The 72,089-nt window shown below is 34.4% G+C and overlaps 2 protein-coding genes and 1 pseudogene across 3 annotated transcripts; 1 reads left to right on the top strand and 2 right to left on the bottom strand.

Moving 5' to 3' along the window:
• The first annotated feature begins 24,312 nt into the window (after window positions 1–24,312).
• On the top strand, window positions 24,313–34,403 carry LOC132059103 (probable pectate lyase 13). 2 transcript variants are annotated; one of them, XM_059451595.1, is made up of 6 exons: window positions 24,720–24,858; window positions 25,053–25,219; window positions 25,730–26,435; window positions 26,961–27,152; window positions 28,607–28,812; window positions 34,079–34,403. In XM_059451595.1, exons 2-6 carry the CDS (start codon window positions 25,053–25,055, stop codon window positions 34,311–34,313), a joined length of 1,506 nt encoding a protein of 501 aa, XP_059307578.1. In that variant the 5' UTR covers window positions 24,720–24,858; the 3' UTR covers window positions 34,314–34,403. The 2 variants fall into 2 exon arrangements, with proteins under 2 accessions (XP_059307579.1, XP_059307578.1); XM_059451596.1 differs by lacking the exon at window positions 25,053–25,219 and having other exon boundaries at window positions 24,313–24,858.
• Window positions 34,404–37,190: 2,787 nt separating this feature from the next.
• Window positions 37,191–51,781, bottom strand: LOC132059102 (protein RNA-directed DNA methylation 3). The gene is made up of 19 exons (XM_059451594.1): window positions 51,482–51,781; window positions 49,046–49,296; window positions 48,760–48,915; window positions 48,441–48,599; window positions 48,183–48,266; window positions 46,301–46,368; window positions 45,872–46,219; window positions 45,733–45,784; window positions 45,503–45,661; window positions 45,093–45,236; window positions 44,898–45,000; window positions 44,642–44,791; window positions 44,516–44,570; window positions 44,360–44,418; window positions 43,004–43,076; window positions 41,517–41,553; window positions 41,368–41,401; window positions 37,806–40,546; window positions 37,191–37,398 (listed from the first exon to the last, which is right to left on the bottom strand). Exons 1-18 carry the CDS (start codon window positions 51,714–51,716, stop codon window positions 37,818–37,820), a joined length of 4,896 nt encoding a protein of 1,631 aa, XP_059307577.1. The 5' UTR covers window positions 51,717–51,781; the 3' UTR covers window positions 37,191–37,398; window positions 37,806–37,817.
• Window positions 51,782–55,780: 3,999 nt separating this feature from the next.
• LOC132061053 (protein NUCLEAR FUSION DEFECTIVE 4-like) lies at window positions 55,781–57,520 on the bottom strand (annotated as a pseudogene).
• Window positions 57,521–72,089: the final 14,569 nt, after the last annotated feature.

Below are 72,089 nucleotides of genomic sequence, written 5' to 3'. Positions count from 1 at the left end.
TGCCTAATACCATAATATTGAAGTTTCTCAATAATTAAATTGGTTACAATAATACATTACGTTTCCTCCTAGATTCTCTATGACAAGAGTTCTCAATCAAATATTTCCGCTGGTATTTAAATTCGATCCCCAAGAATATGAATATTTGTACCTACCGTTTCATTCAACCACTCTTGTTAAATATCTTATATAATTTAATTAATTAAGCATAGGAAATATACGAAGCATTATATATGCAGTATGCTAATAGTTATATATGTAAGTTAAATTGCAGGGTGAAACTAGCTAATACTATACGTCTATACATTATACATATGCTAAACACGTCATATCCGGAAATTATGGACCAACTGCTTAGGGATGTAATGGGAATATGGTATTCAAAGCTCTCGACTTCGAATCCTAAAAATAAAATAAAAAGCCCTTGGTAAGAAGCACATGAGCCTTATGCGAATTCGATATGTTTAGACCAAATCAATAGATGCATGATATGTATTTAAACAAACGTTTCGTTTGATATCACTTAAGCATGAAACTAATCGTATACTTTCACTTAAAATTACTTAACTATAATTGGTTGAATTAATTGATATAGACACCAAAAGTGGATAAGTATTTATCAATTCACTATTCACCCCAACCCCCACCGTCACCCCAAAAGACAAAAACGAGTGAACATTTTATTTTTTAAAAAAGAACCAGCCCTTTTTCCAAAGAAATGCAAAAAGGATTATTAAATCAATAAAATGAACGAATAAAAAACAAGTTGGGCAGACAAAAAGGATGGCCCTGGATCATTTGCAAACCTTGACCAATAAGGAACTCCATGACAAAAAGGATCTCTATTATATTTTGCAAAAATCTGAAATTTCAATAAAAAACAAATACTACGTCGTACTACTATAACATACTTTAGCTTCCTGCACTGCATGTGCAGATTGTTTTACTGATAATTTTTTCTTCATACTGAACCATAGCTTAAAAATAACATATATCCACACCATACTTTGGCCAGTTTCTTAACACTAAATTGATATAATATACAGTGTATAAAAATAAGTAGTAAAATTGAATATGTTTCTGAGACTTTAGTTGTCAGTATCAGTATCCTAGGGGACCAGGTAAGTAACGAAAATAGTAAATTAACAGGGCCTGGCAGCGAAAATTATATTGTGCTCCAACGTCATTTAATTTAGGATTAATTATATTAAACACTCTTGTAATAGAATTCAGTTTCGTATGCATCCCCTATATTTTAAAACTAACCACTTACACCTTTAGAAATTCTACACTTACACCCCATAGGAGGTATATGCGTAAGTAAGTATATTAAAATATATAATTCAAAAAGTACTCTCCTTTTTATTAATGGATGTTACTTTCATTAGAACTAATTTCACATCAGAATTGCAGTATAAAATTACATTGATATTGCTTATTTTGAAAATAAAATGCCAGCCAGACGCATTTAAAATAATACTAAATTATACCAGAATAATTTTCGTATTCCTGATAACCACACAATATATCCTAAAAGTTAGAGAGGCTTCACTTTTTTAAGCACATGCATTTTCACCTTAGCATGTACATATCAGTTGTTTTGAGGATAAATATGAAAACCGAATATAAACTTTTAAGACTTACGAAGCATTTTCTTGAATAGTACTTCCTTTATATAAAAAGCTGCAAAAATCAACATTTTACTTTATCCTTTTAGTCATGTGGTAACATGTATATATGTTTGTCTTTAAAAGAAAAATTTCCATACTTGCTGACATGGATCCCATACCCTTAGTTGGCTGTAAAACAACAAAAAGTTTGTTTTACAAAGTAAAGCAATGTAAAAGCTCAAAAGAAAATTGCAACTGTGATTAGAATAGTGTGTCAATAAAACAAGAGAGTCAAAACAATAAGATAAAAAGGAAAAGAAAAATACATTATAGATCCGCAAGTGAGATTAGTTGTGCATGGAGGATTTTGCGCGAGCAATATCGGGAACAACCTCTCTACCTCCCTCTACCCTTTTCAGACCCACTTTATGAGATTTCACTGGATATGTTGTTGTTGTTGTTGTCTGAGTGTGAGAGTTACAGTAGTCTAAGTCGTTACTTCTTGCCCCAGATTGATATTTGCTTTGTATTTCAAGTATGTCATCCTTTTAATTTTTTAATGTATAACATTATTCTTTATTTCTTCATGAAGTTGTGTCGTTTAATGGCAGATCCAGAGGTCTAGTTAAAGGTTCTTAGTTGTAACTTTTGCCAGACTCTATATACATTATTATATTACGAAGTTTCCTAAATATTTAATTATAAATTGTAGGAAATAAACTAAGAGTAGGAAACCTAAGTTGTTTAGGATTTAGTTTATTTAATTCATGTCTAGTTAGGATTTATTTATCAAATCCATATTGGAATAGGTTTTTCTAGTCCTAGTCTATTTTGATTTCTAGTATTATAAATAGGGATGCTATGTCACATATTTTAATTGCAGTGAGACTCAAGAGTTTTGAGTTATTAAGTAAAGCTAGCCTCCCTTAAACCAAGATCTTCAAACCTGACCATGCCTAGCATCATCTTCAACTTTATGAACAACTCTAATTTTAGTGGCTTTGTGAAAACATCAACAACTTGTTCTTCAAAGTCTTGCAATAATCAACAACTATCTCCTTATCTTGAACCAAAGCACGAATGAAGTGATATTTAATGTCAATGTTTTTGTCGCGCCATGAAAAACTAGATTCTTTGTTAACTCAATCACGGACTTGCTATCACAAAATATTTTGTAGGACTATCTGGCTTGTGTTGAAGAAATCCAAGCATCCTTCTCAACCATAATGCTTGTGTAGCACTACTTGTCGTGCTTCCATGTACTGTCTTCGTTGACAAAGCAACACCTTGTTGCTTTTTTGAAGACCAAGAAAATACACCGCATCCCAAATAAAATGCATATCCGTAAGTACTTTTTCTTTGCATCATATCACCAGCCCAATCAATCGTCAGAATCCATCGATTGCATCTTGAATATATCTCAAAATTCTCTTAGTGCTTAAGTGTGATTGACGAGGCGACTCCATAAATCGCTTAATTAATCCAACTCCATAAGTAATGTAAGTCTTGTAGAAGTCAAGTACCTTAGACTCCTACCAATTTTCTAAAATATGTAGCATCAACAAAATCACCCGCTCCATCTTTAGTCAACTTCAATTTTTCTTCAACAAAATTTAATTGGCTTGAATTTGTCCATATTAAATCTTTTCAAAATATCACCAAAGATATTTTTTTCCGAGAGATAAAAATTCCACCTTCCAATTGAGAAACTTCAATGCCAAGGAAATAAGACATTAGTCCCAAATCGGGCCATCTCAAACCTGTCTAATCATGGCCTCTCTAAATTCAGAAATTAGTTTGGGATTATTGCCAATAAATATTAAGTCATCAACGTATAAACACACGATGAGAATGTCTCCACTAGAATTGAATTTGACGTATAGTGTATGCTCATAGGGACATCTATGAAAACCATGTCCAATAAAATAAGAATCAATACGAGTATACCAAGCTCTAGGAGCTTGTTTCAACCCATATAACGCCTTCTTCAACTTGTAAACTTTATTTTCTTGACCCTTTTTGACATACCCTACAGGCTGCTCAACATACACTTCTTCCTTAAGAACACCATTCAAGAAAGCAGATTTCACATCCATTTGATAAATTTTCCAACAATTATCAAGTAAAAAGAAGAGAAATAATCATACGAATTGTATCAAGTCTTGTAACAAAGGTGCAAATACCTCAAAATAATCAATACCTGCTTTCTACTTGTATCCTTTAACAACTAATCTTGCCTTAAAGCGATCAACTTCTCCTATTGATTTGTATTTGGTCTCAGATACCCACTTGACTCCAACCGCCTTTTCGAAGGCGGTAAAGTAGTCAATTCCCATGTGTTATTTTTCTCAATAGCATGAATTTCTTCATTCATTGCATGTATCCAACAATCATCTTTCACAGCTTCCTCAAAAGTAACTGGATAACAATCTGCAAATAGAGCAAAATTCACAATATCTTCGTTGGATAAGTCATTATCATTACCAAAACATAGTCTTGCAAACGGGTGGTAAATGGTGATGTTGCGGGCGATTGGATGTCTCGCTTGAACAAAGTTGCGCTATTTGTTCCTTTTGATGTCCGCTAGAACTTCCTTCCTCCATGACCGGAATTATTGGTCGAGACGTGGAAGGTTTAGGATCCTTCTTTGACCAATTGTGCACTCTACTCATCAAAGGTAACATCTCTGCTAATAATTATTTTTCCTGTATCTGGATTAAATAATTTGTAACCCTTTGTCTCATGACTGTAGCCAATAAAAATACACTTTTCTGCCTTATCATCCAATTTCTTTCTCAAAACATCAGGAACATGAGCATATGCAAGACAACCAAATACTTTTAGATGAGAAATACTTGGTTTCTTACTTGTCCAAACTTCTTGTGGAGTTTTTCCAAAATTAGATCGAGTAGGACACCTATTTAGAACATAAATTCCATAGGAAACAGCTTCTGCCCAAAAATCTTTAGGAATATTTTTGGAATGCATCATAGATCTTACTATATCCATCACTGTTCTATTTTTCCTTTCAGCCACACCATTTTATTGAGAAGTATATCTAGCTTTCAATTGATGCTTAATACCATACTTCTTCAAATAATTATCACACACAAGAACTCGCTTCCCTATCACTTCTCAATGTCTTAATAAAATATCCACTTTGCTTCTCTACATAAGCCTTCAAGCTCTTAAAACTTCACATGCATCGATTTATTTTTCAAAAATATACCCAAGTCTTTCGGCTGAAATCATCGATCAAAGTAATAAAATACTTACTACCTCCATTAGAAGGAACTTCAACTGAGCACAAGTCTGAGTGGATTAACTCCAATGGTGCATTCACCCTCCAAGCTTTGCCTTTTTGAAAAGGTTCTCTGTACTTCTTTCCCAAAATACAAGACTCACACCTTCTGTCAGGAAAATCAATAGAAGGCAAACCATCAACCAAATCCTTTCTTGCAAGAAAATTCAAACTCCCAAAATTCGTATGCCCAAAGCGTAGATGCCACAACCAAGTATCATCACAATTCACGTAATTAAAGCAAGGTAAATCACACCACGATTGAGATAAAGAGGCCATAAACGACTATTATTCATCTTTATTCGTGCAATTAGTCCTATTTTATCATCACTGATAGTTCTCATTCCGTACTTAAAACGCAAATCATAACCTTTTTCTGTTAGTTGCCCCAAACTCAATAAATTGTGATGAAGACTCGGAACATAATATACCTCGTATATAAAATGAGAAGATGCATTTTTGAAGTAATTGGAATTTTTCCCCTTTCAATAGCGGGCACCTTTGCATTATTGCCAAGTCTTACTGTAGCTTTAAATGATCCATCCAGATTAACAAATAATTCCTTATTTCCAGACATATGATTGCTACAAACTTAATCAATAAACCATTCATTCCTTTAGTTTCTTGACCACGAGCTAGAAAACAATAATGTCTCTTGTTTATCTCCATAATTTTCAGCCCATCTTTGCATGTTCTTCCCTATTTTCAAATTCATTGTACCAACAATCACGTTGATAATGTCCATATTTTCCACAATTATAACACTGAACATTTGATTTATCACATCTTTGAAAATTTTGATTACTCTATTATTCCCTCCTGAAATTATTATCATTTCTCTGTTGATAGGAAAAATTACCTCTACCACGACCTCGATAATCACCTCTACCACCTCGTCCTCTACCTCTGAGATTGTGACCTCGTTGATTTGTTTCACCGATTTGATGTTTCTTCTTTTTCTTTAGGTTGATTCACCTTTGCTTGCAATGCCTCATCAATCGTTTCGGCTTGTTTGTTGATTCAGTGGACATCTCATATGTCACCAGCTCACCTTCTAAATCATTAAGTGTCAAAGTGCTAAGATCTTTGGTTTCCTCAAGAACCGTCTTCTTAGTGTGAAATTTTATACTCAAGGACCGCAATATTTTTCAAAGAACTTTAACTTGGTCTAATGCTTCTCCATTAGTCGTCATATCGTTGACAATATCAATAACTCTTGCAAAGAATTCTTTGACATACTTTGTAGGTTTCATTTGGGCCAACTCGTACTGTCTTCTAAGCTCTTGCAATTCAACTTTTCTTACGTCTGAGGAACCTCGATGTGAATTCACCAAAATTTTCCAAGCCTCATTTGCCGACTTTGCATGTAAAAATTTATTGTACACATGCAATTTGACCTTGCTGTTAAGGTAGAAACATGCCTTATAATCCAATTGTCTATTTTTCTCCAAATCTTTAGCTGCTTCACCGATCAATGTTGTGCCTTCTGGGGTTTCCACGAACCTGTATCAATAATGGACCATAGTCCAACAGCATTGAAAAAATTCTTCATCCGTTGATACTAACTCTCAAAATTATTTTTGCCATCAAACACAAAAACGGACAATTTGGTAAATGGGGAATATCCATATTCTTTTATATATATTTAATCTCACCCGAGGCTTTGGTCGGATCTCACACAGGCTCTGATACCAATTTGAAGGAAATAAAAATACTCAAAGGAATAATATAAGCACACGTGAAAGACTCAACAATGGCTATATAGAAGAATTTTATCAAACTAAAGAGAGAAGGTAGGAAGCTTTACTTAATAACTCAAAACTCTTGAGTCTCACTACAATTAAAATATGTGAAATAGCATCCCTATTTATAATATTAGAAATCAAAATAGACTAGGACTAGAAAAACCCATTCCAATATGGATTTGATAAATAAATTCTAACTAGACATGAATTAAATAAACTAAATCCTAAACAATTTAGGTTTTCTACTCTTGGTTTATTTCCTACATAAATCCAGTAATTATTATAACATTAATTTGAAGTCGCTATATCTAACTCATAAACTTCAAATTGTCTTTGATGCCAAATGACGCACTTATAAAAGAGTATCCTTGCCACTTAGAGAAAACACTCCAAAACCAAAAAGAAAACTTAATTAAGCTATTAATTATGTATGCGAAACACAAAATCAAGAAAAGGCAAAAAGAAAAATGAAGCAAAAGAGTCAAGCCACCATCGAGCATAATAATAATAAGATAATGAAAGATTAATCAACTTGTTTGACTTTGAAAGCAAAATTATACTTTTCCTATATTCTTTCACAAAAAGTCCTAGTAACAATTCCATGCAAATCATGAAAAGCACTTGTCCTTTGGAATTTTTTTCATGCATGTAAAGTTTAATGCCAAAAATTGGGAGAGTGGTCTCATTTTATAGTTTGAATCACGACGTCATCTTCAAAGTCTCTTTTATAACAATTCAATTTTCAGAATCCAACACTACACATGTTCTTCATTTTCTTGATAGGTCCAATTAACTACTCCTTTTTAGACTAGGACAATTAAGGGGCTGTTTGGATTAATTAGCTAATTAAAAGTAGTTGACGAGTTTTCAAGTGCTGTAAATTATAAATAAATAGTTACATGATTAGATAAAAGTGTTGAAATTAATAATATTTAATCTATGTTTAAATGAATATAAATCCTTAAAGCTATTTACAAAAATATAATTTTAAAACCATTTACATCAAAAAAGAACAAATAACGGAAATAAAACAGAGAGAAATTAATAATTATGTTTTAGAGAGAGTATTTTGAAGATTACAAAAGATAATGCGGATAAAATTAAAAGATTTGATCAAATCAAAAGTGTCTATAAAAAGTTATAAAGTTATAAGATGGAGGTGACAAATTTATGGCTTTTGATTGATTTAATTTATAAACATGTGACATATAAAGTCAAAAATGATTGTAAGCTGATTTGACCAACCTATAAGCTTAACCAAATATCCTTTTAGCTCTTGTCATGTACATATAGGGTTCTTGTCTCAGTTAAGTGATTCATAGAAGCTCGAGTAGAAAATATGCATATTAATACAGGCAAATATAGCTTAAATTTAACAAGTTTAACTGAAAAATCACTAAAATTTTAATAAGTATTAAAAGATAGGAGTAAATAACATTAATTTTATCCAAGTTTGTTCTAAAGTTTTAAATGCAATATCATGTTGTGAAATCATTTTCTGCTTTTGAAAAAAGCAATAACTCCAATAGAAACAAAAATAGGGCGGTGGAGTATTACATAATGCTGACTCATCATTAATGTTATCCTCTTAGATCTTGGTTCAACGTCATGACATTGATGTGTTTTTGACTATATATATTATGGCCCGTTTGGCCATGAGAATTTCCCACTTTTTTTTGAATTTTTTTCACTTTATTTAAAAATTAGCGTTTTGCAATAAAAATTTCAAATATAAATTTGAAAAATATCAAAAATCTTATTTCACTTTTTTTCGCTTTCATCACATTCAAACAATCAAATATTCTTTGCAAAACTATAACCAAGCACAACTCCAACTTCAAATTTCCAAATAAAGTCAATAATTTTTAGTTTCCGTAGCCCAAACGCCAAGTCTTTGCTTTTGGCAACATTTCCCTTAACTATTTATAAAATAATTTATAGTTTTTCTTAACTTATTTATTAAGAAAGCATCATTAGATTTACTCAATCCCTTGTTTGTATGATTATATCCGCCACAAGCCTTTGATTCTGAAATTCACCAATGTTTGCATTCTCTGTTTTCTCAATAAAAGTTTATTTTTGTACATACACCTTAATGGCCTAGAATTATTTCTAGTAACTTTTTAACTATGAGACCCCTTCTTCTGGATATTCCTCAATGTAGCGGCTATTCACAGGACGTGAGAAAATTTACGGAAGAAATTGATGAATTTTTTTAATATAATCCTACAAGATATGTTCGGTATTTTTTTTCGTTGATAGAATACCATTGAACCAATAATTAAATTAGTTGTGGATAATATATACATGTCCTATACAATAATTTTAAAATTAAGATAAATATTATAGGATTTTGCATTAAAATAATTAAGCCTGAAACCTGTTTAATTTCAAAATGCAATGATATATACCACTGACCTAAAGTCCATGGAGAATTAATGTAGTCATTTTCCTATTACCCCACTCTCAAATCTAGCAATTATATAGTATTTCCTTTGCTTTATTTGAAGTTCATTTACAAATTCTTAATCCTTTTTCCTAATAGTTCTTTTCCTTCCTTTTTTTCGGTTGTTCTTAAAACAACACTGAAATTGCCACATTAATCATTCTTATATGTTTATTAAATTTGATGATGTAAGGTACATTATGCTGTATAATGTTCATTGTCACAATTCTATATATAGAAATACGGTCTCTCTCTCACACACACAAAAACTAAATTTTTATTTCTTTTTCTCTAATAGCATCTTTTTAAATTATATAGCTTATTTCTATAAAATATTTTTTTTGGGTATGCTTTCCTCAGCTAGCAACCAACTACTATTATTTGAAGCTTATGCCCTTGATGTTTTTTGATTTTTTCTGTGATGTCCAGAATCTAAGTATTAATATGACAGAAACCATTTTGAAGTGGCTAAATAAATGGCATGAAATTCACTATATGATAATTAATTAACATAACAACCACGTATAATTTGATTGGTGGGATGAATTATATATTATATTTCCTCTTGATTCATGATGAGGAGAGTTCTCCATCACGTATTATTGATTGATTTTTAAAATCTGATACCCAAATAATATATCATTGTACCTACCTCATTCATTCAACTAATCTTGTGAAAGTTGTCATAGGAAAACTCTCCAAATAGCTTTTGTTTATACATTTGAAAACAAACATAATTGGATATTTTGAGGATATATATCTATTTTGGGGAATTTTTTTTTAATTTTTTATAATTAAGTATATTATTCTAATTTAATAACATCATATATTTGCAATTATGATATATAACTGGGTCTTATTTGTGTAGTGCCCGGAACACATATTCTGTTCGGAATGATTCCCATTATTTGTTTAATTGTATTCTTTTTAATCAAGAAGTTTGACCCCGGCCCTTCTAGTTTTTTTTTTTCCCTTTGGGGTTAGATTTAAATTAACATGTCTCACAACCGAGAGAAGAAAAAATAAGGAATTAAGAAATCCTCATGGCCCAACATGGAACTTCAATTCTCGGCAAAAATTTGAATTTAATTGAAGCCTGTATCGAATATCGAATAGGAAACCGCAAAAAAAATCATATACAAAAATCTCATCCTTCTTCTACAAATCGAACAAAATATACTACTACTAGTCTGGTCTAAAAGGTTGTTCACAGCTGATATAAACTGGCTTTTGGTTGTTCTTGAACAACACTAAATTAACTAGCTTCATTAACCATTATCATATGTTTCTCTGATGATGTAGTGTTTATTATGATGTACAATGTTTATTGTCATTATGCTATATATAGAAATATGGTTTCTCTCTCTGACGCCCGCGCAAAATTTTAATATCTTTTCTCTAATAGCATCTTTTCATATTATATAAACTTAAACCTCAGTAGGCGTTTCATTTCAGCGTTTGGACATGCGATTTCATTTCAGCGTTTGGACATGCGATTTCATTTCAGCGTTTGGACATGCGATTACATCGCATGAGATAAAATTCCAAATCATTTAAAAAGGCATGATTTGGGATTCCAAATCATGATTTCAAATTTTTTAAATGTAAAAGTTAACCCATAAGTTTATATTTTGTAAAAATGGATCCTTTAGTTGGTAGATATATCTACCAACCATGTGGGAGGATTCTATTGAACAGTAGTTACACTATTTTTTTTTTCTGGTGTGTGCTTTCATCAGCCAGCAACCAACTGTTAACCAAGTATTATTTGGAGCTTATGCAACTTGATGTTTTTTCATTTTTTGTATGAAGTCCAGAATCTAAGTACTAATAAATCACATGAAATTCACTAAAGTTAGTTATAATTAACATAATAATTAATCACTTCGATTTATTATATTTTGCTCAATAATTAGATTGGTGTGATGAATAATATATTATATTTTCTTTTAATTCATATGATGAAGAGAGTTTTAGGTAACGCGTTATTGCTTGATTTTTAAAATTTGATTCCCAGAAATGAATCATTGCATCCACCTCATTCATTCATTCAACTAATCTTGTGGAAATGTCATAGGAAGTCCTATCTAAAGAGCATTTTGTTTATATATGAGAAAACAAAATTGTTTGATGTGCGAATGAAGTCTTACAATGCTGAAAAGAAAAAGAAGTTACATATAAGGTATAATATTCTTAAGGGCGTTAACTCATTTGACTGCTCGGCCAAACATAATTACAATTGCTAGCCAATATACAAAAAAATATACACAATAATGTATAAAAGGCTTTCTTTTGTATATTATAATTGATATGCAAAAATATTCATTTTCTAACTATTAATTTGGTGGGCGGCTGACAATGAAAGAAAGGGCCATTGGCACTTATATCCCTTCTTTTTGTTGGTCTTTAATTTTTGTCCCTCGCAACGAACAATTTTTTCGCAGGATACAAGTTTATATGTTCACATTATAATATATATTCAACAAGTCATGCCTCACAATCTTAAAGAACTTATGCCCCCTGAGCATAAGTTTGATTGCTAAAGGACAAAAATTAAGGACCAACCCATTGAAGGGCAAAACATGCAATTTTTTGGGGGAAAAAATCCTTATTCTTAGTAGTATGATGCCTTCCTGAAAAGTGTGTGGGGCTTAGACCAAAATGGAAAATATTACACTATCTTAAGTTTGTTTTTGGCCGATTTAACCTAACAACTTGTTTAAGAGACAATAAATTAACAAGGCAAACGCGAAGAATACAAGATGATGGCATGAGACACTACTTTAACATACACACAAAGAGAAGCATGTGGGCATTTGTAGTCATAAAAGAACATCGATACCTAATACACACAAAATAATTATTCTTTCATGCCCCCTTTACTTTCATACCCCCAAAACTTTTTACCCTTTATACCTATTGTAGTTTTTGTAGGTAATTGTCTCTTTTTTCTTCTTTTCTTTTTTATTTCTGTACTTCTTATCTTCTTTTCTTCTTTTCTTTTTCCCCTTTTTTTGTTTTTTTTTCTCGTTTTTTGTTCATTTGTTCTTTTTCCAAATCATACTATTTTTTTTTAACCACAAATCTGGTTCCATATTTAACTCTAGCTTCTTTCTTTTCCTTTTTTCTATTTTCTTTCTTTTTTATTTTCTATATTTCTTTTCCTTTTTTTAATTTTTTTTGTCCATAATCTAATTTCATTCACGTTTTCTGGTCCTTTTTTATTTATTTATTTTCCTCTGTAATTTAATTCCATTCAATTTTTTCTCTTTTTTTTATTCTTCCTTTTTTAATTTCTAGTGACTTTCATTCACTTTTTTCTCTTTTTCTAATTTCATTTTTTTCTAATTATTTTTTTCTTTATTTTTTGTTTTTTTTAATAATCTAATTCTATACATCTTTTAGCTCCTTTTATTTTTCTTTTTTTCTTTTTTCTATATTAATAAAAAAAAAGATAACTGATATACTGCATCTTTTCATTTTTTTTATTTTTTATTTTTTTCTATATCTCAAAAAATAACTTATTCTAACATATAGTATACAAAATAGTAGAAGTATACTGTTGCAGTATACTATGATACTCACATGGTATACAAATACTAATAGGGTATCATAGGTGGCAAATTATTTCTTCAAAAACACTTATCATTCCTCTATGATACCCACATGGTATATATCATATACTGACAGGGTATCATAGAAGACTGGCCATTCATTCTTTCAATAAAAAACACTCAGTCCTTTTGATACCAAACTGATATATATTATGCACTGACATGGTATAATAGATGATAGATTTATTCCTTACTCAATCCTCTATGATGCCCACATGGGATGATATACTGACAAAGTATCATAAACAACAGATTCATTCTAACATTACTTAGTCCTTTATGATGCCCAGATTGTATATATCATATACTAATAGAATATCAAAATGGACTGGTTCATTCTTTAAGAAAAACACTCTTCAATCCTCTATGATACCCACATTGTATATATCATATACTGACAGGGTATCATAGAGGATTGGTTTATCCCTTCAAGAAAATACAACTCAATCCTCCAAGATACCCACATGGTGTATAACATATATTAACAAGATATCATAGAGAGCTGGTTCATTCATTCAAGAAAAACACAACTCAATCCTTTATGATACTCACATGGTATATATCATATACTAACAATGTGTCATGAATGATTGACCTTAAATGATATATCATATGCTGATAAGATATCATAGAGGGCTGATTCATTCCTTCAAAAAAGAGCTTAGTCATCTATGATAACCACGTGGTATCTATCATATACTGACAGGGTATCATAGAGATTGGTTCATTTCTTAAAAAATTTGTTATGATAGTCACATGATATATATCATATACCGATAAGGTATCATAAAGGTCTAATTCATTCTTTCAAGAAAAGTCCTTTATGATACTCATATGGTATATATCATATCCTGATAGGGTATTATAGAGGATTGGTTTATATCTTCAAGAAAACACAACTCAATCCTCCATGATACCCACATGGTATATAATATATATTGACAAGGTATTATAGAGGGCTGGTTCATTCCTTCAAGAAAAACATAACTCAATCCTTTATGATAGCTACATGATATATATCATATACTAACAATATGTCATGAATGATTGGCCTTACATGATATATCATATGTCGATAAGATATCATAGAGGACTGATTCATTCCTTCAAAAAAGATCTTATCCATGATACCCACGTGGTATATATCATATACTGACAGGGTATCATAGAGATTGGTTCATTCCTTAAACTATCTGTTATGATAGTCACATGATATATATCATATACGGACAAGGTATTATAAAGGTCTATTTCATTCCTTCAAGAAAAGTCCTTATGATACTCACATAGTATATATCATATACTGACAGAGTATCATAAAGGTTTGATTCGTTCCTTCAAAAAAAGTTCCTCAGTTCTTTATGATACTCACATGGTATATATCATATACTGACAGTGTATCATAAAGTTTGATTCATTCCTTCAAAAAATGTTTTTCAGTCCTTTATGATACTCACATGGTATATATCATATACTGACAAGGTATCATAGAGGACAAGTCCATTCCTTCAAAATAAAAAAAAATTATAAAAAACATTCAACAAATAAAGCTAAAGCTTAATTTTGATATCAATTTTAGCAACTTTAAAAAAATAAATAAAAAAAAAAAACTTACAAAAAAAAAGTGTCATAGTTTAGATACAGATAACTTTTGTTTTCATTCGCAAAAGAGAAAAAAAAATGTTTGTTTTTAATTAATCAAAATTTTAATTAATAAGCTAGTGACTTTACTATGTTTCTTATATTATTTCTTATTAAAGTCTACTTATTTAATTTTTCTATATTTTATTAATCTAAACGTATTTAGTTAATCTTTTTATTTTTGTATTTTAATATTATCTTTAAAAAATGAAGATACAAGACAAAAATAAAGAAAGAACAAAAAAAGAAAAAAATAAACTAACAAAAAAGGAAAACAAAATTAAGGGAAAACAAACAAACAAAACACGGAGCCAACTAACATTTTAATGGAGATTAGGAAAAAATCCAAGAAAAAGTAACTGGGAACGTGAAAAAAACAAAGGAATTGGGAACGGACAAAATTAATGCCACAATTCAAGGGGGTATATCGGGTGAAAATTTTGTTCCTTATGGGCAACAATTGCCATTAAATTCTATGAGGGCAGGATTGGGTAAATAGTTTGTGTTTTATGGGTATTTTGTGCTATTTTCCCTAAATATTCGAATGATGTGGCCCACAATTAATCTCTAGATAATCGCATAAAATCTTGGTAATGAGCCATGTGGAACTTAGTTCGAGAGAGAAGTTGATGGGTGTCGAACAAAGTCTCGCATAAATAGTTCAAAAGAAAAGAAAACTACATATATGGTATAGGACACTCTTAAGGGTAAATTGACAAATAATCACTTTTCAACCCTTGTACTTGAAAAAGTAGTCATTGCCATGGAGTTTCAAATTCTAACTCCACAACATTGTCATGGAGTTTTAATAGTAGTATAATTTAAAACTCTATGACAATGGCTATTTTTCAAAGTCAGGTTCGAAAAGTGGCCAGCTATCGCTTTTTCATCCACTCTTAATGGTGTGAGGTCATTTGAAAAAAAATCGTACTATTACAACCCAAATGATCAATATATCATACTATGTTAAAAGTATTTGCTAGCTTGATTTAGCCCAACAAAAAATATTTATATGCTTGAGCTAATTCTATCATGGAAATCTTGCTACATATTATTCTGTCAACTAATAGATAACAAAGAGATGGAAGGATGGGGCAGATATTTTGGGATACATCTATATTTTCACGAAATAAAACTTTTTAGTTAAGCATATATTTCTAATTCGATAACATCATATGCAATTAAAGTATTCATAAGAGTTAAGCATGCAAAGGTTTTTAATTCCATGATGTTTGCTTGGTCTTGGAATTGACATGCTTGCTTAGTCGACAATGGAAACAGTGATAATTGTAGTGTTTGTTGGCAAATTAGTGCAAATTTTTAAATCATTATTCATGTTTTCCAGCTGATCATTTTAATGATTTTTCTATAGAAGCCAACATTTCGTAGTTCTAGGACCGTTTTTTCAACTCTATGAGCCTGAGGTATTTTCAAACAAGCAGGTTGCTAAGATAAGCTTTATCAAGTGAAATTTTGGTTGTTTGTCACCGATAGTTATTTGATAAATGATCCTTTTTTTGCAATTTATAGACATTTTAGACATGATTTAAAGACCTTTTTTGAATAAAACCAAAAATCTTATGAGAAAAAGTATCACAGTATAAAACTTTGTAAGCTATTGCAAATGTTAGATAACAGTTTAATCTTTTTTTTTTGTAAGTTTTTTTTTTTTATTAAGAAAGGAAATTTCATTACTTGAAAGGAAATAACTGAAAGAAAGTACCTGAGATAGAGCTAAACGATTCTATCCCTAAAGAGGTGCGTGCATTAATTACATGGAATAAATCTAGACGATGCTATTCGTAAAGAGTCTAATGCAGGTTGTGCGTCTTCCAAACACAATATATGAGGGACCTGGTTAAGTATCAGTTCCCTTATGTAATGTAGTAAGTACAGAAGGCAAGATATTAAAATTCCTTGCTCAAGCGATTAAAAACCACGACCTACCCCAGTAGCATTTCAACTCCACTACACTGAGCAACTTTAGGTTACAACTCTATCGTAAGCTAGGAACTAACTCACATAATCCCTCACCATTACAATAACGCTTATGTAACCTAGGAACTAACCTCCGTAGTCCCTCCACCCTTGCAATACTTCGATTGCAAGCACCTCCACTAGAATAACTCTAGCCAAGGACCACTAATATACTTAGATTAATCCTAGCCTAATATACCACTCAACAGCTTGAGAAAACACACTTCCAACAGGCACACTTTGAGAATTTAAAATACCCACAAACAACTTCCAAACAAAAAGAGTAGGTTTTCAGTTTAAGCACAAATGAACCAAGATTTACAACAACTTAAAGAACATAGACTAAATTCATATCAGGATCTGGTTCTTCAGCTTAAAAGAAACTTTGTTCTCGAGAACCTGTGTCGGCAGCTTTGCACGATTTTTATTAGGTTTTCAAGTCTACCAAATATGTTGCCATTATGTTGTATATATAGTTGGAGCATGTGGGGTGAATAGAGACCACTTCATTCAATATTTGACCTAAAGCATGGGCTAGCTCAACTGTTGTACTTGTGTGCAGTGAGTAGCTCTGCTTTACAGCTGTATCTGCTTGCCGTGCAAGATGCATAGAGAGCAGATCACAGACCAGATCTCTATTTGGCTCTGAATCAGTTTGACTATCATCAAAACACGAGCGCACTTGGAACTATCAATTTCCCCCTTTTTGATGATGACAAACTCATAGACTGATGTTCCCCCTGAGAACCAGCTTCCTACTTGTTCTCTCTGCGAAGCGGACCATTATTGTCAAGGCACCTGTAACATGCTAGCAACATACGCAACACACTCCTCTGCGAACTGGAGATCTTTTTAATTTTAGTACAACATATCTTCCGCTTTTTGGCATTTTTAAAAAGTACAGCATGTCCTTTCAATTTCAGTGCCACCCTCGCATAAAAGAAGCCCAAGCACATCAACACATAACGAGCAAAAGATAAAACAAGTAGAGGATTAGCTATTTCCTTTAAACAGAGAAAAAGCCAGAGCAAGCCATTATTAATGATAGCTTAAAGCAACATACATAGCAGTTTTCCAGATACAACATATGATAATTAAAACACTAAAGAGAGCAGTGTCAATGAAGAAGATCAGAAAAGAACTTTAAAGATATTGAGATAGCGAGAAGAGGATGTAGGCATAGATATGTGAAGATCATGGAATTAATAGGGCTAAGAAGCAGAGGCAGAGGCCTTGATAAGATTGTCCAATCGTAAGCTGGCTGCCTGCTGATCGCTGACTAGCTAATCTTTGATCACATCAATCTGCTGTTTCAACTGTTCATTTTCAGCCTTGCATTTTCAGCTTCATGTTTAGCACATGGATCAGTTTCCTCAAGCAACTGAGTCATCAAGAGAACATTTTCAGCTCGTAGCCTATCAATTTCAGCAGTTGCTTTTTCTTGAGCATCAATTAGACTTGAAATAGTCGAAGTAGGTCTAACCCCACCCCTCTTGGGTATACACTCACACTTCTCCAATGTGGTTATTGTGACCATTTGTTTCTGGGTTCCTTTTGTAGCCTTGCCAGTTGTCACTCTAAAGTGTTCAAAGATCTTTGTTAGGAAAAAACCATAAGGAAGACCATGTCTACCCTTGTTGGTATTTACGGCCTTAATCATGTGCTCGATCATTAGAGACGGCAGGCTAACGGATTGATAATTTGCTAAACCTTCAAGGAGATACAGGTCGGTGATAAAAGCTTTGCTTCTCCCCTCAATTCTTGGCAGTAACACTTTGTTAACAAGCTCGAACAGAAGCTAATATTTAGGCTTGAGTTGGTTTTAGCTTGACAATCAAGTCCTTGAAGGCTTGAGTGGTTTTTCCCTCCACAGACTTTATTCCGTCGGTAGGTACATCGAGGATATTGCTCAACCTTACTTCATCCAATTTAATCTCAGATCCATTCACATAAGATATCAAGGTGGTGTAGTTATCAGAACAGCAGAGGTTTCCATAAAATTCCTTTATTTCTCTGCCAAACACTTTTGGTCCCGGAGCAACAAAAAGATGACTCCACTGTTGAAACTCGACGTTATCTACCAATTCATTCATTCCATTATACTCAGTGATCTTTTGATCAAACACTCTCCCAAGTAGCACTTTTTGCTTCATCAGATTCTCTTGCCTCTGCAGTTTTAATTTTCTGAGCCTTTGTCTTTTTACAGAGTAATCAGGTAATCCTTTTGAACTGACTTTTCTTTTTCTAGAAGATGAGGATCTCCCATTTTCTTTGGAATGTACATCTCTCTCCTCAGATGCTTTCTCCTTTTCATTTCTTTTTTCCTTGGAATTTCTTTGCTCTTTCTCTCTCTCTCGACTTCGAAAACCACGATATTCTCCGGTAGATCAATTTCCTCATCGATGAGCCTTTTTCTCAGCAGCATTGTTCTCTTTCTCCCTCCAGAATTCTTTGACTTCTCCTATGTAGAGGGACCAGATTCCTCTGTAAACTTTCCTCTTGACAATTTTTCTTTCTGACTTCCACCGTTGCCTTTTTCCACCAATTGAACAGCATCATCACAACACATCCCACTCTCTACTCCCTTCTCCGCCATTCCATGTGTCTTTAAGTTTTCCTCAGAGATTTCATTTCCATCAGCAGAGATATGTTCCTTTGCACTGACTTGATCCTCTGTGTCCTCAACCTTTTCTTCATTTTCTTCAAAGTCCTCAATGTGTTGAAGAGCTTCCATGACAGTCTCAGTAGTTTGGAAGGAGAATTTTTAGAAAAGGATCCAAATTTTTTGGGAATCTGACTCTTGCGAGTCTTGGAGGAGTCCGAAATTTTGGGTTTCGAGGGAGTGATAGAAGGATCTTGATTTGACGAAATAGGGATTTTTGAGGGAGAGGATTGAGGTTCTGGGTCTGATGAGATTGAGCTTTTAGAGGGTGAGAGAGCAATCTTTATTTCAGGCATGGTCGAACCGAGAGAGAAGAGTTGGAGAGTTCAAGAGAGAGTGGGGAAAGGAGCCTTTTAGTTAAGGGAAGTTAGCGACAAACCAATTTTGATTGGCCGGGAGAACTTTTCTTTATCAACTGGGTTGGTTCAGATAGATGAGGTGTTTTGGATCAGGAGGTTTGATATAAGAAAAAAGTTTAATGACATGTCACCCTTTAGTAATTTAAAGACATATCAGTACTGAAGAACTACTAACCTGAGTCTAGGGAACCAGGTTCTTCGACAAACGAGAATCAATATGAATTCTGGGAAAAGACAAATTCTTCAATACGTCAATCATCCTAGTATTTCCCTGTGTGTATACCTTTACTCTTGTCATTGCCAATCATCTAGAAGAACCTTTGGGGGAGCACAACAAGTTTCTTATATATGGGAGAGTGTAGAGCCAGTTTTGCTGCAATCCGAAGGATACGCTCTCAGTTTGGTAGGTCTTGAGTGAGAAAAAGAACTTGATTTATTTTTGTTTGGCGCGGTCTAATGTTTACGCCACACTGAGTATCCCTTTTGACTGCCTCCTCTCACTCAAGACTTTCGGCAGAATTATTTATCAAACTTAGGAAACCAAACTAATTTGTGTCCGTTCTCATGATAAAACGGATGAATCAGATTCTTCTTTGTCCATGCAGGCAACACCTTCTTCTTTGCCCAGAGACCAGGTCCCTCCATTTTGAGTTTCCATTTGATGGATTTCTTTCTTTTCTGAAGATACTGATTTCTAATTCTGAAGGCATCCTTGCGGCAATTTCTCCAAGCATTGTGTGTATTCAGACGATTTCCACTCTTAACATCAATTTTTTTAACAGGGTTGTTAGGAGTTTTATCGTCCTAAACATCAATTTTCTTCTTGCCTTCACACTCAATCATGACTGTAGGAGCAACCTCACTTATTGACCAGGACCAATTAAGAGATTTTTCCAGAGAAATACTAATCCCTTTTAGATCCTCCTCTAGTTGTCTGTTCTTTTCTAGCTCAGAGGTGAACTTCACTTTAAATTTCTGAAGCTCATTTTCCAATTCAAGTTGAGCCTCATAGGCTTCTTCCTTTTCTTTTGGAGTATTCATCCATTGCTTCTTTTGATTATTTAACAGAGAGTTTTCTCTTGTTGCTTCAGCAATTTGATTTTCAAGATCTGCAATGGATGCTCCCATATCATCTCTTTCAAGTTCCAACTCATTGATTTCCTCATAGAGAAAGCTTTTTTCTTTAACAAGACTATGAAAGCCATCGATTAGAGCATTTGCCAAGGACATCAACTTTATTTGAGAGTAATTTTTTAAGTTCTTCTGAACCTCAAAGAAGTTTACCTCAGCATCTTCATCTTCACCGTCGAGTCGGATGCGGCTATGAGTGCACACATTGATTTATTTTCAGAAGCCTCATTATCATCTATCATGAGCGCTTTGCTCTGGACGTTCCCATCTTTAGATCTGCCGAAGATATCCTTCCAGGCACTCTGCTTGTGAGAAGGACGAGTTCTAATAACGTGGCCAGGTTTCCCACACTTGAAACAGAAGCGTTGTTCTCTTGATTTTTCTGAGTTTTCTTTTCGAGACTGACTATTTCTTCGAGCTTTCTTTTTGCGTCCTTGATTTAAACAGTCTAAGTCAAACTCCTCCTCACTTGATTTACTTTCAGCAGCTGCCTTGTGGGTCAAACTCTCTTCTTCTTCTTTCAACTTTCTCCTTTCTAGATCTTGCACGGTTTCGTCATTTTTTATCTTGAGAAGTTCGAAATTTGTACTGAACTTGTCAAATCCATTGTGTATACTTTTGATAGCCTCCCAGATATCCTTTGCTGTCTTATTAAAGGCAACTAAGTTGTATTGACCTGATCCAATGCTTCGAAGAAGAATCCTTTTAGCTTTTTTATCCTTTTGCAGGGTATAGTTATCTTGTGCAGGAGTAAGAAGGCCATCTGAGATAATGTCTCATAGCTCTGGGTCCTCAGTAGTGATGAATTCTTTTATTTTAGCCTTCCACCAGTCATAGTGTTCTGCACTGAATCTTGGTGGTTTTGAGATACACTCACCTTTCGTTTGGTTTGACGAGCTAGCCATGAAGAGGATCCTTTCTAGGTGTTAACCTTTTAGAAAGAACCTGCCCTGATACTAATTGATTCAGGTTGTGCGTCCTCCAAACACAATATATGAGGGACCTGGTTAAGTACTAGTTCCCTTGTGTAAAGCAGTAAGTACAAAAGGCAAGATATTACCTTGAAAAAATCCTTGCTCAAGGGATTAAAAACCACCACCTACCCCAGTAGGATTTCAACTCCACTACACCGAGAAATTTTAGGTTACAACTCTATCGTATGCTAGGAACTAACTCCCATAATCCCTCACCCTTACAATGACGCTTATGTAAGTTAGGAACTAACCCCCGTAGTCCCTTCACCCTTGCAATACAACGATTGTAAACACCTCCACTTGACTAACTCTAGCCAAGGACCACTAATACACTTAGATTAATCCTAGCCTAATGTACCACTCAACAGCTAGAGGAAACATACTTCCAACAAGCACACTTTGAGAATTTAAAATACCCACAAACAGTTTCCAAACAAGAAGAATAGATTTTCAGTTTAAGCACAAATAAACCAAGATTTACAACAACTTAAAGAATATAGACTAAATTCATACCAGGATCTGGTTTTTCAGCTTAAAAGTAACTCTGTTCTTGAGAACTTGTGTCGAAAGCTTTGCATGATTTAGATTAGGTTTTAAAGTCTACCAAATATGTTGCCATCATGTTATATAAATAGTGTGAGCATGTGGGGTGAATAGAGACCACTTCATTCAATATTTGACCTAAAGCATGGGCCAACTCAACTGTTGTACTTGTGTGCAGTGAGTAGCTCGGCTTTACTGCTATCTCTGCTTGCCATGCAAGATGCACAGAGAGCAGATCACAGACCAGGTCTCTATCTGGTTCTGAATTAGTTTAACAATCATCAAAACACGAGTGCACTTGAAACTATCAGAGTCATTATTCAAGAGCTAGTGTAAAAAGGATAAGGGGGTATCCCAAAATACATGTTCTCCCAAATTTAGGTTTGCAGCCTTTTTCCCGTGGTCTGCTAGTTCATGTGCGACTTTGTTCGCCTCTTTGAATGCGGAAACATTAGACCCCGAGTCTAATATTGTCCTAAAGGATAATTTTCTAAAGCCTATGTCTATACAACTTTAAAAAATATGGATAAAATCTAAAAAATGACCTGCAAATCGTCATTTGCATAAATCAGCCCTTTATCAGGCCTGTTGTTTTCACTTGATGGGAATTTGAATTTTATATGTTCACGTATCTCCTATTACCATTTTACTAGAGTATATCCTTGTGTCGGGAATTCAATAAGTTATATATAATCTAAAAAAGTTATTTGTCCTATTTTTGGTAGTACAATTTTTCGGTGAATGGAATTCAGTTAAGCTCCCCTTCCTCGCTTTAACTTTGCCCCAGTATAGATAAAACAAGAAAAAAAAATGAATTTAGGGGTCGTTTGGTTGGTTATTAATATATGTGCCCCATTTGTTTTGTCTCTGCTATATTGCTATCTCTTTTCTTACAATTTTGCGTTACTTACTTTTCTTTTGAAATTTGGGCGTCTCACGAAAGCTTCTTTCTACCTCACAAAGATAAGGATAAGGTTTGCGTACATCCTACCCTCCCCAAACCCACTTGTGGGATCACACTGGGTTTTTGTTGTTGTTGTTGTTGTTGTTTTTGTTGGTTGTTGGTTAGAGCGGAGTTATTCATGTATTAAAACTAGCGTAACTTTGTACGTTGTTTGGTTACAAAAATAAGAAAAAATTAATAACAACATAGAGTCTAGCATAAGTTATACAATATCTGGTTGGCTTTTTTTCTTTCCGCATAAAACATAACAATGCTAATATCATATTGGTTCATGTTTTTCTTTTTCGCATAACTGATACATGTATCAGTTATGAGGGAATCTACGTACTATTTTATGCGCAGTTCGAAAGTGAAATAATTAATAGTAATCCCTGCATTATTAATACCTACGTAACTTTAACCAACGATCAAATGACCCCTTAAATTCTATATACAAGTAGTGTAAAAATATTTACCCATAGAAGGCAATGACAAGTAACTTTAAATTTACAATGTCAGGTACACAACCTGAGTATTCAAGGAAACTCAAAAGGACTAGGTCTTCCCATATTCTCTCACAATTTCCAAGACGTAAGAAGAGAGTAAAAAAAATTACTAATGACCTTTTCTCATAGTTTACTAGTAATTTTGATGTAACATAATAAAAAAGGCTCTGACTTACCATCTTATTATTGCAATTATGAACTTCAAAAGGCTATATAGTTAATTTAACTAGTTTAGTACAAAATCTTAACATTCACAACTCACATCCTTTTTTAACCATTACATGAAAAGTGTATTAGAAAAGGTTCTACCCCTTGCCCAGATCAAGAAAGTAAACACTATGCCGAATATTGTACCATAATAAACCAGCATCTAAGGTGGATGGAAAACAAAGAAGAGGAAAAGACATATTTTTTCCTTTCAGAAAAAGAATCTCCAGCTGCATAAAACAGAAAAATCCCACCTCCCCTGTCCCCACTACCACTAGGAAGTTGCTGATATATTTTAGATAAGCCACTTGAAATTTCGATTTTTTGTTTTCAATTTAATATATATTTAAGAATGGGAGTTTTGAAAAGAACGTAAAATTGTCTTCGTGTGATCTATAAGTCGAGTTTTGAAATTTTGAAAGTTCGACATTAATCTTTGTATTAGGGTAAAACTATCTACATCACACCCATCACTTAACTCTTTCAGACTCACCCATAGGGTACTAAATACTAACCTTGTTCAGACTCACCCATAGGGTACTAACCTTGCTCAGACTCTGCTAAGCAGGATGCTTTATGCACCCGACTGCCATTTAATTTAATATATATTGAAGACATCAATTTTATATATAGAATATAATTAAGAACCAAGCCAGGAATGTAAGCGGCTGAAAAAGGCTACGAAAGGAGAGAAAAATAACAAGAGCCCCTTTCTCTCTCAAACCTAAAGTTTCCTCATGTGAGAATTGGGTTTTGGCTTATATCAACATCGTAGCCACCATACACAAAAAATTTCTTCCTTCTCCTTCAAACAAAAATTAGCCTAGTACAAAACCTCTTCACAAAGTCCAAAACCTTATACAAACCCAATTCAATTTTTTTAACGAATTATTATATTCACTCTTGTTACTAGTGTTCAAGTATTATATAACGAACATTATATTTTCCAAAATATTTCAATAACAAGAAGTCTCTTCCCTCCCTTGAGAGAGTTCCTTTTAGCCAAGAAACAGAACAATAACTACAAGGAATATAACTCATTCAACAATTTTTGTTACACTTACAAAGATGCTTTCTGTCATCAGCATTCTCTTAGTTTGTCTCTTAATCACTATTTTCCCACTAATTACAGCTACCCTTAATCTCACACTTCCTCATCAACATCCTTACCCTGAAGCTGTGGTTCAAGAAGTACAAAGGTAATTCTAACTTTATGCATAACATTACCTCATATTCTTACTTTGCTCATATTGGTATATCTGTTTTTGCAAGAAAACCCACAAAACCCACCATCTGGGCTTAACTCATTGTTACATATGCTCATCTGGGTTCCTCTGTTTTCCAAGGAAATCCATAAACCCCATTTGTTTTTTGTTTTTTTGTTTCTGTCCAGATGTTTTTTATCCGTTTTTGGGCTCGACTAATTCGGCTTCACACTAGGAAGTCCTACATTGGCGGTAAAACTATCTACCAAAGGCGACTCAATAATGAGGGCTCAAACTCGAGATTTCTGATTAAGAATGAAAGAGTACTTACCGCATTGGTGATAACCCCATCTAGGTTAAGCTCATATCAAATTTGGACCATTCTTGAATTGGCACTTTTCTGTTTAAACACTTTTTTTTTTTTTTTGACAAAATCCTTCACAATCCTTCTATCAATGGGTTATCAGAACAAGCTTTTTGATTTAGTTCTGTATTTTCTCCTTCTACTTTAATTCCTTCCTGCTACAATGTCTTCAAACAGTTAGATTTCACCACAAAAGTCACCATCACAATCTTAATTTTTTCCAACTAAGCTCCGAATTTGTCATGTTACAGCTCAAAAATACTTAAAACTATCACATACTCATATCCATCCTAGCATACTCTCCAAAAAAATTGAAATCAAGAACAAAGGTGGCTTTCTGAGATAATAACTATTAGTTGAGTAACCATCTTATAAATCAACTCACCATAATCCTTAAAAACTGTCACATTAATCCATTCTAGTACTCCGTGTCCAAACTTGCATCCTGAATTATGCAGCTAGTGATATTCACATAAACAATTCCGCTTTCTATGTTTACAGGAAGGTGAACGAATCGATTTCAAGAAGACAACTCTTAGACACCACCACAAATGCACAATGTCAAACAGGCAACCCGATAGACGATTGCTGGCGCTGCGACCCAAATTGGTCAAACAATCGACAGAGCCTAGCAGATTGCGCCATAGGCTTTGGCCAGGGCGCAATCGGGGGTAAAAATGGAAAGTACTACGTCGTAACGGATTCCTCGGACCGAGATGTTGTGGACCCCACTCCAGGCACCCTCAGACACGCTGTTATCCAAGAAGAACCACTATGGATCATATTTGCAGCAGACATGTCCATTACATTAAAACACGAACTTATAGTAAATAGTTACAAAACAATTGATGGTCGTGGAGCAAAAGTTCATATTACTGGTCACGGTTGTATAACGTTACAGTCTATTAGTAACGTTATCATACATAATATTCATATATACGATTGTAAGCCTTCGGGGAATACTGAGATACGGTCTAGTCCAACACATGTTGGACATAGAGGAATATCGGACGGTGATGGGATATCGATATTCGATTCAAGGAATATATGGATTGATCATTGTGCTTTGTCTCACTGTACTGATGGCTTAATTGATGCTATAATGGGATCTACGGCTATTACTATTTCGAATAGTTATTTTACTCATCATGATGAAGTTATGCTCTTGGGACATGATGATAAATACATGCCTGACACCGGAATGCAGGTTAGACAATGTTCATATTTTCAACGAAATATCTTAATTTTATCCTCTCCTTCATTTTGGGATCATTCATATCTTGTTGTTAGCAAATCGTCTCGTATTTATTCCTGACCCTAATAAAGTTCAGGCGTCAATATGCTTCGACAAAACCATTCTTTATACTTCAACTAGTTCATGATATGAATGTGTCAAAAATATAATAGGGGATAAAGTATATATACTCCCTCAGTTCCAATTTATATGGCAGTGTTTGATTAGTCAGAATTTAAGAAAGAAAGAAATGCTTTTGGAAATTATTAGCTAAACAAGTCAGGAACATTCCTGTGGTTACAATATTATTTTTTTTCTAATTAAGGGTAAAATGAGAATTTAACGTAAATTATATTTAAATATTAAAATATGACTTTTTCGGATAAACAGAGGATTTTGTATGGTAGAAAAAGAATTTTTCTTTTACTGTACTATTTCCCTCATTTTGAGGAATATTAAAGTTTTGGGGGTTTGATGTGAAATTTGTGGAAAAAATAGGTGACAATAGCATTCAATCATTTTGGAGTAGGGTTAGTACAGAGAATGCCAAGGTGTAGAAGAGGTTACATACATGTAGTGAACAATGATTTTACAGAATGGCAAATGTATGCAATTGGAGGAAGTGCTAATCCTACTATTAACAGTCAAGGCAATCGCTATACTGCGCCAGTGGATGCAAATGCAAAAGAGGTATTTCTCTCTCTCTTTTTAACTTTAGATATTTGACATTCATTCAATTAATTTGAATATCCACCAAAAAGATTCACGAACCAGGTAGAATGCTTCCTATTAAAAGGTTAATTTTCAGAAGACTCAATTTTTTTTTTTCTTTTATTGAAAACTTTAGACATTTGATATTCAGAATTTACTAATTTGATTAATTTGAGTATCTAGCAGATAGATTCCTCCCCCAAACCCACCCCCAAACAAATCAAGATGGTTTTCATTTTACATACTCGAACCAAACACTTGTAAAGTAAGATGGATGAATTCAATTATTTTAACTCGACATGTCTATTTTTTTTTAAATGTGGATTTTCTATTCCTCTAATTTTAATTTGTTCTTTTCTCTTTTTAGGTTAGAATTAGTGGGATATTATGTTTAGTTAATTTTTTCTGTTATTTTGATAAACCTGGAAAATTATTGGGCTAATGAAGTTGGAGCTTCTTCTTTACGAATCTAGTAAACTTTGTTGGACCAATGTCCCCCGAAATTTGACTTGATAGAATCACGCGACAGCTGCGCGTGGGTGAAACGCCCTGCCAGTTCTACTGGTTTTAATTTGTCAGCTGGATGCCTTTCCAATAATATTTGATGTGAAGATGTCTTTTCATTTTCTCTGTCAATGAACATTTTTATTAAGAATAAATTTTTAAATAGAAAATATTATCATTTTTTAGTAACAAATAAAAAAGGAAGTCGTTTTAAATTTAGTGAAGGTAAAAATATTAGGTGGTTTTTTTTACTTCGTAAAGAGTTAGTCGGTGCTTGTACTCCGTAAAATTAATCAAGATGCGCACAAATTGACCCATACATTGCTATAGTAAAGAAAAGACCAAAAACATGACTAATTATACAAAGCTTAAGTGTTACATTCATATCTTTTTCAACTTGAAAAAAGACCTCCCTTGAAGGCTCGAACATAAGTTTTTCTGTTTTAGTCCCTGATTTTTGTGAAAAATTGACTTTATTGTAGGGACCTATTTCAATTTCCCGTAAGAGAGGATAGGTGCAATTTCCTCTAGTCCATCTTTGTTGATTTGTGTTTGTCACGGGAGGACCAGGTTCCTTTGATGTCCTCACAATATACTGAGTGTTTCTATCAATTGCTTGGAATCTGCTTTAGTCATGGGCGAGTTTGTGTACTAATTTTCAAAAAGACGTGAACTCATGATCACTTCGTAAAATTAGATAGTTTATGTATATATTTTTTAAAATTGATATAATTTTATCTGATGAACACATACTGTAAGAATGCTAAATGGTGTATTTGATTGAAGGACACGTCCTTAATGTACTTGGTTGGGTATTAGTTTACAATAATGTTGGCAGAATGCAAAATTATCCATAATTAGGATACTTGATTATAACATTGACATCTTCAAATACTAATATTGGTGAAATTTGTTTGTCTGTTTAATAGGTAACAAAGCGCGTGGATACAGACGAGGGTGAGTGGAGTGGGTGGAACTGGAGAACAGATGGGGATGTAATGGTAAATGGAGCATTTTTTGTACCATCAGGTCAAGAATTGAGCAGCCAATACGCGAAAGCCTCGAGCGTGGAGCCCAAATCCGCTGTTATTATTGACCAACTTACTCTTAATGCTGGTGTTTTTGGAGCCCCAAGGTACATCCCCTCACATTTCTCATATATCGTCACTTTTACTCCTTCAATGTCTAGATATTCTTAATTTTAAGATACTCAAATGCTTGGAAATTGCAAATTACATGAAAAATATATCAAATGGAACCTTTTTTTCCTGTCGAAAATATCGAACTAAGAAAGTTTTGAGATAAATGTCTCTACAAGTAGAGTACTCATGGAACAAAATTAGTGACCAAGTGGTCTAACAGTTAATGAAATAGGTGAAAATAGGAGATTAGTGAATATAAAAAATGTCAGATGATTTTTTCTCATCTGCTTACGTCTTAGAGGACAAGGTTATTTGACATCTATACTATGATACCCTAGGAAAAATCCCTCATCGACGAAATATGAAAGAGATGTTGAGTGTATAAGGAAACAAAGCATATATAGGACCCTAATAGTGTATTTTAAAGTCGTGCAGACCTAAACCCAAAGTGAAATATATCATTATGGTATTGGGTTGTTATAGGTGGTACCAAAGCCACTTCGAGTATCACATCGACTGATAGTAGGACAAACCCAGGTTCAATTAATTTGAGGCGAAATCCCACATGATTGAACCTCAGCAAGAACGTTGAATTTCTAAAGGGAGAGTGTGTGCGGTGGGTGGGGGAGGGCGATTGTATGTGACATTTTATGCAATTTTCACATAGACAAAATAGTTGAGGTTGGATCGAATAGCACTTTTTGTCTCTAATGAAAAAGAATCACGAGGGCTTTTATCATCTTTAAACTTCTTATTCATCTTTCTATCGAACCCACTTGCTTCTCTTTGTTCTTTCTATTGCCTAAAGAATAGAAGGTAGGGTGGATTTGTTAAAGACTAAAGAATGTATACTTTAGTAGAAAGGGTAGAATAAGTACAAAGCTATGATACATCATACATAGATCCACGTGATCATACGGACATTGAGCACCTAAAAGCTAAGCGCAACCCCAAAATAGAGCCTTGTGTAGTCTTTGAGTTATCTTTCTCTAGTTGAGTGCTCATAGATTTAATTAAAGTCACTTTTTAGTAATATACTTTATGCAGAGAGTTTATATAGCTAATCTCCTTGGTGACCGTTACGTTGATTAATACTTATTCGCATCGGATATTTATATTTCATTAGTAATAATTAATCTTAAGAATCAATAAATTTGAGTGAAAATAAAATATAAGTAATCATAACTAACCCATATGGTGGGTTGTCCGTGGAGTGGAATTGTTCCAACTTCCAAGTATGGGTCATGAGTTCTTGACGGTGATTAACTTTGTAACTAATAAGTTGGACGCGGCTAGAATCTTTTTATTTTATTGCTATCCAATTTACATAATTAATTAATCCTTCTAGAATCTTTATATTATATTTGTATAATTTATTTGTAACAAGGGCAAAAAGGGAATATTAGGTCGTGTGAGGTGTTTATTTAATGTAAGAGCGTGTGAGATGTGAAGTTTAGATTCTCTTGTTCATGCTTTCCAGCCCATGAAAAAACATGGGCCCAAAATGCTTTAAAGATTTTGGACCCCACTTCTGATATTTAACTGGGCTTTTGGGCTACTTTTCATTAATATAAAGGTAGGGCCCATATGGCCTAGTTGATCAATTTGGTATTCAAGATTTTCCCTGTTAGGTAAATCTATGGGTTGCAGCCTCCATGTTCAGTACTCTCTCCGTCCCATATTAGTTGTCCAAATTACTATAATTATCCATCCCAAAATACTTATCTATTTATAAAATCAAGACAGAATTAATTAAATTTTTTCTACTTTGTCCTTACCATGTTTTTTTAAGTAACCAATAGTGATTAGAGTGCAATTAATTGGAAAGAGATAAGGGTAATGTAGTAAAAATACACTTTTATTAATGAATTCTTAAAGGGCGCGTAAAGGAAAAAGTGAACAAGTAATATGAGAGCAGGGAGTAAGTAGTAACTGATCAGTCAACTTTAAGTAGTAACTGATCAGTCAACTTTATTATGTGTTTCATCTCAAAAATTGAAGTTATGTGAGATTTTGGTTAGACTTAATAATTCTTTATGCATTGAATGTGTAAAAGAATTTTTATGTAACCATTCCCAAAAAGTGAAACTGTTAACCAAATAAATAGGATAGGTTATTAGCTACAAATTGGTTAAAACGCACTGGATGTGTAAAATTATGTACACTGCCAATTTTATATGTAAGTTAAATCTTTTTTTGTAATGAGTTATATATATTGTTAGTATACTGATCTGTTTACACCATCGAGCCACTTTCATTTATTATGAAAGTTAACCAACCTCATTTTCAAAATTACAAATCTCACATTTAAAAAAAAAATTACCTATACGTATTTTTTTAAAACCTGATAGTGTAAAAAGTTCTTTACACCGACAATGTATATAATTTAATATTTTTTGTCCATACATCCCTTCTCTCTCTTATTTGTACTTATTAACCATTACCATTTCCACCCTCACATGAAGTCTTCATGATGGATATTCTACCACGTAAATCTTCACTCCAAAAGAGTGAGCAACTTGATTTTGGACCAGATATGTGGTTGGTAGGTGTAAGCGAAAGACTGAGAAGAATTGGCAATGGGTCACCGTACTTAAGTTTTATCATGTGAAACGCATAATAAAAATTTAAATTTAAACATGAGAGGTACAAGGTGGACCGACCATTTAAGATCAGAGGATTTAGTTTAGTGATAAGAACACAACATAAAGTGTGGGTGTTAGGCGCACATTATGAGCTTAAATCTTATTAGACAATAAAATTTAATATTTGAGTGAAGAAAGTTAGTGGAAAGAACGTAACCCATATTCCTATCCAAGTTTCTTTTTTGCGTACTAAGAGTAGCATAGTGTTGAAGTAATAGAAAAAACGGAAAAGGGCCAAATATACCCCTGAACTATTGAAAAAGGGCTGAATATATCCCTCTTTATACTTTGGGGTCAAATATACCCCTACCGTTATACTTTGGACACAAATATATTCTTCATTTTAACGGAAGACACGTGTCATCATATTATTGGCCTATTTTAACTATTTTTAAATTAGTTAAAAATTGGAGCAAGCTGATGCCGCCGCCGCCACCACCACCTTCCGCCTCTGTCGCCAGCGCAAGTCAAAGACATATTCACCACCAGCCCGCCACCCTCTATAACATGAATACAGTGACAACATGAACTCTATAACATGGCAGAAAATAAACATAGAAGCATATTCTAAAGACTCAAAAGAGCAAATATATGCATAGCCAAAAAAGGCCCTAGCAGCAAAAGGGTAAGTAGCAGCAACAGAAGCAGCAGCAGTTGAAGCAGCTAGTTTGGCTGAGAAAACACCATGTGAATTAAGGGTTTTACCACTAAAGCTTGTGTTTTTCCTAAGTAGATCCAATACTATAGCTATTCCCGCCATCGAAAGGGAAACTTTTATATATTCTATAAAAATCAAGAACTTGTATTTTTCTTTCAAGATTACTATTCAAGTTGACTTCTTGATTTGCACAACACCAAATATGAGTTAAAATTTATTGTCCTTTTTTGGGTTTACAGAATAAAAAAGATTGAAGGAGTGAATTATATTTGTGGGTACACAAATCTTGTTAATCAACATAAGAAGTGTTTGTTTGGGGAGTTTCTTGCAAAGAGGGTGGCGGGCTAGTGGTGAATATGTCTTTGACTTGCGCCGCCCGGCATACGCGCCAGCGCGATTTACGAAGGCGGCGGAAGGTGGCGCTTGACTTGCTCCAATTTTTAATTAATTTAAAAATAGTTAAAATAGGCCAATAATATAATGACATGTGTCCTCCGTTAAAATGAAAGATATATTTGTACTCAAAGTATAACGATATAGGTATATTTAAGCTCAAAGTATAACGAGGGTTATATTTAACTCTTTTCCAATAGTTCAGGGGTATATTTGGCCCCTTTCCGTAGAAAAAATGCAAGTACTAGTACATATTAGACTCACTCTTCTTCTGATTGCATAACTTAGATTTGGCAATTTATACATTAATTCTTGCCTTTTTATTTTAGACATAATTGTGAAAGGTCTATTGTTCAATGTAGCCATATAATTCATTTTATACTTGTAATAGGCAAAAATATAGATAATATAATTCCTTGTTTAAATGAACAAATTTCCTTTTTTTTTTTTTTTTTTTTTTTTGACATAAAAGACTCCTAGAAAATGTCAGGTCAAAAAGACCTATCCAATTCTTTAACCTATTAGAATCGATTAATTACTACATTATTAAAAAAATCTCACCCTCTCACTGTTTCATGAAATAATTTTGATCTTGTCATTATCCAAGAAAAATGGGATCCATTATGGGCCTTTTATTATGCTGACTCGTCTGTGATATGAACAGCTGATTAACGTGTTCGAAAGTCTTTCAGAAAGCTTTTGTAATGCAAGTAAAGTTAAAGCTCTTTGTAAAGATCCACTATTTGCCCATATGCATTTTCTCCAAGACGCCAAGAAACTATTAGATTTTCTATTACAAAATAAAAAGTCATTATTTTAGGTATCCGTCTCTCTTAGTCCCTTTATTTAAAGAATGAAATTATTGAATGGCTCGAAATAGTTTCTGAGTTGAATCCAAACTTTTTATTTGATGAGTTCAATATTAAAGTTTAATATTTGTTAAATTGGCGAGTTTTAGTTCATGTGACTGATTGAGGAACTTGTGGAGTAGGTCATATATTCGAGTCTTTGAGTTATGCATACTAAACCAATATTTAAGAGGAGAAGGGTAAAGTGACATATTTATTATTCCTGAATGTCTATGGCGCTGTTTGGTCCTAAAGTTGGCTATAGACAGATGAGGCAGAGGTAGAGTATAAGGTACATGTAGGTCAGAACCCAATGACTTTAGTCCAAATCCTATATTTGTCGTCAAAAACTTCTTTAATATGTATAAATTATTAATTTAGAACCCAATAACTCAAAAGGACTAGAATCCAGATGCCATAAATTGCAAATCCTAATCCATCTCTTTATATATATGTTAAAATTTTTTAGTGATTTCTTCACATCTATCTGTCTATTTTCTCCCCACTTGTGGCAATAAACTTGGTATGATATTGTTGTTGTTGTTCTTGTGTCTGTCCATTTTTTGTGTCGAAAATATTAGATTCAGTTGAACGCATAATTTATTATTGTTGTTGTATCTATTTATTTTCTGTGTCGAAAATGTTAGATTCAGTTGAACTCATTATTTATGCTACATTCACCTCTACTTATATATATTGCATTATAAAAAAACAGGGATAATGGCATTAGCATATCCTATGGAGGAGGGACCACCACCGGAGCTAGCGGGAGCGGCGGCGGCGGCGGAGATGATAGTGACTTCTTTGGAATGGTATTTGGGAACGGCGCATCACCAAAATTATCATCAACCACTACTATATTATTGTCTCTTTTAATTATTTTTGTTTTGTACATTACCACCAACCATGGTGCGCAATTTTCATTACAATTATTACTACTCTTACTATAGCATTTTGTTTTAAGGGAGAAGAATATTGTTATATTTATTCAAGAGAGAAATCAAAAGTATAAGAAAAATTTGCAATTTGACAAACATCAATCACAAGGGTTCCAATTTTTCTTTGTACATAATTGCTTGATAGGAATGTCAAAGAGGCATTTATGGGCTGTTAAATATTGTGTCAGAACTTTGTTTTCACTTATTTATTATTTTATTTTGTACAATTTATGTAGCATATTTTTCTTTTTAATTTGTTCTAAAAAGAATATTGTTTTTTTATATTTAAAAATAGTTTAGTTTTTTAAATTTCAATTCTAACTTAATGACAAGATTTAGGCGGAATGTTTTCACCCATTCTTACTAAGAAACTAAAAGAAGTCCCAAAACAGAAGAAACAATGGAAAGTGAAGAAGAAAGAGACGTAGGAATAGAAGCTGCCTTCGAAATGAAGGGGCTAAACAAGAATAAGAGAGATCTACCGAAGAACAACAAGCTTCTTGGGAAGTATGTTACCATCGCGCTCACAGCCAGGCTAGCCTGCCAGCGATAGTAGGAATTCCCTCGTTCCTTGGTCAAAGATTTGATTGATGCAGGATCTACTCCATGAGAAACGAGAAATTTAGGCAAATATCTAAAACTTCTTATAGATTAATTTTCAAGAAAATCCGTTTTAAAAAAATTATGTTCAATCAAATAATACCACGTAAATTGAGACGGAGGGAGTACACAATTCAATGATAGGAATGTCTAAGAGGAATTATGAGTTGTTAATTATTGTGTCAGCACTTTGTTTTCACCTATTTTTTTCGTCTCGTGGGGTTCTTGAATATGACTTGGAATTGGCGCCTGTGTGATATTTTGACTTTTGTGTTATGATGATGAATTAAAGTGTGGAAAATCTATTAAATTTCTAAAAAGATAGGGTATGGTTGGCCATGGCTTCTTTTTTGGATCATACATCAATTTCGGAGCCTCTGTGACTTTTTAGCCTTTTCCCATTCAACAAACACTTTGATACGATATGTTCTTTGTTTTCTAGGCCTAATAATTGCATCACTAAAATGGGATTGTCTCCTCTAGTTCAAGAGAATTGATCTCCATGTGCGAGTGATTTGAGGAAATTTTAAAGCTCTCTTTCACTATAATTCAAAATTTCAAGTTAATAATGCAAGATACATTTTACTTGTTGCTCCACCATGAATTTGGGGTTTGGTTTCGCGATCAACAAATTAAGAAAGAGTGATATTGATGAAGAGGAAAAAGCAATCAGTAAAAAAGAGTCATAATCAGACGTCCGATAGGAACAAAAATGTAAAAATAATACTTACGGCAAGTATTTCAGACCAGTCTTTAAAAGAAGTCATTGTCCTGAAGCTTTAAATTGCACAAATTAGGTTTCGCATTATTATGTTGGAGTTTTCTTTGTGAATTTTAAAATTCCAAGACAGTGCTATTTTTCATTTATAGGAGCTGAGAAGTGGCTACTTGTGAAATTTTCCTGTACATGTTTTAGTCATTCTTATTTTTATTTTTTTAAAATAATTTCATCAAGAGAGGGGGAGGGAAATTTGAAAAAGAATAATACGCCGCGAATGAGTTTTGAACCCTCCACCTCAGTATTAGGCTTTCTAATTACTTTCAAAGACATCCATATCTTCTATCATTTCAATTGTTGAGGGCATTAAACTAAGTTGTCGGTCACATGCCAAATATATTACCTAATGAAGAGGCAAAGATTACAAGAGGCGTCACTTCCAAGTAGCCCCATCAAATATCAACATAACGTCTAATCTAAAGCCTCCCACTTTGATTATGCAGCCATCATTACTCAAAATTCTCCATGAATATATATTACATTAGAAGTGTGTATTTCTTCATAAATCTAGCTTTCTTCGTACAGTTAGATGTACCCAAACTTGAGAATACAAGGTCACGCGTTTGTGTTCAAATTTTGATAAATTACTTTTGACTTGAGGGTTAGAAGGTAGAGTTTTGGTAGGCTTTTGTGAATCGCGAGTGGGCAAGAATAGTCCTTTAAGAGAACCAATTCTACTCAAGTTGTCAAAAGTTTACATACATTCCTCCTCTCACCGTTAAAAATTGTATGAAGACTTTACTATCTCTAAATCTCTACTCTACTCATACATAATTACTAGAATATGTATACAGTTATAAGCTTCGTGTCAATTTATTTGGCACCATTTAAAAGAATTTTTTCTGGAACTTGTAATATAAAACAAACCTTCAATATTCACGTACCTAGCCTATAAATCATCTCACTAAGAGAACACAATTTTAAAGTTAAACTATTTTAAATATAAAGAGATGAATTTTCTTAGAACAAAAGTGGATCACAGAAATTGGAAAAAAGACATGAATAAAGAGAAAATCCATATAAGCACTATAAGAGCTAGCTGGGGTTAAAACTTAATTATGCCAGAGTATTACATTTTCAATATTTATTAAGAATCCTTATATTTTCAAACACAAACAAAGTTTGCAAGTCCGTGAAAACGTAATCCTCTATATTGCTAAAACACCCCAGTTACTGAAGGTTGACTTCCTTAAAGTTCAAGTTAATGAAGATTGCTACTTTCAGGTCCAATTCATAACATGTTTTTGCTCTCTGCAGATTAGGCTCTAAGCATTCATGAACTTACATAAAGGTAATTTTATTATAAAGACACCACAAAATATGTATAAACAAAATGTAAACACAACTGGACAAGATAAGCATTTGACTAAAACACAACCTGTTAACCGACGTGCCTAGGTTATACGTCTATCCTTGAATAAAATTATTTTCAGCTTTATCCTTGGTTAGCACTAATCTATATGCCAAAGCCACATGTTAAAGTCATTACGAAAGCAAGCACCACACAAATATCAGTCTCCGAAGTGAAAATAAAGCAAGCACAAACATCCAACATTCAAATAGTTTATGTTCTGCAATTCAAGAGTAATAACTTACGATGAATCTTAGCATCTAAAGTCCCAATTCATGCTCCCCAAGAAAGTCTCCTTTGTTCTTTTTACAAACTAAAAACCAGATAATTAGATGGATAGCTCAATCGACCTTCCATAGCAAAATAACCTGCATATATTCAGGACAAAACTATTACTACAATGTTCAACAAGAAAAGTTGGTGGAAATGGGAGCAGCAAGTATGCAATAAAATCACCTATACATTTAAAAAATTTGCCTGTTTCAAATTAAACAGATCAATTTGCACAGGAGTTGGTTCAGAATCAAAAGAAAAAGTAAAGATAAACAGAAAAGCAAAATGTATAACATAACAAAATCAACTAAGCATGTATTTTAAGCATTGCATAGTAATAATTTATGAAGTTTCAAATAGTTCATCTTGAATAAAATATTGAGACTGTCATCCCAGATATTTGCAAGTAGAATCTGTTCATCGTATAGCGCAAAGTTCTACAGTATAAAGACCTAGATGAGCAGGATATAAAAATCAACCAAGTTTATATACATATAATTACCATTCAAAGCTGTCACCAGCCTCCCTGGCTGCCAGAACTGTTTCCATTGCCCCAAGAGCTGGTTGTTTTACCCCACGCATCACTCGGTCCGTCACTTGTTTCTTTTGATTTATTCACATCCTCAGTGTTGGATTTGTTTGCAGTCCAAGCTGTACCTCCCTGGCTGCCAGAACTGTTTCCTTTGCCCCAAGAGCTGGTTGTTTTACCCCACGCATCACTCGGTCCGTCACTTGTTTCTTTTGATTTGTTCCAATCCTGAGTGTTGGATTTGTTTGCAGTCCAAGCTGTGCCTCCCTGGCTGCCAGAACTGTTTCCTTTGCCCCAAGAGCTGGATGTTTTACCCCACGCATCACTCGGTCCGTCACTTGTTTCTTTTGATTTGTTCCAATCCTCAGTGTTGAATTTGTTTGCAGTCCAAGCTGTGCTTGCGTTTCCTGAACCAGTTCCCATGCCACCGCTGGTGCATTCACGGGCAAAGTGACCCGCCTCCCCACACTTGTAGCAACTGCCGCTGCCACCTCCACCACCAGAATACTTACCGCCTCCGCCACCGCTGGGGCATTCACGGGCAAAGTGACCGTCCTCCCCACACTTGTAGCAACCGCCGCCGCCACCTCCACCACCAGAAGACTTACCGCCTCCGCCACTGCTGGGGCATTCACGGGCAAAGTGACCGTCCTCCCCACACTTGTAGCAACCGCCACCTCCACCGGCAGAAGACTTACCGCCTCCGCCACTGCTGGGGCATTCACGGGCAAAGTGACCGTCCTCCCCACACTTGTAGCAACCGCCACCTCCACCGGCACTGCTGGGGCATTCACGGGCAAAGTGACCGTTCTCCCCACACTTGTAGCAACCGCCGCCGCCACCGCCGCCACCTCCTCCACCACCGCTGGGGCATTCACGGGCAAAGTGACCGTCCTGCCCACACTTGTAGCAACCGCCGCCACCACCTCCGCCACCAGAATATCTACCGCCACCACCACCGCCGCTTCCACCCTGGTCACAGTCCCTAGCAAAGTGTCCAGACTCACCACACTTGAAACAGCTGCTGCCTCCCCCTTCTGATCCTCTACCTCTAGAACCTCCTCTGTCCCCTCTACCTCGAAAACCTCCCCTGCCTCCAAAGCCACCACGATCTGAACCACCCCCACCTCCATATTCACCCCTATCTGATCCACCACGGCCTCCCCTCCAACCACCACCTCTTCCCCTGTCACTGTAAGAATCAGATTGCTGGTTGTTGCCACCAAAGTCACTTCCAGAATTCCAGTTACTTTTGCTGCTCCAAGAATCTTGTCCAACTGCATCATTCGTTCCACTCTTCCACGAATTACTTTGACCCCATCCTGTAGATGAACCTCCATCAGAAGTCTTTTTGGCACTCCATGGATCATTTTGATTTTTTCCATTTCCATCTTGTTCGACTGCAGATTTGCTATTCCACGCAGAGGAGTTTCCTTCTGACTCTTTATGAGTGATCTTATTGTCCCAACCAGCGGCTCCACCCACTTCACCAGATTTTTTGTCCCAATCAGACTGATTTCCACTAGAACCTCCTACCTCCTTTGTGGCTGAATTTTTATTCCAACTAGAAGACCATCCATCATTTGACCGTTTGGAAGCATTCCAACCACCACCGCTCTGAGAATCAGAAGACTGATTAACTGGAACACCGGTGTCTTCATTAAGATTTTTATCATGACCTCTCTTCCAAGACGACCCCCCTGCAGCTTGTTTACCCCAAGAAGACCCGAGATCCTTTCCGCCCCCACCAGATTCAGCTTCCTTCTTGCTCCAAGCAGATCCACCACTTCCCTTGTCCCATGAAGTACCTCCAGCTTGCTTGGTGAATGATACATCCTCCTTTTTGTTCCAAGAAGAACCATCATCCTGCTTGCTCCAAGAGGTTTTGCTGTCGTCAGGCTTGCTCCAACTAGATCCACCATCTTGTTTTTTCCCGTCAGTCTCCGCATTTGCATCAGATTGCTTACCCCAAGAAGATCCACCATTGTTTTTATTCCAAGAGGATCCAGAGTCCTGCTGGATAGAAGAGGTTTTGTTGTCTGGCTTACTCCAGCTAGATCCACCATCTTGCTTTTTCCAGCTATTCTCTGCCTTTGCATCAGATTGCTTACCCCAGGAGGATCCACCTTCACCTTCACTCTTCTTCCAAGAAGATCCACCATCCTGCTGACTCCAAGAGGTTTTGCTCTCTGTCTTATTTGATCCACCGTCTTGCTTTTTCCATCCAGTTTCTGCATTTGCATCAGATTGCTTACCCCAAGAAGATCCACCCGCTTGCTTACTCCAAGACGATCCACCATCACTTTTATTCCAAGAAGATCCGGCACCCTGCTGGCTCCACGAGGTTTTATCTGTCTTGTCCGATCCACCATCTTGTTTTTTCCAGTCAGACTCTGTATTTGCATCAGACTGCTTACCCCAAGAAGATCCACCATCCTGCTTGCCCCATGAGGTTTTGCCAGAATCATCATTATTCCCTTGATTTTGCACAGATCTGCCCCAGGAATTATCCATAACCTTCTCGGTGCTCTCTTGATGTGATTCAACCTTTTTGCCCCAGCCATCGGACGCACCACTAGTGGCACCAGCAGTAGAAGTAGCTTTCGCCCAACCATCATCTTGCCCAGAGCCAGCAACAGTTCCTTCACTGACTCCAGATGCACCCCATGATGTATTCTGAGTTTGAGTTGCTTTAGTCTCCCATATGGAATTACCTACATATATGGTACGAGAAGCATTAATTTGAAAGAAAACATAATGCACACAGGAAAAGTAATTTCAGTTGGCAGTTCACTATTGCATGACAGAGCTTCACTTTAAGCTCAAAAAACAAAGAAAAGCTTCCACCTCTCTGGATAACCTGAAGCAAGTCAAAGTAATTCTGCTCATGCTAAACCTTAGTAAGAAGGTCCAAAATAAACAAGTAAAAGGCAACTGGATTCAATTATGACTGTCCAAAGAAAAAATTACCAACCGACGGGAAAACTACAAATCCACAAGCTAATACAATTCTTGACCACTTGCTTCCATAGCTTTCTAGACTTTTTACAGACTGGTGCATAAGATGCACTTCTAACCTACTATCTGCCATTTCAGGAAAATCTATTGTGATTTCGCCGAATTTTGTAGTTCTGTTTAAAAAGTCAAAGGAGAGAAATATTGCAGGCCTGAATTAACTTATATGAATCACCAGGAAGTCATGAGCTCATGAACGTGCAGTGACTCTGTGAAAAGAGGAGTCCTATAGCAAAGAGAAAGGGTTTGTCCTTCAATACTAGAATACTAAACAAGCCAACTTCTTAGAAGACCAACTGGTCAACATATACCACAGCTGAGATGGCTCCGGGTTATAGTCCAACCAAAGCCAGAGGACAAGGGCTATGGCAGGGAGACTGACAAAAAGTATAACTAGCTTGCCAGCATATACTAAAGCTGAGACTGCTCCTCGTTATTAGTAAAAGAAAATCCAGAAGACAAGGGCTAAGGCAGCATTTGCCTGGCTCATAACCTTCACAATATGGCACAATTATCATACCAGTTTTTGAATCATCAGCAGAATCCAGCTGAACCTGCAATAATCCAGTAGATTCTGATGTGAGCTCATGGCAGAAAAATGGGGCATAACAACAGCCATAAGACCCAGGTCCAGACTTGGGCATTTTCAAGAAGAGATTGCATACTGACCGATAAGCTTGAAGAAGGAAAGGCAGGCCAAGAACTCCTGCACAAAGGCTCTGCCTTTATCAGTTCACATTAAATATCATTGATTTCCAATAATAATGTAGAGGGAAAAAAAGGAAAAGCTCCATCTTCTCAGTGTCAAATGAAATCAAACCAAGTAAAATCTATAGTACCTTAAAAACAACAACGAATCAACAAAATTCATACTGCGAATAATAATGTAGAGGGAAAAAAGGGAAAAGCTCCATCTTCTCAGTGTCAAATGAAATCAAACTAAGTAAAATCTATAGTGCCTTAAAAGCAACAACGAATCACTAAAATTCATACCGCAAATGTCGTGTAAAAGTCTGAAGATTAGTTGCATAATATGTAAAACCGCATGAATTAAAACTTTTCTTAAGAAGCCGAATGGAGATAGTTGAACAGAAGACATACAGTTTTAACCAAAAATCGCAGAGGCAAGTTTAAAACTAGTATTGTAAATTTGGATATCCAAGTAACTGTGTAATTTCATCCTTTGATATTAGTGCCTTCACTCATACTCAAGCCTCTTATGCCTATTTCTTAGTTAGTCTTATATCTCTTCCCCCATTCCTTCCCAACCTCAATCCCTCCCCTCCCCCAAAGCAAAGAAATCCGAAACCTATCAAGCCCTGTCCTGTGAGTGTTCAAAAGTATGTGAACTGATAAATATGAATTTGCAAAAGTTTTACAAAGAGAGAGAAAACATCAGCTCCTTAGCAGGTCAGTTCCAACTTCCAAACTTTGAACATAAGTAGACAAAAGATAGTTTAAGAATTTCATTGGACAGAAACTAGAGAAGATTTAAAGTCAATCTCTTCATAACAACTCTTTTAGCGTAACAAGAAGAAGCGGCAGCAAATAATTCCTTCTCAAAATCACACATGATTTTAGCTTCTTTTAATTTTATTACAAGTATGGAAAACAGATGCAAGCATTTCAATCTTTACCCAGGGGTGAACAACATGAATCAAGATTTATAAATGCAAGAAATAGATATACCATTCTACATAGATACTACCGAGAGATGTATGAGCAAGAAAACAAAAAGTAAATGTTAGCAACAACTTTAAACCTTTCATTACAGACAGTAAACATTAGCAGCGACTTTTAAACTTTGAACTAGATCTTTTCATAACAACTCTTTTATCATATCAAGAAAAATACTTAGACAATTAACAATTCCTCAAAAAAAAAAAAAAGGGCATTATTTGAGCTCCTTTTTTGTTTCAAGTATGGAAAGCAGATGCAAGCATCTCCATCTGCAGGCCCTTTACCACATAGTGACCAGCAGATACATGAATCAACTTTTATATAAGCAAGAAATAAAAAAACCTTTCCACATATGACTAGCAGATACATGAATCAACGTTTACATAAGAAAGAAATAAAAATACCTGTCCACATAGATACTACTTTGAGATGTATGAACAGGTAACAAACAATAAATATTAGCAAAAAATTTTAACCTTTCAGCAGAGGATGATGCTCCTGCATTTCCGGTGCTACCCTCAGTGGCTGTGGCCCCTTGAACCATCCAATCTGCCAAAAAGATAAAAGAAAGAACCAGCAAATACATACACGATAAGTTAGAAACCTCGATAAATTTGTTAGCTAGTACTGTCTTTTAAGTAAAGAGTAACTGCAACGAAGAAAAGAAAGAAAAGGATAAAAGTACAGACTCTATACTAGTCAAAGGAGAAGTACGGATCTATAGAAAATTTGACATCAAATAACGGGCGAAGACAACCAAAAGCTAAGAAAGAAAAATAAACGGCAAAAATACAAATAAACAAACAAAAGAAGGCTCTGCAGTCAGATACATCCATGTAGAAAGATATGTTCAAAAGCAGTAATAAATTCCACACGCAGAAACAGGTTATAATTGCCAGACATGGGCAGGACAGTTGGTCCTGTCAAACCGTCACAGTACTTCATGGAGTGGGCATGTTGAAGAACATCTGAAAACTCAGAGATGATTATATAAAAAACCACACACTTCTCAATGGGTAACATCCGGACAAATTTTGGCAGGAGATATCCCCTCAATATAATTTGGAAGTAAATCTAAAGCAACAGCACCACAACATCACAAAGATACCGGGAATTATCTTTTAGGAGAAACTGTGAAGACCGGGAAATTAGGGGAGTCACTAATCTTCTGGAAAATTAGAAGGGGCCAGAACATCAAAAGGATAGGAAATACACTGTTAAGTCTGAGTACAGAACTTTGTGCAACATGAAGATTACTATCACACAGTGGCCTTGGAAGATAAGCTGGAAGCCAAAGCACCAGTTAAGGTTGCTAGTTTTTGTTGGATAACTGCCAATGAAGCGTGTTTGACACAATCAAAGTTACAAGGGATGGGAATACCGTCGTGTAGCAGAAGCTCAAGTGTGAGGAAAATGAGGAAGAAGTGAATCACCTCTTTGTACACTGGCAGGCAGCCACAAATCTGTAGTGCATGTTTCTCAGCTTATACAATCTAAAATGGGCAATGCCAAAGACAGTGGAGGATCTGCTTGCACGAAGAAAGAGAATTGCAGAACAGAATAGGAGAACATGGATGACCATCCCAGCATGCATTTTTTGGACCAGTTGGGTGGAAAAGGAATAAAGATACTTTGAAGGCTTAGTTAACTCTATACACAAACTTAGATACTCATGCTTATATCTTTTGGCTTTTGGTATAAGATGACAGATGTATGATGTTCAACTCTTTGATAGAGCTTTTTTTATATGTAGCTGCACCTATTTGGTGCTTTTTCTCTGGAATAAAAAAGTACTTTTACTCATCCAAGAAAAGGAGCAAAATGCTTCCTACCTTGAGAACCATCCTGTGTTCCAAGCAGGTCAAAAGGTTTTGCCGCATCACCATCGCCCCTATTGTAGAAAGTAAAGAGAGTGTTAAAAGAAATCGAAGTGTCAAAAAGTAAATGAAAAGTTTCTCCTCGAATTTGTTCAGGTAAAGAACTTGTACCCAAGAGACATGACAGATCTATTTCCTTGAACTTCAGCAAGATGTTCGGATTTGACTACAAAGACAGAAAGTTTAGCGACATTTTTCCATATAATATTAGAAGTAGAAGTAAGGAAATGTATAAACCTGTAAGAATTTTTTGCTGGGAATCAAGCTTTACTGTAACATCAGAACGTCGTATGGCTATTACACGACAAAGATATCCCTTCAAAGGCCCCACTCGGATTCTCAGTGCCTGCCCAACTGAAAACATTTCATTTTTATCCTCGCGCTTGACTGTTGAGAAAAAAAAAGAAGTTAAAGGAATCAATATTTTAATTGGGAGCCAGTGCGTTGATTCGAGGCATCAAATAGAAAAAGAGCAGACTCATAAAAAACATACAGCTGTTGTTATCATCCTTCACTCTCCAAGATTTCTCAGGCGAAAGAGGGGATTTAGGGGATGATGAGAAATCTGCAAAACCTGAGGAACCAGGCTCACTTCCCTGATTAAATAAAATATGCACAAAAAAGTTAGGGAACAAATATGGGTAACATATAAATACGATTAGCTCGAATAAGCCCCAAATGTACAAACCTTTTCATTCAATATACCACCACTTCCTGTAATTCTTTCACAAATCTGACCTTTGACACAGAGATAACCATTATTATCCTGTTCACTTTGGTCATATAGAAAGACGACACCTTTGTAGATCTGCTTCACAGTTCCTTGTCTATCCTGCATTTATTAACCCTCCATTGCATCATTTCAGAAGACTAATAACAAAGGGGTAACCTTTCCAAGGGGTAACCTAGTAACAACCTTGGAACCAAGGTTTCGAATGCCTGTAGTAGCACTAGTGAATTATTCTTATCTACCTAACATTTGGTGGGCAGTTGGGGAGATAGCAAGTAACCTGTGAATTAGTTAAGGTACACAAAAGCTGACCCAGACACTACCATAATCATCAAAAGATAAAAACAAAAGATGAAAAACAGTCAAACCTTCAAGGAACCATCCAAAACTTTAACCACATCACCGATTGAAATGGCATTAGTTAGCTGATCTTTCACAGTGAATAGCTTCTTATCAAAAGATGCACGCTTCAACTCACGCAGTTGAATGCTCACTACCACAGGTCTATCCGAACCATATTTCATGATCTGAGAAATAATCACTTTATATAAGATATCATTCACCCAAAGCAAAACAAAGCCAATAGAAACGCATATACCTTAAAGCTATCATCTTTCTCCTTGCCAATAATAATGCCAAAATCATTCCTACTGTAATAGCATATAAGAACGATTAAGCAAGAATGACAAATACAGGGTGCAAATTCCACATTGGTAAACAGTGAGAGACAAACCTACCCAAAAAATACAAGATCATCCACTTCAAAATTGTTTTCGATGCTAGAGCTTGAAGAACACTCTCCTTTCTCACCTCCTTTCTGACCAACCTTGAAATCATTTGTGATTTTCTTTTTCTTCCGATTACCGTAAAGCTGGGTAAGCCACTCTACATCCTGGGGTTCATCATTACTAGAAGGTTCAAACTTTAGGAGTTCAGCTTCAGTAGGCACTACACCCCAATAGCTCAATGAATCAGTCCCCACTTTTTTGTATAAATAACCATCCTTCAGCATCTTTCCGTCAAGAATTTCAAACATTAGGTTCGTATCCCGATCCTTCCGGTATTGGATGAGAGGCCGAAAGTCTCTGCAGTTTAATTAAAGGAAAAAAATCACGTACTTGCAACCTATTATATGAGAATCGTAACAAATGGAGTACACATATTACTCAAGCTCTGTAGAGCTAATTAGTCTTGGTGCTGGAATAACTCCCTTCTTGGCAGCAACTCCTCCACCCTACAAGTGATTTTAAAATTCAGCTATCTGAGTAAGTTGAAAGGAAAAAAAAAAATGGAAAGGTATGGATAGATCAGCATGCGAATAGTCAGCTCAACATTCTTTGAAAGGTCTCAAACAAATGACTGTATAACATTAGAAGTTTATGAATACTTAAGTATAGAGTTGTTTTAGGATAAACTTAAACCGTGACTAAAAATTAGGAATTGAAATCCCCCCTCGTCAAATAAAAACCATAAACCCAGGTGAAATGTGATTACAACAATTCCCCGCTAGAGCAGACGACGCTGATATCAACACTATAATATCCCTGCATTTTTGCACTCTGTCGTTTGAGACCTTCACATGGACAGCTATCAGAAGAGCTAACTCAAGACAACTTTTCTAAGAGGAATTTCCAGCTAGTAGAGATGTTATATGTGTCAGCAAAGCTGAGTCTATCAACCACCTATTCCTTCACTGCCCAGTAGCTGCTGGCATGACTATGAGATCTATGTTTCTACCTATTCTGGGAATACGCTGGACTCACCTGAGGCTTCCATAATGAGGATCTCAGGTTCGAAACCCCTTGCCTACGACAGCAGGGGATTTGCCTTATGGGTCGAGCTCGTCGCACGGAGCTTGCCTAGTGCGGGTTATCTCTCCTGTGTGGTTTGTGAGCTATTGCACAAAAGCAGGGTTTACCCAGTGCGCACCCAAAGAGTAGCGGCTGCAGGTTCCCTTGTCATTTTAAAAAAAAAAAGAAGGAAGCAGTTGAAGGATGGAGCAAGTGGAAAGTTGACCAGCCATCAAGAAAGTCTGGAAGGTGAACCCTGCATGCATTTTTTGGTGTCTTTGGCAAGAGAGGAATAACAATGTTTTGATGGTATTTCAGCTCCTACCCACTTTCTGAAAGCTAAAATCCTACTGTTCTCTCTAGTTGGAGAGATCTCACCCCTGTACATAATGTTGTCTCCAACCTTATGACATTATCAGTTTACTTACTTTAGATTAACCCCATAATTTTTGCTTTTTGTTTAGCTCCCTGGCCTGAATAGAAATGCATTGTATTGGAGCTAACATCTGCTACTTCTGTAATTTTGCATCTCCTTGATGCCAGTAATGAAATATGTTACTACATCAAAAAGATGTTGAGCTCTTGCAAAGAGGAAATCCATAGCCCTTGAAAAAATGCATTCTAAGAAGACTAGTCATATTACAGTTGTATTGAGGATTATAACCACATTTTTTTATCAGCGAGGATGATAACCAGGATTTCTGCAGTGGACTGCAGAAGTATATAAGCCTAAATTAGATGAAAGTAGATTAATAAGATGTTAAACATGGATTGCTAAGTGCATATTAGCCAAAAATCAAGCATAACTACTGATAGAGCATAGGTGCAAAAATTTAAAACAAAGAGAAGAGAAAATACAGTGCTTTGATCTAAATTGTAATATTATATAAACAACTAAAAGAACCTACATCGTGCAGTGCAGGAAATACTAAATCACAACCACGAATTAAGTACAAATGAACAAGACTAACAACTCCAAACAGATGTGGATTTCTTACTCTCTAAGAAATTTGAGGTCAAAATAACCCAAAGCACAATTATCCAGAAATCATAGGCAGTACCGTCCCTCCCTCCCTCTCTCCCTGACATAGGTTTTTGCTCTTCCTTTTACTTCTGTGTTTTTTTTTTTCCTTTTTCGGGATGGGGAAGTGAAAAGAAGAAGGGAGTAGGGTGTTATGCTTCATATCTTCATATTTACAGAGTTATTCACGTTAACAAAAACACAAAACAATTCTGAAAATCGAATATAAATTATTACAAATTTGTCGGCAATGGCTTGTAAGTCTATTCTTGGAATCAGCTTCACCGTAACTTTCTTCCGTGCATCATTCACTGCCACAACCTACACGACCATGTTGAAACAGTTAGCAAGCACTAAAAAGAAGGCGATTTACTATTGTTGTTTACTTTCTTAGACAAGTAAAGCGAGGCCAATAAGCAGCAGAAAAATTTATACTGCATTGACACGTATGATAATAGAGATTTAATAGCAGCCAGCTGATGGAAAAAAAAGCACCTGTGCCAGATCGCCCTTATATATTCCACTTTTGACACGTGCCCACATGCCCTCAGAAATCCCACTAGACTTTTTCCGGACAGCAATCAAATGAGCGACTTCATTCATGGGAACAGGTGCCACTCTACTTGAATATATACTACAAAGTCCTTTACATGCCTATACAAGGAGTTCGGCTTAGTGAGTGTAAGAAGTCATTAAAGAATGCTTTCATCAAAAAGAGAATGTCATCAAAGAATGCTCAGACTTCCACAGAAGCATCAAGGCAAGTTCAAGACCTAAGAATGTCATAATAAAACAACAAAAAAGGAAGTAGAACCTCGTAGACATCAAATTGTTTGTCAGCCTCAATATAAATAGATCCCTTCACATGATCAAGTGCAAAAGCGGAAATTATTTGCAGCTTTGTTCCTAGAGCAAGCAAGTCTATGTACTTCTGCATAAGACAGAAAGCTGAGTGCTTTTCTCTTCCAACCTATAGCACAATGCAAATAAAAAAAGAAAACATAAGCCGTAAAACTGGAAAGGCCGCAGGAAAGAATTTAATGACAACAATCTGACATATATGCATCCATGACTTTTCATTTTGTTGTCAATTTGTTTACCGTGCATTTAACTTTCCATATAGTTGGATCCTTGAGAGTAGGCACAATTGTGTCCTGCTCAAATTGTCTCTTCCTCTCATCATTATCTTCTGCATAGGAAACAAAACTAGAACCTGGTCTATAACGCTCCCTTAACATTTGCTCTAGCTCTTCTCCATCCATTTCCTCCTCTTTGACCACTGGGAGTTGGGGTGTTCTCGCAGGTTCATTCTTGATTTCAACATTACTTCCAAATTCCTCTTCAAGCAAATCTGTTTTGCACCAAAGGAACCACAATGATTAGATAATCCAAAGTCAAAGTAACTCTGGCATAGTGTACTTATCGGGAAAATAGATAATTAAATAAAATAACTCTGGGATAGTAAATATTATACAGAATATCTACCACTAAAGGCTTATAGTCTGGTGACATCAGTGGGGGTCTACCACACATACGTATGTATTCAATTCTCACTAACCCCTTTCCCTTTCCGCGATCCCGCCATGAAATAATATATACATATATAAACGCATATACGTAGGAGCACATAACTTGCATTTTTAGGCAATCACAACTACGAGAGCAGTAAGATAAACACGGCACCAGAGTTAAACATGTTTTTATTTGCTATGTATTGGGCTTAAACTGCTTGCAGTTTTTTTTTTTTCTTTTTTCTGATAAGATAAACAGCTTGTAGTTTGTTTAATCTAGAAGGAAGGTAGGAGTTGCAGCAGCAGGACAAGAAGAAATCAGATTCACCACGCCTTAGACCAAACATTTTCAAGGAATGTAAAATACAAATAGATTCGTCAAAGTATAGTTTTTCCATTATATGTAGGGTAACGTCTATACAACAGTCACTGAGAAACATAAAATGACTTGCAATCAAAAAGGTACAAATTAAAAGGGATACAAACCAGAATCAGTACTACTTTGGTTTTGCTTAACCTCAGCTTTTAAAACCCAAATTTATTACAGAAAAGTGAATCCCGTTAAAATAAATAACTTCCAAGTTTGCATAATGAAACCCCACATATATTCTTTCTTCTTTGTTCATTTGCTATTAGGTAAAAAAAATAAGAAAATTTTATACAAAACCTCCCCTGCTAAGCCAATTGGCAAAACAAAAACAAAAAATTACACAAATTTTAATTAAAAGCCTGAGTACTCAAAAAGATTATATAAACCTTAAACATGCAAAAGAAAACCACATTTATGTGAAAATGAATACCTGCATAGCCTATTACACAAACAGATTCACCAAAACCCCTAATTTCTCCGTCAATTTTCAGAACTGTCCAAATCGCAAATATATAGAACAAAACAAAATGGAATTTAGGTGACTGCTGTCTCGTATACCTTTTCAAACAACATTTTACGGCTAATCCTTCAAAAGCCTCGATACTAAAACCTTTATTTAAACCTCAAACATGCAAATAAGTAGTCGAAAAATCTAGAACAATGCCGACCGGTATAGCTTATTACACAAACAAATATATTACACCAATGGCTGCAATTTCAGAACAACTTTTCAGCAGCAAATTTTAGCTTTAAAAGACTGAGTTCTCAAAAAGTTTATATAAACCTCAAATATGCAAGAAAACCACATTTCTGTGAAAATAAATACCGGCTTAGCCTAATACACAAACAGATTCACCAAACACCCTAATTTCTCAACAACAACGAATTATCAAAAACGCGAATATATAGAACAAAGCAAAAAAGGAATTTACGTGACTGCTATCTCGTAGACCTTTTCAAACTACTTTTTACAGCTACTTCTTCAAAAGCCTCAATTCCTAAGCCCATTATTATTTAAACCTCAAAAATGCAAATAAGTAGTCAAAAATAATACAACAATGCAGACCGCTATAGCTTATTACAGAAACAGATTCACCAAAAACCCTAATTTCTCAAAAGGAATTTATGTGACTGCTGTCTCGTACACCTTCAAAAAACTTTTTACGGTTAATCCTTCAAAAACCTCGATTCTCAAACATGCAAATAAGTAGTCAAAAACTATACGACAATGCAGACCGGTATAGCCTATTACACAAACAGATTTACCAAAAACCCTAATTCCTCGGTCAATTTTCGCAGTTATCCGAATCGCAAATATATATAGAGCAAAGCACAAGGGAATTAGCTATACCTTTTCAAACAACATTTTACGGCTAATCCTTCACAGAACCTAGATTCTTAATAACTTTATTTAAATCTCAAACATGCAAATAAGTAATCGAAAAATCTACAACAATGTAGGTCCGTATAGCTTATTACACAAACAGATTAACCACAAAACCCTAATTTCTCAGTCAATTCTGCTAGAAATTCAACATTAAAACGCACTGAGTGACAGCTGTAACGCATTTAACCTAATTTCTCAGTCATTTTCGGTAAAAAAAAATCAAAATAACTGAGTTTGTGAGTAACAGCTGTAACGCATTTATTTATACCTTCGTCGAAGAAATCAGAGTCGTCGCTAAAGTTGAAATCGTCGTCGTCATCATCGTCGTCAACCTCGTAAGCCACGTCATCAACGAACTGAAGTACGCTACGATCTTTTCTTTTGCGACCACCGGTTTTATCCTCATCGTAATCGTCGTTACGCTTTCTTTTACCTGCCGACGACGAGGATTTACCGTCGGTAACTTTATCTTTACCTTTTGGTAACACCGATTTTCTACCCATTGTTGGTTCTCTACAGCATGTCACAGAGAGAGTGTGAGAGGAGAAGTGAGTGTATCGATGAAAATGACACGTTTGATATTCCCCCAACACCTTTTTATTTGGGGCTAGCCCGTGAGGTTTGTTTGGCTGGTGAGATGAGATAATTTGAGAATTATTTTATGGGAAAATGTGCAAATATACCCATCAATTTTGTGAGTTAGAGTTAAAAAAGTAGTGCATGCTACTCTCCTGCCATTACACAAATGATGCAACCATATTCTTTTCATTGATAGAATTTTTTTAAAATCATTTAGCTTATTTTTTTAATTAAAAAAATATCATGTGGCTTTAAAAAAATAAGTCTAACTATTTTTTAGTAGACTTATTTTTTTAAAGTCACGTGCTAATTTTTCTTCTGAGTGGCTTGGGTCTGGTTCACTAAAAAAATGGGTAGACTTATTTTTTAAAGCCAAAGAGATATTCTATTTAAACGAACAAGACAACCCACTAAAAAAAAAGAAATTGTCTTGCGCCTTTGAAAAATTAGTCTACTAAAAGAAATGGGTAGACTTATTTTCTTAAAGACACGTGACATTTTCTTATTATTTTTCTTAAATCCACGTGACATTTTCTTATTATTTTCTTAAAGGCAAGTGACATTTTCTTAATTAAAAGATAAGCTAAATGATTTTTCGGCAGTGAAAAAGGGTATATTTACATCATTTGTGTAACGACAGTAGTATATTTGCATCATTTGTATAACGACATGGGTATATATGCGCCACTTTTTTAACGAGAGGTATATCTGCTCTAAATCGCAAAATTGAGGGGTATATTTACACCTTTGCCCTTATTTTATTTATATTTGGTGTATAATTTTATTTAATTTGAAATAATTTATATCACAAATTTGTATACTATATTTGCCCTTCTTTAAAAAAATTTAAGAAAGATACTGTTAACATTTGAAATAAGAGTTTTACTCCAATTTATTTCGTTTAGACCAAACACGTATTTTATGTTATATCTCCTGCCCATTTTTTTAATTTAATGAATCGTAAAAATATATCCACTAAATAATCTCGTTATTATTTAATTCGCATATTATAATCCTATTATTATTTTATTCTTATATTATAATTTTGTCAATCATAATCTCTTTTTTACCGATCTTTTGCTTGTACAGCATCAGAGAGAGAGTATGAGAAGAGAGTGTAGGACGAAATCAATGGAATGAGACGTTTCGATATTCCCCCAGCACCTTTTAATTGGGGCCAGCAGGGGAGGAAAAAGTTAAAATAGCCCTGAGGGGTTGTTTGGTTGGTGATATTTTATTTTCAGGATATGACGCGTGATGTCCCTAAAGTGTTTGGTCATGAATTTTTGTCCCGCTTAATAAAAAATTTTAAAAAATGACCTTAACTTGAAAACATTTCAGCTGGGAAGAACTTAGGGAAAATGGTTCAAAACACACTTGGTTAAAATTATGCTCTAAGCGGAACTTTGCGGAGGTCGGTTATTTTTGTACTTATTTTTTGTGTATTTTGTACGCTTTTATATGGTGACGTGTACTATGTGTAAATAATTAAAAAATGGTCGGGGGGGGTGTGTTATGGAAATTTTATCGTTCATCTTCTTCATAGCGAATGAACTGAAATTTGATCCTAATGCACTTTAAATCTCAACCAAACATCACCAAATTTCGGATTCGAATTCCTCTCGACGTTTCGGTTCTTTTGATATATCTAAATCTCGAAATGAAGCTCATTTGCGGCAACCGAAAATTCGAGTTAAGCTTAAAGCTTTGTTCTAATCATAAGTCGTTGAGTTCTTCTTCACGTTCCAAAGACGTCTTCTAAGCTTGAGTTGAAAACCAAGAATTTTATTCATATTATTTGAAGACCATGTCGACTCGACGTCCATTAATGGAGTTTTTGTTTCTTGGTTCTACTATCTTAATCAAATGATTAATCATGTTTTCAATGTCGACAATGTCACAAAATATATAATATCGAAAATGACCCGTTTGATTTGGTCGTTACAATGGAGTTTTTTGGGTTTGAAATTTTGGAAAAAATACCCAATTGAAGAATAATTAAATCTTTTAAACTCAACACAAAGGAAAGCAAAAAGCACAAATTCTTGAACAACCACAAACTCAACACAAAAGGCACGATAATTGAAACAAAAATTAGTTTAATAACTTGAAAAAAATTTGGTCACTATAAGTGCACTTATAATTCTCTCAGGATTTATCTCCTTCGTTAAAAAGTGGTCGCTAAATATCAAATTTCGTAGTGGAGCGCGTGCATACACACTCAAATGAGTTTGGGTGACTTTGTCCATTTGAAAGCATAGATAATACACAAAAAATAAGTCCGGGGGGTCATAGACCCCGCAAAGTTTAGTGTGTTATGGATCAAGTTTAAGTGTGTTTGAACACTTTTCCCAAGAACTTATGTTACCCAACAGGCAACAAGCATAAATTCTAGCTCTTGTCTCTAAGGCAGAACTTGTGGTCGGTTAACCAGGTTTACTGACTTGAAATATCCTTAACTTCTGCCTTATAGGCAAAAGTTAGAACTCGGGCAACAAAAGCTTTGCCTCTATTGCCCACGGATGATAAGTTCTAGCTTTTGACTCAAAGGTAAAACTTGTGGTCAATTAAACAAGTTCATTGTTTTAAAATATCCTGTACGTTTACCTTACAGGCAAAATTAATTTATGTCTATAACTTATGCCCGTTGGGCAACAAAAGCTTTGCCCGAACCCCTTATGAGGCCATTTGTGAATTTAATCCTTTTGCCGGTATATCGAATGGTTGAAAGTTGAAATAAGGAGGTTGGGTAATTTCGGAAACATATGTTCAATTTTGGCATCCAAAATATCAGTAATTCTAAGCGTTAAATCCTATAATATTCGCATTGAGTGTTTACATTCAATAAATTTAATTTTAACATTTTAAATGAATAAGTGATGAGTTTATGTATGCAAAAGAAACACATTCATTAATTTGACGTAAACACCAAGCTAAGTGCTGATAAATTTCTATAGTATATTATTTGACACCATGTCGAATTTCAACTGTCCATTAATGGAATAATTGATAAAAACTTCACAAATTACTGAAACCAGGTTGAAAACATTGATAGTGATAGTTCAAAGGTAAAAAAAATGTATACATCTGAGGAGAATCCAAATAGAGTAATTTCATAGTTTCATTGGTAAATTGCTGCGTCTTTGTACTAGTCCAACAATATTGAACTATTAAGTAATGCATTGACAGTTCATGTTGTGATAGAGACACTGAGGCAGCAGCTATTTGGTTATTATTTCCACAAAAAGGAAACAATCAATCAACAGTTTATTCAGTACAAATTAACCCAATATTAAATTTTTATAAATTGAAATACCAATTCTCAGAGTTATATGCACATTGTGTAAGAACGTTTACATTATCAATCACCCAAAGGATATCTACACATAAATTTTCTTAAAATATGTGAAAACTAACCTAACGGTATAAAAAAAAAAGTCATAAATTGATTAGTGTATATAACTTAAACTCTTGAATTTTTCAAGACATGTTTAAATATATAGGAAGTACTGCAAACTTAATAATCTGTGTTAATTAATAATGTGAACTTGATCCTCCTCGTTTTGCCAATTCTACTGATCACTCTCAATATAAATTAAAGTAGATAACTATATAATAAGAATTTATAAAATCAGAACTCGTAAAACTCGAAAATGGTACACCAGTTATCAAATATTGTTGCATTCTCGTGTTTTTCTTTTAAAAAAAAAACTATTTACAAATATTGTAACTTTTTCTTTATATACTCCTAATAAAATTGCAAAGAAGAAACGTTAGAGAAACAAATTTAGAGGATCCAGTGGGATTCAAGAACTTTGATGCTGTGGCATATATATATAAGTCTACCATTGGAAATCAAACAGAAGCAAATTAAAAATTAATTTGACAAGAACAAAGAAAAAAACTAATTTTTGAGAAATTTCCAAGCTATAAATCATTCTTGAATATAATTTCACAAGACAACCCCTTCAATTTTGAAGAAATATACTCATCTTTCAGCAACCATCTTCATCTCCTTCTCGTTTGCTTCCATCTCATCCCTAAACCTTTTATAAATGTCACACTTGTAGTAATCCTTAGTCCTCATTACCAAAATCAAAGAAACTAGAGCTCCAAAAGCATTCACACAAGCAAGTATGATAAAAGAACTCCTATAACATTGCTTCCCAAAGCAAATCAATTCTTTGACCATTGATCTTGTCAACCCTTTGCTTGCTAGTTGCTTCAATGCCTCATTATCATAAAGTTTTCCCACAATTTTCACGTTCAAAACGTATGATCCAATAGGACTAGCTAATTGTCCACAATTGAATAATGTTGAGTAATACTTCAGTCCAAAGAGCTCAGATATTATGATGAAAAGAAGCGTCAATTGGATGCCAAACGAGAAGCCTATTAGCAACGATGCCACATAAACTGAACAGGGGAATGGGAATGCAATGAGGAGATCGCCAATGGCTGGCAAGACGAGAGCAAACGTCATCATCAGTGTGCGAGGGACTTTCCACTTCAAGAGAAGCTTTTCAGAAACGAACCCCGAGAAAACCCTACCGAAATAGTTCCATATGCTCACTAGGGACACAAATGTGCTAATGGTGTGTTGTGGATACCCTAAGGACTCGCCAATTTGTCCCAAATTGTCTATTGCTGTTAAGCTGCACCCTAGCCCACAAAAAGTTGCCACAAAAAGAATCAACATGTCTATACTTAATAGGGCTTGTGGTATGGTATAATCCTCCCCCCTTTTTGGCTTCTTGAATATATCGCTAAAGCATCCAACTTCCTTCTTTTCTTGTGTTTTTGCCATGGAAGAATAATCCGGCAACTCCACGATTTCCGACACCTGTTGACCGGCCAGCGGCTTTGATTCCGGCAAAGGGGGTTCTTCAACAATAACCTTAGAAGGGCTTTTCAAAAATTCTTTCTGTTTCAACTTATAACATGAATACTCCTCCCTTATTGCAACTAAGCATGGCAAAAATAACACCACACAAACTATAGTGGCACATGCTACATAAGCGTTGTGTGAGAAGTGAAGGTACTTTTGTGCAATTGTTATTCCCATCAACAATAAAGCCAATGCAATTGATATAATAAGATTCTCATAAAAGACTTTAACCTCATTAGGATGCCTAGAACATTTCATCTCCCTAATGTTAAAGATGAAAAGAATTGATAGCAATGCAGGGAGCCAACCAATAAGAAGAATTAAAGACTTAGAATCATTGCCATAAATAGCCAAATAAAGTTGTGTGAAAATTGCACCACTTAACCCTACAAAACCCTTCATCAACCCCAACATCATCCCTCTACTTTCTGGGAAATTTTTAACACATGTAACAAGTGAACCAGTATTAGCAAAATTCTGTGAATTGGCACCAATACATATGTAAATGCACATTTGCCATACTTTAGGTGTTGCAATTTTTTTGTCACGGCTAGCCAAATAAGAAAATACCCAGCAAAATTCATCACTGACCCAACTAAAAGGACGAACCAAGTTGGCGTTACCTCGGCTAAAAGACCAGAAAGGACACCAACATTAGCACCCAAATCTTTGCAAGTACCAAGAAGATTGAGGGTAGACTGGTCATATCCAAGAGTTGATTTTATAGTTTTGGAATATACACCAAATAAATATGTTGCACCTGCACCAGCCATGATCAAGAATGAAGCAAACATCATGAACCAACGTCCACGAAGGAATTGCAAAGTGAAATTGCATGGTTCAAAATCAGCCATATTTGCTAGGAGAAAAGAATTTGATCAAGTCTTAAAAGTATGGTGATCTGAGTGATATCGAGGATTTATTTATGGGGATTTTGTATAGGATGTAGTTCTACTAAGGATAAAATACTTATAAGCGTTATGATTCGGTTATTGGATAAAGGATAAAGTTGAAGTAGTTTTTGAGTTTAAGGAGTCTTGGAAAAAGATATTTAATTTGGATAGAATATCGCAATTAATGATAGGCATGAATGCTAATTATCTACATTTATATCAAATTAGTATACGTACCTGCGCGATGCGCGGATGTTTAGAAAAAAAAAAGAGTGGAGAGAGATAATAGAAATTCCAAAAATATATTGTCCAAGTTCTTTCTAATTCTGTTCACATGTAAATCTGAGCATATATATTTTTTTCATACAAATAACTTAAACATATATAGAACATGATTCAAAACAAATAAAAATACATTATAATTAAGAGAATATATGTTTAATAATCACTCCAATTAAATTATGAAAAACATTTGTATTTATCTTTTTAGTTGCGTAAACTTAATAAGTTTTTGGTGTTCAGTTATCCATCTATACTATATTAAAAGCATGAAGGACTTTAGAAATATTGACTGAACTTTTTGCCCTTCATTAAAAGATTCTACAATAGACAAACCTAATATTTATTTATAAATAGATATTAATAAATCTCTTAATATTTAGGAAAAGTAAAACCAACTAAATTTTGCTTATTAAATCCTAAAGTTATTCGGTGTCAAAACATCAATGTAACTAATATATTTCTTAATATTTAGCCTTTGTTTTAGGCATAGGACTTCTCTATAGTTAGCCTTCTTTCAGGAGTACGACAAATTGCACGTTTGCGCACTTTGATTTTCATATTTTATTTTACTTTAATAAACTCACTTAACATATATATTATGTATGAAGTTTATTATTTTATAATATTTATAAAATTGAAGTCAATTACAATTTTGCATATTAGTAATTTTTGTCTTATTCTATTTTTTTTTTTCAAATTATTACTATTATCTTTATAATAATATACATAAACACTAATAATATAGGTTTTCTTTCAAAATAATCCATTAAAGTTTTACCTAATTTAAATCATCTATTTTATATTAAAAACGAGTATTCGAAATGTTGATTGAACTTTTTGCCCTTCATTAAAACACACTATAATAGACAAAATTGTCATTTACTATTTTCCTCAAATTATTAGTTAATTATATTGATAATATTACACCTATTTTATTTTTGAAAAAGGTAAAAAAAAAAAAACACTTTTATTTTTGGAATACAAAATAAAACATTCATCCGGTGCTTTTCCTAAACAACTACGTAAAAGAACTACTTACCAATTAGGTCACTTAATTATTAGGTAATTAGAAGAAAACTTAATAACTTAGAGATCTTTACTAAATTTGATAAAATCACATAATTTCTTTTTTTTTGAAAAAAAAATCCCATAGTTGACCGACCAAAATTTTTGGAAGGCCAATATTGTCTTGTCAATTTCACTTAATATTAGGAGTACTATTTTCTCGATTCAAACTCTAATGTTTCCCAAAGTACACAAATTTTCTATAAATTTGGGCCAATTTTTCTTTTATAACGGAGGTTAAAGAGCTCTTTAATGCTTCTCAAAGTGGACAAAGTTTACAATAAGTATTTGTATTGAAAACATTTTTACCATAAAAACATAGTACTGTTTAAATTGCCATGATTAGTCAGTGCTTTATTTTTGTTTTAATTTTGTATAATTGTTAGTCTTTACGGTAATGAGTATTGACTTGATTCTTTGTGAATTTTATTTCAGGTGAATACTAGAATCATCGCCTTCTACTGATGGAAGTTAGCCTCAATCAAATAATTGGGATATTGATTATTGATTACGTAAAATATCTATTTAGTGGCAACACTATCCATTTCAGTTTTCTTTCATCGCATATTTTAGGTTGTCATCTTCTATCCTACCATACACCTTTCTATTATTATTAATTTGTTACAAGTTGCCGGGTTATATTACTATGCCCATATATAATGTAGTTCGTTTTTCCTTTACCTTATTCTTTAGAGCGTATTTTCGTGTATCAATATAATTCTGACTTCTTGATATTAATGGCAAAATTTTGTTCACTACACTTAATTTTGCTCCTTAATTGTTAGGATGTCAAGGAGGTGAGTTATCATGTTCATCTTTAATTGTAACCTTAATATTTAGGAATTTGAAATCAATTAAAATTTTGATTATTAAATATTTCCTTATTTGAACAAAGTAAGAATGCTTAATATTTAGAAATTCAGAATCGAGCAAGATTTTTATTTAAACAATTTTTTTCCTTATTTTTTACTTCCGGATTAATTGCTTTGTAATTTGTTTAGGTTAGTTTCTTACGTCTATAGTTATTTATGATTTGTTTTATATTAGTTTAATTTTGGTTTAAAATGCAGATTTGTGTAGTCAAATTTAAAACATCACATCAAATCTAAAGAATGCATCTTGTAGAACTTTGAATGAAAAATTAGAGTTGTATATACTTAAGTTATTTTAATTCAAGTATAAAATTCTTCATGTCTTCTTTATTTTTATTACGAAATTGATTAGAAAAAAAATACTTTTGCCGATAATAGTTATTATTTTATGATAAACTAAAATATGTTTGACATTATTTCTTGTAAACAGAACACAACCGAATTTTAAAATTCCAGTAATTAATAGCTATTTGTCTTGCGAAAACTTGAAGTAATGCGTAAAAACTCATTTCAATGAAAAAAACTGTCACGCCCTGATTTTGCTAGGGCGTGATGGGCACCCGACCCCACATTCGGAGCCGAGCGAACCCACTGACTCTTATTACACGCATAAACTTTTGGGCTCTTACTCGGACAAAAATGACAAGTACAATAACTATTTCTGAAAACATCTTTGTAATGTACAAATCGACAGAAGTTGTAATCATACAGAATTTATGGCATAATACAAAATGACATGACGGCCGGCGGAGCCGCCTATAGAACTGACATCCAGAACCCACACTCTGTCTGCAAAGTCTCTAAAAGATAACGAACACATAGCATACACACTCGACTTTCGCAAAGTACCAAGCAAAAAGGAGCTTGCCAACACCGCTGAAGCATCTTCTATAATAGCCCGTACTCTATCGGGGTGCACCGCGCGGCATGAAACGAATGAAGCCATCATGAACCACGGGGTCCACGAAAATATGTACCGAGTATGTAAAGCATAAAACACGAAAACAATCATGCGAAGATCGTAGGACACAAAACATAAATGTAATAACGGGAGTATCGAAATGCTTACTCATAAAACAAGCTAAAACGTATAAACGAAAACATGCCATACTGGCGTCTATCACGGGACTCGGATAAGGATAGTGGTCGCCGACGGCGGCGCCACAACATATCGATCATTCGAATTTGCACATAGCATAGCATATTAATGGCCATATCATATCATATCATATCATATCATATCAAAGTGTATATCAAAAGATACCCACAACCCATGTACATATATATCCTGCCCCCCACACCGAGGCACGGAGAGACAATGCAAAATGAGGACGCTTGATAACATATCTGGCATATATATCGGTGAAGGAAGCATTGAGGCATCCACGAGCGGAGTAGTGAGAAACTAAATGCAATATAAAACGTTCGACATATACCGAGATCGGACGGAATAACCAAATGACATATCAAGAAAAAGGTCCGGACGAGGCATAGTACATACCTTTTAGAAGCGCGGAGGATTCTTATCAAAATAGGACTTCGGAGGTCATTTGTACATATCAAAATATAAAACATATACGAGTAAATTCGGTAGCATAACTCGGATAACAAGTCATACGAAGAAAACTAAACGATGATCAAAATGTATGACTCCTTAAAGTAATTAAATCGGTCGTCGTAAAGTAATTAGAAAAATAACCAAGAGTTTCTTTGCAGATTTTACTCAAAACAAGTCAAACAAAAACAAGACAGAAAACTCTGGGATAGTGGGCCCACCTCGGGTGAAATGAGGTGGCATATACATAATCTGCACTTTAGTTTTCATAATATCACTTATAGAAGGTTTAAGATAGTCGGATTCAATTTGCACAAGTTTTTGATACTTAGACTACTTTTCTAGTCATTGGCAACATAATTAATTCAATTTCACTGAATGAAAAAGAGGCAAATTTGGACGTGAATTCCGAAGAGTCTTAGTCATCCCCGAGGTCCAAATCCAAGCCTAGTACAACTAAGACATGCCAATAGAAGGAAGGTGGAGCTTTACATACCTTTTGCGCCTTTTACGTTCTCCAAAACTCAAGCCTCTTTTCGTCCAAAACCTACAAATGGTCAAGTTTGCCATATGTTAACTATAAGGCTTTAGGCATTCATTTTGAACTAATGTTTGTCTAATAAAATTTCGGCGACCTCCCCCGCAAATACAACACCCCGAGAATACAACTCGGCTAAAATATCAACAACAACCAATCCAACAACATCAATTATCGGCTAGAATCGCCTACTAACATGAATAGTCTTCTTTCCACATAAAGCGACAACTTCCAAACTAACTTCATATTTCCAAACCAATATCAATATTTTCGTACTCATTACCCACCAAGACTATTCCAACATCATTTGGAGGCATTACATATGATTTTTCACATTATTCGCAAAATACACAAACTTTCCACCGAAATCATAACTCACCCGAAACTTCCATTTTTTGACAAACATATTCATAACACATTATCATTTCTCAAATTCATTAACCACAACCACAATCTACACTTTAACAACTTCATTATCTTAATATCATAAAATCGCATTAATATGACATAATTTCTCTACATTCCATTTTCATGCAAACTTAACCCATATATGCCTCATTTGCATTGTAATGATCACAACAACACAACGAACATGTTAAACAAAATAAATCCATCACCATTCCATCCATATATAGGCCACGGCCAACATGCAAAATCCAACTTCATCCAATTTTTATTCAACTTTCATTTCCAATACAAACTCCACAATAACCACAACTAAAATACAACATAAAATTCAATTCATCTCAACCATACAACATAGCTCATACACGGCCATGCATGCATTCACATTCACCATGCAACTTCCATATTCTCATAATTTCTACTCATCTCTACATTTCACAACATAAACCAAATCTTCATAACCCATAAAAGAGAATGAAATCATACCTTTTCTTCCAAAGTTCTTCACTTGGCCAAGGTGTCAAATTGAAGAAACAAGTGCTCTTCCTTGAAACAATTACACCACGTTGTAGAGGAGGCTTGAATTAGTGAAAATACAACAAGAACAAAATTTTTGGGAACAAAATTTGAGGGGACAAAATTTGGAGACCATGGCCGAATGGCCATGGTTGCTCTTCTCCTTCTCTCTTTCTTTCTTCTTTCTCTCACACTTCTTGAATTTTCTTGAACCTTTGCTCCTCTTATAATTAAATTGTCATGTGACCATGTCAATTGACTTAGATTGGCCATTTTTCTTTCCATAATTTTCGCCACCCATCCTTCGGGGCCAACCTTGTTTAGTTTTTTTCTTTTCAAATTTTCCAAGCCCAATTACTTGGTCCATATTTTGGGTAATTCATGAAGCCCATTTCCAAAATTCCAATTTTACCCTTAGTCTTTTCCAATATTTCCACGTCTAAATTTTTCATAACCAACATATATATTAAGCAAGATCAAACATTGCATTGTCCTTAACTTGTTACAATTATCCCAAACTATCCGAACGCGCAAAATGCGGGGTATAACAAAAACGTCATGATCTAAGACGGGAAATTTTGATGTCGCAAATATTTCATATATCCAAAGACTTTGGGAAACCAATAATATTGCAAAAAGACCGTATGTACAAAAAGTTAGAAGTTAACCTGATTTACTTGGCTTCTTCACATAGAGAGATAAAAAATTAATTCACGCAACGATCAAGCTTTCATATTTCATTCTTGCTCCAAAACGTAAAGCACCTAGGTCGTTACTTTTAATAGTAAAAATCAGAGTAACTAATTTAAAAACTTGTTGATTTCATGCGTAGGTGTTGTAGGCTTACCCTGTTCAAGTTCTTGCTCTAATGTTCCACATTTCATTCTTCCATAATAATCTTATTTCTCCATTTTAATTTTATAGCTATGTTTTTAAACCATATATTAACACACATCTTAAGTTATTTATTTTTAAATATCATATCGTGTAATTCTTTAGTATTTACAAAATATACTCTTATCTTGTAAGATTTCATTCATTTTTAAAAACAATCTTAGCCTTATGATTATCAATTTAATAGGTTAAGATATAGGTAATCCAACTTGTCATGTTAATATCGTATCAAGATATTGAATTAAAGACTTGAAGTAATGCATAAAAACTCATTGCAATGAAAAAAATGTCATGATCTAAGATGGGAAATTTTGATGTTGCAAATATTTCACATATCCAAAGACTTTAAAAAACCAAAATATTGCAAAAAGACCGCATGTGCAAAAATTAGTTAGAAGTTAACCAGTTCTATTTGGCTTCTTCACATAGAGAAATAAAAAATTCACTCACACAATGATCAGGCTTGCATATTTCCTCTTCCTCCAAAACCAAAAGCACCTTCAAAGGTGGCAAGAAATCTATGAAATTTCAAAAAAAAGAAAGAATAGGTCGGGATTTTGATAGTAGAAATCAGAGTAAATAATTTAAAAACTTGTTGCTTTCATGTGTAGGTGTTGTTGGCTTATCTTGTTCGATCAATTTTCTGCTCTAATCTTCCACATCTCTTTCTTCCATAATGATCTTAATTATTTCTCCATTTTTATAGGTATGTTGACAAACCGGCCTTTTGAAGAAGTCTTCTTCAATTTCTATAACATAAATCAACAATAAATTGGAGATTTTTGAATAGTAAATGTTTCTATAAAAGCTCGGCTTTTAAACATAGGTTAAGTAAAAAGATCCTTTAAGGAAAAAAGGCAACAAATGAAAAAGAAAAAAAATTTGCATTTGTGTGTTGTGCATGTGTGTTGCTCATATGTGTGTGTGTTTGTGTAGAGAACGATGTGTGTGTGTGATCGTGCAAAGGGAAATGGGAACGTGGTGCAATAATAATGCAACTACAACTGTTGCTCCAGACATGTAGGTTATTGAACATGGTTTCTAAGTTTTTTAAAAAAAAATTTATATCTCCTTTCAAATTTAAATAGATTAAAAAAATGGATAAACTCCAATTTAAATTTAAAATGAAATTGTAACTACTCTATCAAATAGAACGTGCATGACCCATTATCAGTAGGTTTCTCTGCATTTATCTTTCAAAACTTGGTTTTAAAGCGTCCCATTATTTTTTTCCATTAAGAAGTTAATTAAAATAAAAGTAAAATAGGTTTATATATATATATATATGTATATATATAGAGAAAGGACAAGAGAATCAACAATTAGATGAAGTAATAGACATAGATAGAGATATACAGATTTTCCAGCAAAAGATTTTATATAATATAGGACATTTTTCAAATACAGTGCAATTATATAGACATTATAGAGAAGAACAATTATCAGCTATAGGAAATAGCGTTACAAGAATAAATTTAATTAACCTAGAGTCAGTAAGACAGATAAAAAAATACTAGAAAAAGCTTAATGCATATGGGATTAATTGTAATAGGATTAAAAGGATTAACTAGAAAGAACTTAGGAACCAAAGTACTAGTTGTAATTTATGATGACAGATGGTCAGACTTAAAGAAATCTATAATAGGACTAACAGAAGTAGTGATGTGCCGCGAAATTACGGGATATTCAATGCTAATTCCTTAAGATTTTGTGACTATTCAAGCACTTTTGGTGTTAATTTTTGTGTAATTATGTCGTTTTGTAGGATAAAATGTAGGAGAGCATAACGGAGCAAAACGAGCAAAAATGGAGCAAAATAGAGCAAAAATAGAACAAGCGGACACTTTAGCGGCAGACATCTGCCGTAAAAATTCTACTTTCGTATTATCGCAAGATGTTGTGCATGCAAAGATTCTCGCGAAGTGGCACTGATCAAAGCATGTTGTGCATTACAGTGGCCACTTTGCGCGATTTGCGTACGAGGCATTTTTGTTCACAATTTGTTTCCGTTTTAAAATGTTATAAATACTCTTTTGGGGTTTGTAAAACATATCTTTGGCCATTTCACACAAGCTTGGAGAGCTAGGGTTTCATCTACACCATTGGAGGAGAAGATTGGAGCACTTTAATGAGATATTTATTAAACCTTTCTTCAATTCCTTGTTTTGTATTGAATATTTAAGTGTGTAGTTTTCTTATTCACTTGGATCTTGTTTATGATATCATTCATTATCAAGTGTTGGATTAAATCTCTTGTTATGCTTAGGTATTAAATGATTTTTATTTCTAATGGAAGTGGGTCTTTGTTTCTTTAATTAATCTCATTTTGAATGATTCTTAAGGGAGTAGCTAACCCTAAGACTCGCCCATTTACTTTGATTGAGCTCGGAACCCAGGAAATCTAGGTTGGGAAAGATTAATTCATAAGAATTTGGGTCATTAAACCCATCTAATCAACTTGAGCTCGGAAGAGGATAGTTACTTGAGGTTTAATTGATTGTGCCTAATATCACACTTTAAGGCTTGAACAAAAAGCTTAGGTAGTGAAATTCATTGATTTGGTTGGAAGACTTTCAATGAGATTTTAGAAATCATTATCTATTAACATAAACCCGCTCTTAGTTGTAAAATTGTGAAATACATTGGATCGTTACTTGAGAGTAAATTCCCTTGTATCCATGCTTGTGGTCATTGATCATTTTACTTGCTTTCTAGATTAGTTTATCTTTGTTAGTTGTTAAATCAAAAACCCAAATATTGAAGAAAGAGTGTTGACTTAGCGTAGAAAGTGATAATTCCTTACTTGTTTAAATCGCCTAGTTTATTGTTCTCTGTGGGATCGACCCCGACTCATAGTTGGGTAAATTATATTGCGACGACCGTGTACACTTTCTCTTGGAGGAGTGGATTTAGACGTTATCAAGTAGACATGACTAATTATGGAGGAATTTTCTATATAAGTCTAGACTTTATGATACATCTAGCAGAATTCGGAAAACATATTAAGATTGTTACACCTCGGATATTTCGCGTTATCATACGGTGATTAGACTAACGCAAGTTAAGGTGTACATGAAGTATATATATATATATATATATATATATATATATATATATATATATATATATATATATATATATATATAGTGGAAGAAGTTCATCAAAGGGAGGCGAAGTATAAGTTGTGTTGGGAAAGATTTCGCAAGCTATCGAGTTAAGGATTGTTTAGTAATGCCTTGAGGAGGAGTTATAAGGATACTTAGATTGTTAATGGAGTGTTAAACAAATGCTGAGAAGGTTCCATAAGGATTGGAGATCAAACGCGACGAGAGCAATTTCGGAAAAATGTGAGTTGTACGACCATTTATACGGTCCGTATAACTTTATACGGCCGTATAAAGGTCCGTATAACTTCATTATACCGATGGGGTCGATTTGGTGAGATTATACGGTCACTTATACGGATCATATAAAATTATCGGACCGTATAAGTGTCCGTATAAGTTTTGGCATACGATACGGATTGTTGATGCATTTCTACGGTCACTTATTCGGGACCGTATAAGATTATACCACCGTATAAGTATCCGTATAAATCATGTCGGGTCAAATTTTCTAATTATAAATATAAGACCCCAAAGTTCTTATTTTCATTTCTCATTTCCTCCACACTTCTTGAAACCTCTAGAACCCTCTAGACATCTTATTAACACAAATTCAGGAGATCAAATACCAAAAATTAGTGGAATCAAGTGTGCTGATGCTAGACTAGTGGTTATGGGAAGCTAGGAATTCCTTTTGGAATTGAAGTTGGGGTTTCCTCCAAGTGAAGTATTTTCATCCAAAGCCCATTCATACATAATCAAAGGTGAGTTCTTCGTTTATTTCATGTTATTAAGAGTATTAAATGGTTGAAAGGCTTGGATTATGGAAGAAAATAGAGTATGAAGTGCAAATATGGAAAAGGTAAAATTCTTGAATGGTAACATGACATGAATCATAGTTCTTGCTCTGCCATGAGCATAATCTTATTATGAATGGTATTAAGGATGTTGAAGAAGCATTATATGTGAATGAATATGACGTTGTGTTGTAATTATGGTTATGAGGATTTGGGGAAAGATAACCATGTGAGAATTGGATAATGCTTAACTTAGGGAAGAGGTTTAACTTATGATACGTGGGTGTTATTGATGATGTTTGGGAGTTGTATATTATATGGAGGAAGTTCTTGAAACAAAGGAAATGCTGCCCAATTTTCATTGTTCTTAGTTGCTTTAGCTTAAGCTCAAGTATGTTTTCGGTTGTCTAATCTTAGCGACAAATTCTCTTGAATGTAGAATCGTGAGCTTAGAAGGAAATGTTCGTCTAGTCGATAAAGTCACAGACGTAAAGGTATATAAGGCTAGTTCCTTCTTTCAAAGGTATAGACTTTATACTATGATTTCTTCTCTATATTTTCATGACCTTCTTACATCCCAAAGATGAAAGTTAAAGGTTTAAGAGCTTCTGGCGAGATCTTGTTTAGATGAGATATGTTCTTTGATAATGGCGATGATAATGATGCTTTCATGAGTTGATAATCCTATTTCTATGATTTCCGATGTAATTGATTCTTGTTGTTGCCTCACCTCATGACATTGGTCCTTCCAAAGTGAGGCATATGTACGATGATTATTCCATAATATAATCTGAGGTTCCCGACCTTACGTCACTCCAATAAAGTCATAGCTTTCATTTAGGCTCTCGTGCATGCTTTATGTTATTTTCATGTATGATCACACCGTGCCTACACGATTTGGAGCGTACACACCATTGTTATGTTGGGTAGCTTATGCCCCTCTTTTACTATGATGATCACACCGTACCTATATGGTCTCCTTATATATGTATTATATGATATTATTTTTATTATAAAGGTTATCTCGCACGACTCCGCCTTAAAAGGCAATCAAGCTACGTTTGCTCTTCATCTTATTCTTTATTTCCTTATTATGCCGTTGTACATGCCTTACATACTCAAGACATTGTTCGTACCGACGTCCTTTTTTTTGGACGCCGTGTTCATGACGTAGACAAGGAGACGGCACTGACGCTAGGGAGCTCACTCAAATGAAGAATGAGCACTCCACTACTCCGAAGTTGCCATTCTTTGGTATATTCTTTTGTGTACATATTGGGGCATGGTGGAGTCCTGTCCCGTCCTTATGATTTCAGTACTTAAGTTAGAGGCTCGTAGATGCTTATGTGTGGGTTGTAGGTGCTATGTGACCTCTCCATTGTATACTCCGTACATCATTTTTATAGCCTTATGGGCCTATGTATGCACGCATGTTTATGATGAGTTTGTTTTGAAAACGATATATGCCCAGGTGGAGTATGATTGTTAGCATGATAAGTGGTGCTCGGTGGTCAGCTCTGGGTACCTGTCATGGCCCCTAGATAGGTCGTGACAAAGATAGGATGATAAATCTAGCAGAATTCGGAAAACATATTAAGGTAGGGATACAGACTAAAGGATATGAAGAAATGAGTAACAGAAATAATTTATTAATGTGTATAGGATTTTTAGGAAAAATGGCAAATAATAGTAATACTAAATTTAAGATTAAAGTAGATGATGTATCCGGAAGTAATGGGAAATAGAGGAATAAAGTTAATAAAACCCATAAAATTAAACCCAGAAGAATACACAGGATTAGAATGGAACTTGGAAGATTTTGATAAGAAAAAGATATTAAAACCAGAATCTCATTTAATGTATACTAATTCTAGAGGGGAAACTTCTATAAGATTCACAGACTATAACTACACTACCCAACGAGATTTGGATGAAGAAAGTACACTAGAAGATGATAAAGATAATAATTTTACAGGTATGAACATAGAAATAATACAAGAAGATTTTGAAGTCGATATAGCCATAGAAAAAGCGAAAGAAATCCATAAAAAAGACAAAAATAAGATTTTCAAATGTAAAGGATGTAAATTAGGAAATTTCTATTAGAAGAAACTATAAAATAGTTTAAAACATGTGAATTTAGAACAGATAATTGGGGATACAAAGTAGAAAATATTTCACACAAGTTTGATAAATTTTTAGGTGAAATACAAGAAAGTGATGAAGAAACAGAACTAGATTCAATAATTAGTCAAATAGAATTAATGGAATCAACAAGTTCCAGCCCATTTCAAAGAACAACTGAACAACCATTTACAGTAGATACTAGCACAAGTAATGTACCTAGGAGAAGAGTTTTTAGAATAGGAGAAGTCAAAACATAATTCTCAGAAAAAAGAATGCCTATAGAAGAATCGATTAACTAGGTAGTAAAGGTAAAATACTAAATATTTTATCAAATCTACAAATGTGGAACTCAGTAATAGACCTTTGGAAAGTTATAGTAGTAGTGGATTATATAAAAAACTATTCAGATGCAGATGCAAAAACAATGTATAAATATCTAGAAACTTTCTGTGAGAATCAACAAAAGGATTATGGGAAGCATATAAGTCAGAATTCCCACAAGAATTTCAAGCTTTAGTAGCCCTGGGAGCAAACCCCTATAATTTTACAAATAAAGTACATACTTTAATTACAGGAGAAGATCCAAATAGTGGTTTGTTAACATTACAAAGAAATGCAGTAATAAAACTAGAACAATTAAGTATAAGTAGTTGGTTTCATGTTAAGAAATTTTTAAATGACTATTTGTATTATTGCACTATTAGCGGAAATGCTGATCAAGACTTAGGTAAAAAGTTATTTAACAAATTACCAGGAGCTTTAGGAAGAGAAATAGAAGATTTTATAAAGTATGAGTAATACAATATCCTAATGCGAGATATGATAGGACATAAAATACAACATATAATGGAAATATTACAAGAAAAATGTACACATAGACAAATACAGAAACAATTAAAACAAAATGAAATGAGTTTTTGTAAAAATGTGGAATACACAACTCAAAGTTACGATAAGGATAATTATAGAAAGAAAAAATATAGAAAGCATTGACCACAATAAAATAGAAGCTATAATAAAAAGAAATATTATCTTAGAAAGTCATCAAAATCTTATTTAGATAGAAATAAAAAATCTGGATCATGCGGCACCCACACTAACCCTCCCTGGTGGGCGAACCCTTCGTATAACTACCTTAATTTGATACAACATGCGAATAAATACTTTTATTATAAGAAATTTCCAAAACCGGGTCTAGACTCAGAGAGCTTCTAAGAAGTTTACAATTTGAAGTAGATAATAACTCAACCGGATACGACTTTGTTTAAGGATAGAGAACAATGTAAATCTAAGGAGAGACTCGGGGGTTGCAATAGCTCACCCAAACGTCTTTGACGAATGCCTCGAAATTGAGACTCCGAACATCACCCGAAAATAACTCTACACTCCTGAGTGTAGCAAGAGTAGTATGAGCACAACACAAGGCTCGTAGGTATCATATTCGACAATGGTTAGTTCACGCATATAAACAAGAAGCAACTAACAAGTAAGCGGATAAGTAATCAAACACAAAATACACATCAGCACATGAGAAACGCATTAACGATAGTCAAAGGATCTCAATATCTCGTATTATAAGCCTAGGGAGAATTCTATAAACCTCGATTCCAACTTTAAAATAAATACTCACAAACAACAACTCGCAATTCACAAATCAAGAACTAGAAATGCAATTGAAGACCATTCAAATAGTGCTATGCAATGCAATGTCGTGCTATGTAAATGTTATGCAATTTCACCTCTCACACTCCACCCCCGTACACACACAATGGCAATGCCTCATAGTCATGACCCACGGGGGACCCGCGAAGTCCATGTACCATGAGGCTACTCGAGTCTTGTAAATTAGTCTCTTGCTCTCAATCTTACAGAAATCTCGTCTCTCTCGTCACTCTCAAAATGTCTCTCAATCACTCTCCTCACCATTATACAACATCATGTAGATATCGGGGTCTCAACTATATCACCAATAGGTAAACAAGTACAAGTCATATTATTGCCCACAGCTCAATCATCAATATTACCCTTCACTTTCATAGGTGAGGGAGCTAGTATGTGATAAAGATACAACTAGGTGATAATTACATCACATAGCACATAGAATATGGGATGCATGCCTATGGAATCAACCTCAATAATCACCGCAATCATAGGTTCCATAGATTCATACTAGGAATTGCAATTCAATATTCAATTCTCAAGAATAACCTTCCTCTTCCATATGCGAGGTAATGGGATAACAAGAGAGAGAGAATTATATCAAATACATGAAATCACAATACAATGACAAACTCACATAACAATATCGTAATAATGGCGACGAGCCCACATAACAGTATCACAATAATGGCGACAAGCCCA

Source organism: Lycium ferocissimum, chromosome 6, assembly GCF_029784015.1.
Source record: "Lycium ferocissimum isolate CSIRO_LF1 chromosome 6, AGI_CSIRO_Lferr_CH_V1, whole genome shotgun sequence".
NCBI classification, from domain to species: domain Eukaryota; kingdom Viridiplantae; phylum Streptophyta; class Magnoliopsida; order Solanales; family Solanaceae; genus Lycium; species Lycium ferocissimum.
This window is presented reverse-complemented; position numbering and strand designations above follow the sequence as displayed.

What these genes read in the sequence shown, in the direction of transcription:
- LOC132059103 (XM_059451595.1), top strand. Translation starts at nt 25,053, where the DNA reads ATGTTTTTTATCCGTTTTTGGGCTCGACTAATTCGGCTTCACACTAGG. An exon ending in TGCCTGACACCGGAATGCAG is followed by an intron (nt 26,436 to 26,960) that starts GTTAGACAATGT and finishes TGGAAAAAATAG; the next exon opens with GTGACAATAGCATTCAATCA. An exon ending in GGTGTTTTTGGAGCCCCAAG is followed by an intron (nt 28,813 to 34,078) that starts GTACATCCCCTC and finishes ATAAAAAAACAG; the next exon opens with GGATAATGGCATTAGCATAT.
- LOC132059102 (XM_059451594.1), bottom strand. Translation starts at nt 51,716, where the DNA reads ATGGGTAGAAAATCGGTGTTACCAAAAGGTAAAGATAAAGTTACCGAC. An exon ending in AACAATTTGATGTCTACGAG is followed by an intron (nt 48,600 to 48,759) that starts GTTCTACTTCCT and finishes CTCCTTGTATAG; the next exon opens with GCATGTAAAGGACTTTGTAG. An exon ending in GTGGTATATTGAATGAAAAG is followed by an intron (nt 45,001 to 45,092) that starts GTTTGTACATTT and finishes TTATTTAATCAG; the next exon opens with GGAAGTGAGCCTGGTTCCTC.